The following is a 72,089-nucleotide window of genomic DNA, read 5'->3' as shown; positions in this document are numbered from 1 at the left end:
TAACAACTATGACAAAGGGACCACCATGGAGTCGTTCTTTACGTTCTAAATATGAAAAGACCACCGATTTGTCTAGTCTGGATTCATTAAATTACACAGACAAGATATAAAGTCGCTCTTTTTACGATGCTTTTCAGACTCTCAAAACATGAAAAGGTCGACGAGTTTGCCTGTCTGGACTCATTAAACTAATCAAATAGGGCATAGAGTCACTCTTTTCGTAATCCTTTTCAGACTCTTAATATATGAAAATATCGACGAGTTTACCCATCTGGACTCATTAAACTAATCAGACGGGGAAAGTACACAATACAACTGCATTCAATATTAGAAAGCATGGTTTGGTGGCAGTCGTTCCCTTGAACATGGCACTCCCTCAGATAAACCTTCCTTGTGACGGCCTCTCAATATGAATCCTACCATCCTATGAGTTTATCCTAAATACCCCGATGTTCTTGCATCTCTGTATCCTAACACTCTTTGGTCTTCATGAGTCTAGTGTTGCATGGTTAAAACCGTTGTCGTGCCTTCTATTGTTCAAGGGTTAACCTTTTGTTTCCTCCATCAACCCATCAAGCATATCCTTTCATCATGCCTTCTATTTTTTAGACTCAATGCTCAAATATTCCTGAAAAAACAAATCATTCTTGTCTCGTTTCGTGTTGATTGATGTAGGACACATTATTTCCTACCTTTCGACAGGTATCTTCCTATTGACTTCAACACTCTATCTAGGAAGACAACCCAGAAACACATTCAGTGCCTTTGTACTTGCAGACATTAGTGGCAGGTCGCCTTGTGTTTGATCAGGGGTTCTCATTATTGGCTCCTGGTTAAGTGATTCTACGGGTGTTCGACAACAAAAACATCTTTCACACTCGTTAGATTGTATTGTGCATCTTGGAGACCATCACCATTATTGGTGGCCTTCCTCGCATCTATTAACGGTCTCCATTATTGACTTGTAATCAGATGATTTCATGCATGTTTTACATCAACGCATATATTCACATTTATCGATCTATGATATTCGGTGAAGCGGAAATTAAGACCTTGGGTAGAGGCTTGCATCAATCAGCCTTGCTTCCTCTCCCAAGTTGCATATATTTTTTTTTTGGAGACAGCTCATCAAAATGATCCTATTATGACACTGGATCCGCATTGTGCTTATCGGCGGCCAACATCATCATATCTCTTTTATGAGAAAATCACTCTGACATGGCTACTAAGCATGGGAATTCCCGACTCAGGACATGATTTTAGTATTTTTAAATATATGTGTTGTATCAGGTTTCCCGTACCACCCCAAGCTCCGATCCTCTCTCTCTTTTTGTCGAAGAAGGAAAATTACAGTTAAGTATTTTATCCATCGTCACAGCCTCTGATATGACACTTTAGGGGGCATTTGTTATACAGCAAAATGACCCCTCATCAGCTCAGAGGGGAAAGACATGATAGCTAAAGCAAAGACCAAGATCACATGCCTTGTTTCCACACTAACGCTGGCTATACACTGAAAACCTGCTTTATAAATCTTCTTTGTAAGCCTAAGGGTGCGTTAGTGACCCTACTAACTCTAGTTGTTAGTTCAAGAATAGCGTTAGTGGATCCTAATGAAGTTCTAAAGGTCAAAGGAGTGAATTGACTCATAAATATCTAGATATTTGCTTCTAAATCTACTCAAGAAAAGAAAGGAAACATCTCAAGTTCGACCTATTTGGGGGATTTCTAATCCTAATGAAGGAGGCAAATGGGAAAGAGCTTAAAAGCATGGCAACTTCATTACTTTTACCCTAAGGAACTCATGGAGGAACTTGGCAACCCTAACTCAATTGCTACATAAGAAAAGCTAGGGCTATGGTGATGGAGGTAAGATCATTTAAAAGGATAGCTTACCTGATTGTTGAGCATAGTCTCAAATCTAAGCATAAGAAGTTGGTAAGAAGGGAGAGAGAGAGAGAAGCTAGAGGGTTAAGGGAAGGCTGATGCAATAGATGGTTGTAATCACTCTTCCGACATTAATATAGAACTACAGTTGTACTGTCTACTCCGTGGTGTTGGTACTATCATTCATTTATTTGTTTGTCCAATACTTTTTAGCATGAGTAGCTTAGTTATGTGTAACTAGATTTATTTTATGCATTCATGTATTAGTTATCAATGTTGTATGCTATGATTATGCTTGTCTCTTCTATGTGTAGGACTTGATCTGGAGCCGGCTCAGGGGACTTCCACCTAGCTGCATTGTGCTCTCCTGCAAATCTACACGAAGGCTTGAGGTAATCCATCTGTTTTGCTTTTATAGTTAGTTAGTGTTTATGGACATGCATGTAACTTCGTGATGGCTGTAGATAATCTTAAAGTCTTCCAAGGGTCTCGGGAAGACCCTTGAGGGTATCTCCATTCTCCATACACCGTGCATTTTATCCTATAGCAACTATGATTAGACCTTTGCTCATGTTGCAAGGTACTCATCAATCAGATCTATATTGGCAATATCAGCACAAATGGGTTGGAAGATACATCAAATGGATGTAAAGATAGTCTTCCTTAATGGCATGATTGAGGAAGAGGTGTATATAGAGTAGCTTGAAGGTTTTAAGACCTTCGACCATGAGTCGCATGTGTGTCGGCTCAAGAGAGTGTTGTATGGGCTGAAGCATGCACCTCATGCTTGGTACACCAAGATAGATATCTACTTCACTGATTTGGGCTTCACAAAGAGTGAAGCGGATGCAAACACGTACCACATAGTGGTGGAAGGTAAATTTTTGATCATTGTACTTTCTGATGATCTCATACTAACAGGTGATGATCAGCTAATCAATTCATGCAAGGAGGACCTTGCAAGAGAGTTTGAGATGAAGGAAATGGGGCTCATGCATCAGTTTCTTGGCATGTAGGTATGGCAGGGTGATGGGAGTTGTTTATGTCTCATGACAAGTATGCCAACGAGATACTCAAGAGATTTCGCATGGAGAGCAGCAAAACCATGGAGACTCCTCTAGCAAGTAACTGGAGGAAGGAGGAAGCTATTTTCAAGGAAGTAGTGGAAGCTACTGTTTACAGTAAACTTGTGGGTTCACTCATGTACTTGGTGAACACACGACCGAATATGTGCTATGCAGTTAACCAACTTAGTCAAGCGATGGTTAGGCCTACCAAGCTATATTGGAAGGTAGTAAATCATGTGTTGAGATACCTCAGGGACACTTCTCAGTATGGATTATGGTACAGACGGATAGAGGGAATGAAGCTTCAAGGCTTCACCGATGAAAATTGGGCAAGGAGTCCATCTGACAGGAAGAGCACATCAGGAGGGATCTTCAGTATTGGGTCAGCAACAGTTTCTTATTATAGCGGGAAACAAAGATTGGTTGCACTCAGTTCGACATAGGTAGAGTACATTGCTGCGAGTCAGGTAGCATATGAGGTCATCTAGATGAGGAAGATCCTGGTTGGTTTGTTTGGTCAACAGATGGATCCAACTGTGATTTACTGCAATAACCAGAGTTGTATCAAACTCTCCAAAAATTCCGTTTTTCATGATCAGTCCAAGCATATTGATATCTGATATCATCATCTTAGAGATTGTGCATTGAGGCTGATTATGGTATTAGAGTACATTCCCACGAAGGAGAAAGATGTTGACATTTTGATAAAGGCATATTCAAGATGTAAATTTGAGTTTCACAAAGACAGGATCGAGGTAGCTGATAATCCCTTTCTTATTGAGAGGGAGTATTGAGAAATGGCAACAAGAAATTCCAGTTTAATTTGTCATTAAACTGAGAATTAAAATTGAATTCTATTCTTATAGCAACTTGTAAATAGTTAATTAAGTTTAATTAGCTTAATTAACTTAGGAATTTCGAGTTGGAAGTCCTTTTGTAGTCATGTATATGTTCTCCCTAAGTACTAGGGGTCCAGTATGAGTTTAAATTGAGTTGGAAATTAGATCACTCAGTTTACTAAGTTAAGTTTAGTTAAATTAGTTCCAAACTATTTGAGGAACTACTAGAGAGTTAACATTCATTTAGTGCACTCGTGCATCCACATGTGTCACTCTATTTAATTAAATATTCCCTCATCAAAAAGTCATGCATGTCGATTCAAAGAAAGACCCAATTGACACTAGAGTGCATGGACAGTCTACTATCAGTTGTACTATTTACTGAAGTGTAAATATCATGCATGCATCAGAGATTGATCCTATGTTTGGATTACATAGTTTTGGAAGCATGAATTCCATTTAAATATGGGTTATTCATCCTAGGAATTACGCAAGCAATTAGGTGTTTGTAGAGCTGCAGAATTGGCTAAATGTTGGCCAAGAGCTAGCTTGTGAGCTGAGAGAGTTGAGCATACTTGTGCAGAATTGTTCTAGTGAGAACAAGCTTTGTATCTTCACTCATATCTGATATATGCAATACAGATAGCAGGGTTTTGAATAGTGGATTTCCCCAAATACATCTTGTGTTATGTGCCATTGATTTATCTTCTTCTTGTTCATATTGTTTTCATCAATCTATTGGCTTCTGCTGGTTGAAAGTAGAAGTAGATTCTTTTCCTGTGCTTTAGTACATTGCATGAGATTATGAATCTACAGTAATTTCTACACATTATTTAATGTTTGGCAAGAATTGGATAAATCATAAATGTATCGATTTCAAAGAAATATAATCAAATATCAGTTAACAAATCCCATCCCATGTACTATAGCTTTTACCAACCTTGTTTTCAGTGGAATTATTTTTTGTGTCTAAAGTATTCATTTTCATATCCTCTTCCACCCACTGTGTTCTTCGTGATTTAACATTTTTAGGTCCACACCCACGTACATATGTTTTTTTCCTTTGCTAGTTGAACGCTAAGGTTGTGCCCTTGTTCCAATATCGATCTGAAATATCAACAACATGCATTAATTTATTTCAAGGTTGGATAATACAATATAAATTCTAATAATACTATGTAAAATGATGGGTGTATCACAAAATGCTTTGTAAGTTAAGTCAAAAATTGGTAATTACCTGATAACCTACGACATTTGTTATGTCCTTATTTAATATGACACGATCTATTGCCATGGCCTTGTCTTGACCTTATAATACATAACATAGTCAATGATGTTTAGTACACCAATTATATCATTTCAACCAATATTCTATCCAACACAAAACCTCACTTTACTCATATATTTGACATATCGATATCATGTTTTGGATTTGAACAAAACAAAAACATACTTTATATAACTTTATCTCGTTTATGTTGTAGCATTTGTGAATTCATAAACACCATCCTCCTTTGGTTGAGGTTGCTTTTTCTTCTTACCTTTATTGTATATGCATATTATGTATCTAATTCTATGGCCAACCACTTTCCTCTTTATGATTTAGTAGGTCTACATCATCCACGTCCTTTGTCCATGGCCTCCTTTAGATCCTAGATATAATACACAACAATGACATTAGTCACATAACATGTATGCACTTTGTTGTTGCTCCATCCAATTTTCTAAATGCACAATCGATTTAAGCTCAGTTGGTTTTCACTACACCTTTCTAACTAAAATTCCCCTATTTTCAATATATACCCTTTTTGTTAATTTATATTCCCAATATGGTGACATGACACAACTCTTATAAATCTTAGATGAGGATTATGAAAACTAATGGACTACCTTTTCTTTTTTTCATATTTTCATTTAAGTTAATTCAAACCCTTCATCCATAAATTTAAACCATTAAATATTTGGATTTTTGTATATTTAAATTTAAAAAATCCTTTGATCATGTATGTTAGAGAATACACTATTTTCATATTTTGATTTTTAATTCTTCTAAACGAACTCAAAATATAATATAATAATTTGTATAAGTTAACTTGTGGATGAGATATATTTTCAATGCCACCATCCACCCTATAAAGCAGTAAAGAGTGAGTGGCGGGATCAAAAATGTTTGTGTTGCATGTATACATAATCACTAAGCAACACAACCTTTAAAGTTGAAAGTGTGTCTATGTGACTACAACTAGTGGATTATTACATGAGTCATTGGCTATTAAAATAAAATTAGAAAGTTTGAAATCACACCAAATTCATTTGTGGGCTAGGAAAATATGGCATAAAGCACCCCTCATTGCAAGGTCAAAACACCATTTATAGGGCTTTACATCAACCAACATTTCATCTTATCGCATGTGCTTATGCACATTGCACATCCAATAGGTATTCAACTAGCACAACCACATTAAACATTGTGGTTGATAAACGTTGATAGGCATATATTAAGCACACTTATTAGTATTTATATTAATAACATTTATTAATATTTATAATAATAATAATTATTATTATTATTATTATTATCATCCCATGTGCCTATGCACATTGCGCATCCAATATTGGTATTCAATTAAACCTCATAAAAAATGAAAATAACATGGAAGCCTCCCACATCGACATTGCAAAGTGAAAATATGACAATGAATATAAATTAGACCAAATCGAAAAATAAAAATAAAAAATCTCGCCAATCTATAATTGGTGCACACAATGGATACACATATTGTGTATCCTGACTATTCAACCAAAACAATGTAGTACATTCACCATATTTCCATTCAATATGCACCAATTGCAAATTGAGGAAGCTTTGAAGTTCTATGTGGAGTTGGAGCAAGCCACGGTTGGAGCAATATGTTGAGGTTATGAAAGAAAATAACTAATCGATTGGATCTTTGTTGATGGTGGGCATATATATTAACAAACCTCTCCTCCCCTGTTGTGGATTTCAATAATAATAATAAATGATTTATGGGTGTGATTCAGCCTCTAGCAGTCACGAAATCAATTTGTGCATCTCATTCACCCCTTTCCAGAGACAAAAATCAAACCCGTGTCCTTCCATTTTGCACTAATGCTATTAAAAATAGTTAGAGGGAAGGGAGTGAAATGTAAGGAGCAAAGAGAATGGATTTTCCACAACGTGGAGGAAAACAAATCGCCCTAGGATGCTAAAAAATGCCAAGCATTAATAGAGGGAAATGAGCAAAGGGATCTGATTCTTACGAGAATGAGGTATTTCATACTCAATTAATAGATTTTCACATGTTTCCATTGTTGGTTTGAATTGTATTTTTTAGTCTTTAGTTTCTAAATTATAAAACAAGAAATTAGGGTTTATTTTTTTATTTCTAATTTTAAAATAAAATAAAAAAAATATTGTACATATAGGGACATGACAATGAGAGGCTGAAAGAGACAATGGATTTTATATTTGGAGTAGAATCAGTGAGTAAACTAGAAGGTATGGGCGTGTCCATGCTTAACAAATACGTGGAAGAACATACTAAAGGAACTTAAATAGACCAATCAAAGCAACCCTATCAAAGGGAATCGATTGATTCCCCATCAACTCTTGGATCGAGCAAAATATCTAGGAAAAATTCAATCACAATAACCTCTAATTATGTGGAACAAGGAATAGAGACATCCAATTCCCCACCTACTCCTGGGACACATATTTCTTCCACTACTAGTACAGGTATTTATGCATCTTGCTTTAGTAAATACGGAACTGAGGTAGAATATGATGTTGTCTCTAGGGAAATCAAAATGACATATGCAGGGAAAGTGTTCAATATAGGTTGAAGGAACCATGCCTTCAATGCTTCAAATAGCATCTACATCTTCCATTACGAAATATACCCATGTAAATTCAAAAGGAATTCATCCATGACATGCAGACTTAATTTGGGACAGGTCGGTCAGTAAAGCAAGTGAAGAAACTAATGACTCAAAACTGCAAGAGATTACATTGCAACCAAATGGGAAATATAAAACAAATTCCTCCTGAGCTAAGGGCCAAAAGAAGGCCAATTGATGTAATCGTGAAAGTATGGAAAGAGCTCGTGAAATCATATGATAAAGCGTATGCATGGAGGAAGTGCGGCAAGGAGAGCATACAGGTATTTAAATATGGTCATAAGATTATTTCAAATTCATTAAATGATTTTTTTATTTTACTGGTGCATAATTAAATTGAATTAGTGTATGTTCCAGCGCAAGGCCTTAAAATTCAGGCTTGCCAAATATTGTGCCACACATCACAGTGGCCAAATAGGTTTAGAAGCCTTAGTATGCAAATTTGTAAGTATATTTAATATATGAAATTATATTTTTTTTTATTTTGTACAAAAAAATAAATGATTGGATATTAATTACTTTAACTTGTCCATCTGCCATGTTTTGACAAGAGCAACAATATGGCCATTATTCATCACAATTGGAATTTGATATGATATAAGACAAAAAGTGGTCTGATTTTGTTATCTGGATGGAGAATAAGTTATCATTAGTTGAATTTAAATAACTTACTTGGATATTGTTATGTTAATATTTCAAACTGCATTTCTTGTGTTGAGTTGTTTATTTATGTGTAGCTTGAGTTCTTTTGTACTCCCATCAGTCAGAGCACCCTTATAAATAACCAACCTTTCACTATGATCAAGTCCTTCTAAATCAATATCCAATCATGGCTTTATCAAGTACTTTGACAAAAACCGTAGGCCAAAGGAGGGATGTAAGGCCATGTAATACATAACCCATAGACAAAAAATTATATTACATGTGATTGATTATAGATGCTTGGCATGAGAGCACGTTACATGGGATTGATTATGGACCCAAGATACATGTGTTGAGGAGCATGGGCTGATTGTCTTGGAAAAAAAGTAACCTTGTGATGAAGAGCACTTGACACTTGCAACCCATGCTTAGAGAGTGCACCACCTAAAATTGGTCTCTTGATGTGTATACCTTGGAGAGAGAGCACTTCAATTGGAGACATTATCTTGTGCATTAAATTAAATTTCTTGTGTAATTAATCCACTTTACCAATGTTGGCCTCCCTCACCTACTCTGTATAGAGGGCAGAGAATGTATTTCTCTACACTATACTCATTATTCCATATATAATTGTCATGGAGAGTGCTTAGTTCTTGTGTTATGCAATAGAGGAAGACCTAGAGTTTGTGACATAAACCCTAGAGAAGAAATGAAGATGAATGCTAGCACTAGGGATGATCTTGAGTATTAGCACTTATATTAAAAATTATTTTCCATATGGTAGGATGAAGGGTGTATTGAGGTCTAAAACATTTGTTTTGTAGTGATATATAAATAGAATGAATTAAGAAGATATGTAGGGACATGCCTATTAGAATAGGAACATTTACAAGGTAGGCCTATGTTAGAGCCTGTTTGAACTTTGAAAGCCTAGTTTGAAATAAAGGACCTAAAACTCTATAAGACACTTCATTTTCTAGTCCTATATGGTTAGCACACAACTTGGTGAACTTTCAAAACAAAATGCTTCCTACATTCTAGACTACAGCACAAGTCTGCTCATTTCCAGCTCTATCAGACCTTATTAATCCTAAAACAATCAAACAACTGGGGCAGGTGAAAATAGACCTATAGATGCAATGTTAACTAGTTTTTGGAGAAATTAATGAATAGATTCAACTAGCCTATTTATCTGTGATTGCAACTTTTAAATTGGCGTTATAGTATGGAGAGAAGAAAATACAGAAATTTTAGGTTTAAAGCATAGGGCTAAACAAAATATTATGCATTAGATCTACAACAGAGAGCATGAAATGAAAGAAAATAAGATGCATAGAATGTGGAGTGATTCATTAATTTTTCTTAAATAAAAGTCACAGGTATCTCAACTATTCACACAACATTGATAAATATGTTAATGAAAGAAACTCGCAGCATTATTACACAAGTCCTAGAAGAAGAATAACACAAATGCAAAGTTACTAAGAAACACCTCTTTTGATGCCCACTTTCAAGCTTAAAAAACCAAGATGAAATGGATTGGTGTTACAACATCCATTGTTACAACATCTGTTATGGAATTTTTTGTTACAACATTTGCTTATCAATCTGTTGTTACCTATGTTTGTGCTTCTCAAATTTTTTTCTTGATCCCCCAAGTGTTGGTGTAGTGTTGGGTGGAAGAAACACCTCTTTGGCTACCCATTTTCAAGCTTTGACAATCAAGGTGAAATGGATTTATACCCCCTCAATTGTTACAACATCCACTGTAATGGTCACTGTTTCAGTAGTTTCAATAGTATAAGTTGTTATAGCATCAACTTTTACAGCATTTTCAACAATAATGAGTGTTACAACATTAGTTGTTACAACATTTTTAGCAGATTTAACATTGAAATGTTGTTATGGCATCTATTGTTACAACATTTTTAACAGATTTAACATTGACATGTTGTTATGGAATCTGTTGTTACAACATCCACTGTTACAACATCTGTTGTTATAACATCTACTTCTCAATATGTTGTTACCTGTAGAAATTCTCACTATAGATTAACCTAATTATGGAATATAACTAAAGAAAAATACTTAATCTACTTCTACAATCAAACTTGCGGAAGCTTAATTGATTTGAGCAATATCAAGTAGAACACATATAACGGAGAAGAAGAATCAATACACATGAAACACAGAAGAATACACTAGGGAAAGCCTCAGCTAAAAACCCCGCTATCTATATTATCATACAAGGTGGAAATACATCAATATTACACAAAGCATTAGCTCCCATGGCTAACCAACTCTCAGTACAATCCTCCTGGATGCTCACAGGCAAACAAGGCTTCTCACAAACCTTCTCCTCTGCCCTCCAAGCCTCCTATTTCCCTGCGTTGTTTCTCCTGGGTGATCCTACTATTACCAAGTGTAACACTGATCACTCACACTAATCTCACACCTTGTAAAACTGCACAATCCTCAAGGAACCTTATTCCTTCTGCATGGATGAGTTTCCTTTATAGGAAAATTCCTCCAACTGATAGTACAATGTCCCTGTCTCTAATCTCAACTGGGTCTTTCTCCGAATAGACATGCATGAGTTATTTATGAGAGAATATTCAGTTATCTAGAGTACACTAATTTCATGCATGCATGCATTAACTGACTGAACTCATAATTAGTTCCTCAAATTGATTGGAACTAATTTAACTAGACTTAACTCAGTTAACTGAGCTAACTAATTACAACTCAAATACAAATCATCCTTATCTCCTTAATTAAGGGATAATCTCCTTCATTTAAGGGATAACTATTGCATGACTTCACAAAGACTTCTAGCTTGAATTTTTCCTACTAATTAACTCAAGATGAATTAATTAATTATTTTTCAAGCAGCTGGTGAGACTAAATTCGAATTTTAATTCAAGGACAAATTAGAATTGGAATATTCTGAATTCTATTTTTATCATTTCTTATTGCTATTTTCAACACTCCCTCTCAACAAGAAAGGAATTCAACTTCATCCCGATCCTGAACCTTTGGAATGTTATGCATGCAACACTTCTCCCTAGTGTTGTTGCTCCAACAACTCCAGAAACAAAAAAAACATCCAACCTGAATCAAAATGATGCCTCTGTCATCAAAGTCTCTGACTGTTATTGCCTCTGTCTACTGAAAACTTTGGGCTTCCATTGACTCAGCCTGTCTGCACTGTTGTCAATTCTTCTCTGCGCTCTTTAGTATCTGATTGCTCTAGCCTCTATCACTTTGATCTCTAACTGCATCAATCCCACTGATTCCTCCCGCTACTATGTACTTTGGGCTCCCGTAGCAAGATACAATCCATGAGATAAAACCTCTCAATGAACCCTACCCAATTTCAGCCTTCTTGGGACTATCACTTCACATCGCCCCCCCTCACACCTGGAGGTATGGCTGCATGTGATCCCTCTGCTGACTTGGCTCGAAATTTCCCCCTACTAGAGGTCTCTACATGAGTGGATGCCTCCACTCGGTCTCCTCTCAACATCTCCAATTGTGGCTCCTCTACAATTGTCTAAGACTTATTCTAGGGCTACATGTTGAGAGGTAACATACTCTCCCTCTCAACGACCAAGTCTCTAAAATTTTCCTTACCCCTCAAGGCTTTGCATGCATCTTGAACCTCAAGAGAATACAGGTTTTGTACATGTGAACCAATCTGTTTCACCTATCCCATGGTGATGTGTCTAAGGGAAACCTTTCCCTTACTGAAGACAACATTGTAGCCTTTATCCTCCAACATTGCGATTGATACCAAGTTCTTCTTCAGTCCAAGCACATATTTCACATCTGTCAAGGTGATAGAAGCTCCATGCTCCCTCTAAAAGCAACCGTGCCCACTCCTGAAACATTATACCTTTCATTGTCACCCATCTCTATGAGTATCTTGAGGTCTTTCTCCTCCAAGGTATTGAATAAACTTTTATCGCCAGTCATGTGGAATGAGGCTCCACTTTCAAGAAACCAACCACAACCCATCATCGATGACACCATGCATGTGATGAGAGTAAAGTCCATGTCGAACTAAGAGGCTAATGTGTCACCTTCTGATCCTTCCGAGGATCCCTTCTTGGACTTCTTCGATGGGCAATTAGTCACATAATGACCCATCTCATGATAATTAAAGCATCTCACTTTAGATTTTTCACCCTTCTTCCCTCCATGAGAAGAATTCGATTTGGGATGAGAATCCTTCTCCTTCCCTTTCCTTGCCTTACTCGATAAGGCCAGATTTTCTTCATCCTCCTTGAATGAAGAACCATATCGTGTGCTCCTCCTGATCTCCTCCTGCATGAGATCTGACCATAGTCATTCCCAATCCAGTAGTTTCTCCCTTCCATTCATAGAGTCCTGGTAGCTATGTTTTGGAAGACCGAGGAGAGCAAGGCTCACGATATCATCATCGGCAGTAGTTATTCCCACACTTCCAAGCTCATCTCTATAGGTGGTGAGCTTGTTCATATATATGGAAATAGTATCACCGTTCTCAATCTTGATTCTTCAAAGCTTATCCTTGAGCGCCAGTTTCCTCTGGTCGCTATTGTTCTGATATAGGTCCTTCAATGTCTTCCACATTGAAAATGGAGTCTCCTTCCCATGGATACTCGAGACAATATGGTCTCGAACTCCCTCAAGGATGATCTGTCTCGCCCTCGCCACACACTTCTTCCATTCAACCAATTCTTATGCATTAGCTGAAGCTGGATTGGGGATTTCTTAATCAATGAAATCCTTCAAACCATTGTCTTCTAATACCGCTTCCATGCGATCCTTCCATGCTATGTAATTCGAGTTGCCATCCAAGACATACTCAAGTCTCAAGCCATAGAACGCCATTGACCAACCTGAAGTATGAGATGAATTCGATTTGTACCTGCAATCCTGAACTTCAAACTTCGAATTTCCCTTCTCAGTGTACTTTTTCACAGCTTTGATCACCTTTTCTTTGATACCATGTAGAAATTCTCACTGTAGATTAACCTGATTATGCAATATAACTAAAGAAAAATACTTAATCTACTTCTACAATCAAACTTGCGGAAGCTTAATCGATTTGAGAAGGATCAAGCATAACACATATAACAGAGAAGAAGAATCAATACACATGAAACACAGAAGAATACTCTGGGGAAAGCCTCAGCTAAAAACCCTGCTATCTGTATTATCATACAAGGTGGAAACACATCAATATTACACAAAGAATTAGCTCCCACAGCTAACCAGCGCTCAGTACAATCCTCCTGGATGCTCACAAGAAAACAAGGCTTCTCACAAACCTTCTCCTCTGCCCTCCAAGCCTCCTATTTCCTTGCGTTTTTTCTCATGGGTGATCCTACTGTTACCAAGTGTAACACTAATCACTCACACTGATCTCACACCTTGTAAAACTGTGCAATCCTCAAGGAACCTTGTTCCTTCTACATGGATGAGTTTCCTTTATAGGAAAATTCCTCCAATTGATAGTGCAATGTCCCTGTCTTTAATCTCAACTGGGTATTTCTCTGAATAGACATGCATGAGTTATTTATGAGAGAATATTCAGTTATCTAGAGTACACTAGTTTCATGCATGCATGCATTAACTGACTGAACTCACAATTAGTTCCTCAAACTGATTGGAACTAATTTAACTAGACTTAACTCAGTTAACTGAGCTAACTAATTACAACTCAAATACAACTCATCCTTATCTCCTTAATTAAGGGATAATCTCCTTAATTTAAGGGATAATTGTTGCATGGCTTCACAAAGAATGCTAGCTTGAATTTCTCCAACTAATTAACTCAAGATTAATTAATTAATTATTTTTCAAGCAGCTGGTGAGACTAAATTCGAATTTTAATTCTAAATTTTAATTCAAGGACAAATTAAAATTGGAATATTATGAATTCTATTTTTATCATTTCTTGTTTCTATTTTCAACATTACCTATGTTTGTGCTTCTCAGTTTGTTTTCTTGATCCCCCATGTTGTATCTTTGTAGACAGTCCTCGGCTAAGGAATCGAGCCAAAGCATTAATGTGAGGAATTGAGAGGAGTTGAAAGAGGAATTGCGGGGAATTTAGAAGGTTAGACATCTATAGTCAACACAATATATCCAAGTACAACATCGAAGCAACAATCTAAAGAATTTTGGGCAGTAAATTATACAGATTGTTCAATTTCTAACTCAGTTGTGAACATAACTTTGCAGAGGGACGTCAAGGAGATTGATACTCAATCTAGAACTTTCAAATGTCCTATAATATTCTCAAATATATGGAGAAACGCACTATGAAATTACAAGAAAAAATGACAAGTACACAATTGTTGTCATGAATGAAAACTGAAAGCCTTTGATTATATCCAAGTTGAAAGTATTACAACAATATTTCAAAAACTTGCTCCAAGTATCAACCCTTTCTTATTAAAAAATAAGGTGCATAAGGTGCATATTTGGAACATCGACATCGGGTATTGGCAAAATCAAGACACCATCAAAATATCAATAAAAATTGGCAAAAATTGGCTAGGCCTAAAAATCGTGATTTCAAGATAAATTCGTGATTTCGAGATGTTTGCAACATTGCTTTTAACTAAAAATATAAAACTCCTCCAAAAATATCTGCAACTGCACTTAATTTATGCATTCATGTTCAATGTATTTGAAACTACTTTGTTCTTGTTTCTTAAAATGCTTGATAGTTGTGATATGTTGCTAATACGCTGCATTAATAAGATGAATTTATTAAAAAAAATCATTCTTCATCTACTGGGTAACTGATATCCATCGTTTATCTGTACGATTCATCTACAACAGTATATTTCTCATAAGAAGTTTTACTATGAGCAATTGTTTGACTTCGTAGTAGATGAAAAGGTCATCAACTAACATTTGAAGTAGATTCTGACTGTTAATCTCTCCCTTGGTTCCAGTGAACTTTCTCCTATCCCTTGGCTCTCTCTTCAACAATATTTCATACTAGTCTTTTGTTACCATCTGGCCATATGAATCTTAAATGATGGAAGACCCCTCTCTTACAGAATAGAAAATTTTTGGTTGAATTTTTTGATTTGCACTAGAATATTTTCACACTTTTCCTATGTATTCAACATCAAAGTTTTCTTCGTGAAAACTTTTCTAGTCTAAATAATTGATTTTGTTTTGTCTTCAATTCCTAGTTCTTAAATTTCTTCTTTGGACCTTGTCTTTAGAGATTTTATTATCTGACTTGCTTGTCTGGGTTTATTTCCTAATTGTATTTTGATTTCATTAATAGCTTCTTTGGCTCTTTCAATCAAATCCTATTGTTCTACAATAATCTCCCTAGACTACCAAATATTAGACACAGATGACATAATTTTTATCCAAATTTGTTTTTTGGCCTGTGATAAGCATTGAACACTGTTAGAATTGCTCAAATATTGTTCTAATTGCTTTTGCAAATTTGCATTTTTCTTTATTTCCTCGACTAAGGCATTGTCTGATTCATTTTTGTACATCTGAGCTCCATCCAATTTTTATTTAAATATGTCAAAACTAACAACCTTTTGTTTAAGAGAAGATAATCCCTGTAATAGAATTTTTGTGGAACCTATTTTTATTGTTGGAATTACTACACTGTCAGTTTGGGCCTTCTCCTTTAACTACTCTTCCATCCTTTCTTGCATTTTCTAAATCGGTAGGTTTGTTTCAATTAGATAGGATAATATAATTTCCTTCTACTTCTCTAATTCCCCAAATTCTTGTGTTTGGGGATGCTCTATTGTGGGTAGCTTCAATTGTCTTCTAAGTTCTTGAATATTTTCATTTTTCTTAATCTCTTGAGCTGCATCCACATTTTTGGGATCCAAACCTAATTTAATTAAAATATGTTCCAGTGATTTGATCCTAACATCATTCACCAGATAATAATTATTCTCCATTTTAAGTTATGCAATAGTATTATTCAAAGAATTCTACAATTTTGATACATTTGAAGTAGAACTAGTGAGAGAGGAATATATCATCTCACCAGTTTGTCTATGTAGATCAATTTGATCTATAGGATGGATATATTTAGTATTGAAAGATAAAACAGAAGTCTTATAATCTCCAACAACTCTAGGAGCAGAAACTTTAGGTTCAAGAAATGCTAACTTAAATTCACCTTTTTCAGTATCAAGAGCTGAAAGCAACCTATTTTTACTGGAAGAAGTTTGCTTCCAAAACTCGGTATAAGTTACTGCCTTCAAAGCCTCATTCTTTTTCTTCATTTCCAAAAAATCAAAAAAGATGTTTTGGTTAGAAGAAGAATAAAGAGAAGATTGTTCTATCCCTATATCCAATTCATGCATTCTGAAAACAGGCTCACTAAAACAATAGTAGTTGGTGAGGAAATGTCGGATGAGACAATTTTTGATACCACTTCCTCCATATTGTTTACCTTCTTTTTCTTGTATACCTTGAACTATTCCATTTCTGACTTTGATAAGCTTTGATTTGTCCTCTTAAGTTCTTTTTATTTCACTGGAGGTCTAACCAAAATTTGTTGTCCTATTGACTACTCTACAATTTGTTCTTATGTCACTTCCTACAAAGTGTTTTCCTCCTAAATGTCCTTATGAGCAAACTTCTCTATCTTACGCTTGGACACATGAAAATAAGGTGGGGATTTTTGTTGAACTCTGAAGGCTTAAATTCTCCCAATAGGGTCATATGGCCAAGAAACCCCCAATTTAAACTTCATTTGTGCCAATAATTGTTCCACCTCTTTCTCTGTTGACCTCTGATTCACTATAAATGGACCTACCTATGCCTTCAGTTTAAACAAGGTATGTTTCCTTCTAGGTAAAAAATGTGTTTCATCTACATTGAGCCTTTGTTTGATGAATTCAAGTGCAAAAACACGCATAGGTAAAAAACTTGGCAACTGATAGGGTGGAAGTTCACACCCATACAATCTAATTTCTATAAAATGTTGGTACAAATACCAATCACCAAGCCTTGTTTGTTCACTAAGATGCATAATCCTTTTGATTTCAGGTGAAATTCTGGGAGTTCTATCACTAATAAATAGATTATAGCATATGTGAAGAAATTTGTTCACAAAACCAGTGAAGGAAAATTCCTCATAATTCCTTCTAACCAAGGACGGCCAATGAATAACAGACCATTGATTCCCTTGAAGATCCTTCTTTTGCAATTGCATTGGGAAACTGTTTGACTAATAATACAAAAACATATACATTAGGACTAATTGATATTTAAAATATCTCTCAACTCCAAATTTAAGAAACTGGTCATGAATGGCCTTAGATAAAAACTGGTTGAAATTGAATAAGATTTGTGGTTTCTTATCTAGACAAAAAGTTGACAAAAAAGCTAGAACTACTTCATCCACTTTCTCATCACTCTGATACCATAAAATACAAAATAAAATGGATATGATTTTTCTTGGAAATATATATAAACATTGATGAAGGGTAAGGAAGACTGTGAATGGGAATACTAGTCCCTTCATGCAGGAATAATTCAAAAATAGTCGATCTTTTTTCAAAATTTAACTTTTGATATATTTCCAAGAGAATTTCACTAGAGAATGGGTGCAACAAGCTAGGCAAAGATATGTGCAGGGCTTTTAAAATGGACTTATAAGTTACAGAAAACAGGGTTTCATTGTTTTGACTAATGATGGTTTTCTCACTGGGTAAGTAGCTGTCCGCACACCATATTACAAATTCCAGAAAAGGATGATTTTGAGGAAATATAAACTGGGATAAACAAGACTCCCACAAAGAAGGCAAACAATATTGTGCTTCTCAATCTATTGTTACCTATTTTTGTGCTTCTCAATTTTCTTTTCTTGATCCCCCAAGTGGTGGTGTAGTGTTGGGTGGTAAAAACACCTCTTTGGCTTCCCACTTTCAAGCTTTGACAAGCAAGTTGAAATGGATTTCTACCCCCTAAATTTTCTCCTCAAGGTGCTACATCTCCTTCAAGGATACAAATTCAGTTGCTTTGATAACATGTGATCCATAAATAGTAGGCCTATGGCCTGTTTATCTCATCAAAATGGATCATTGTGAAAATAAATATAAAAGAAAATAATGATGTCTCTAAAACTCAAAGATTGTTTCCAATGCAATCCATTAGTCATTTGTCAATGCAATTCATTTACAAAACCATAACTTTGTCAATTCGAGTTCATGGATCCTTTTTTAGTCCAAGTGAGTTAAAGGATCTTACCCATGATGTATTGTTGTAATTCACGTAACCAGTGCTCAAAATTCAACTTGTATACAATTGACCAAAAGAAAATTTTGTTGGGATCAATTTTCTTGATCAACAAAGGGCATAATCGACTATGTTCGCACTAGGTTTCAATCCTAATTCCAAATGGATTCCACCATTATAGTTCATCAATAAGAGGTTATTTCGTAAGGAAGTTCGATTTATTTAGTTGAAAATTGTTGCAAAATCTAAAATCCATAGGTTCACCAGTGAATAGAGGTTGATCATGCCCAATCTGTGAAGTGACTGATACCAATTCACAAATTCCATGGATTATCTTGATTTTGATTTTGACCCCTAATTACTATCCCTCGAAAACTCTACCTTGAATATGTTCTCAAACTGTTAGGCAAGCACAAATAATTTGCAACAATCATCTATATGGAAAGTGTATACCATGTAGAAGTCGCAATCAACAATCTGCATACAATTTTAGTGCAGGCATGTAACAACCCTTTAGGACATCCCTAGGTCACCTCTAAGTCACCCTCCTTGCCTTATTCTTAGACTAAATTAAAGTTCTTTCATCGTCCCACAAATTGTTGGCTTGTTTTGACCTCTAAGCTTAAGCCTAGGGTGGAACGATCCCTCTATCTCCTAACTATTCTAAATGTGAGCTTCAAACACAACCATTTCTCTAGGAAACGACATAGACAAAGCGAAGCTCCCTTTCACCAATTCTTGCAACTAGAGAATCAACGCTACTAGTTGCAATTGCACTTGTGCCATTCTTGTTGATCCCTCTACTCCACCTAGAGTTGATTCTAGTTTCATTCCCCATAACCATTTCATATTCAACACCTTTACTACATCTAGCTACTCAACCTTGAAAGGAAACATTGACCATCCCTTCACTTGAGTGTGGAAATGTAGTGTATATATAGCACAAAATTTTACAAAAGCTTGGCTCAAAGGGTCCCTATATCTCCCTTTTCTTTTATATATATATGTATCTATATATAGATATATATATATATATATATATATATATTATATTATATATATATATATATATATATATATATATATATATATATATATATATATATATATATATATATATATATATATATATATATATATATATATATATATATATATATATATATATATATATATATATATATATATATATATATATATATATATATATATATATATATATATATATATATATATCTATATATATGTATGTATATATATAAGAGAAAATATATATATTTTTTATTTTTTATTTTTTTGAAAGATAATGATAAAATAGCTACAACACTATATTTTAATAAATACTTTTTCAAATTGTTGAAAAGTGGTGATACTACCAAGTTGAAGGGATTTAAATGGGTGTTATAGCATCATTTGTTACAACATTTTCAGCAAATTTAACATTGACAGATGTTATGAAATCTATTGTTACAACATCTATTGTTACAACATCTATCATTACATCATCTGCTATAATGGTCGTTGTTTTAGTAGTTTTAATAGTAGCAGTTGTTACAGCATCAACTTTTATAACAGTTTCATCATTTTCAACAATAATGGGTGTTATTAAATTAGTTGTTACAACATTTTCAGCAGATTTAACATTGACAAATATTATGGCAGTTGTTGTTACAACATCCTGTGATAGCCCTACCCATGGTTCTATCATAAAAATGCAATGTAAATAGTTTTTACAAATATATGAATGTTGGCTACATGGGGCCTGACCCAGGTTCAGCAATGAGTTTCAGCCAATCAAATCCCAGTACCACTGGCCCTTTCGGCAATAGTCCGCCGAGCGTGAACTGAGGTCTCACCCGAAGTAGTATGGGAGGGTGCTGGAACTAGGTTTCCACACCCTAGGGATGTCTTGATGAGGGTTCTGGAGGTTCGCGATCCTAATCTATGCGTTGCGCTGCTCCGCACAGCTTTCTATTCTTCACAACCCGTGCGCACATTCGTATTATTCCGATTTGATCCTTACTATGCTATTATATTAGTGCTTAACTTAGTTTGTGCGGGCCCAATATTCTTATTACTTATTCAACTTCCAGATTAGCGCGAGTACTCGAAACCAATATAAATGCATAAAGATAACCATAACATAGAAATATAGATCTACAACAGACGCACAATATTCTGAATCAATCTTATCTTTATTAATACTCGAGTTCGGTTACAGACCCGACTCCGCCCTGCGCACTCAACTGCAGGGGTCCACGCACTCAACTACGGACTCTACTGGGCCTTTGCACACTCAGCTGCAGAGCCTCTATCTACCACTACGACCCAATACCTTCATATCCACTTCTATCTTCTAACCATGCCTTCGCATCTATCTGTTACTTGTCAAAACTAAGACTTACTTTACACTTAGAGCCTCACTCTATTTATACAATCCCATGGTCCGCGGACCATGGGTAGGCTGACACACTTTACATTAAATTACATTATCTTAGGGCAGAAAACCCTAGACTCTTGCACTCTGCGCCCGCATTTCGCGGGGTCTTTACATTACACTTGACCAAAATTCGGGCTTCAAGCCCCAAAAACATGCTATGGGGGGATCCACTGCCTAACAGGCCCCCAACACAATCATCGTGACTCATCCCGAGTCACTCTGCTGGTGCAGCGATCTTTGCACGAGGTTCTTCCAACTGTGTTTGTGTTGCGCAAAGGCCCACAGTGCACTGCTCTGTCATCCGCTGGATCTGCTCCATTTCTACTTCTGAATCATCTGCGTCTGACTTGATTCTCTACTTTGATGTCGGCTTCTAGTACCTGTGTTTATAGTCCCGCACCTTTGTCCAGCTTCTCAGGTCGCAAAGACTATGCTTTGGTCGATTAGTCAGACAGTCGGCCCACCCATGTAGGGCTTCAGGCGACTGTCATTTACTCTTCCTGGGAAGGGTTCTCCATTAAGTTTGACTAGCTGGATAGCGCTTCCGTCTATGACCTCTTTTACCACATACGGTCCCAACCAATGCATTCTAAATTTTCCAGGAAATTTTTTGAACTTGTTGTCATAAAGAAACACTAAATCGTTTACCTTGAATGTGCGCAACTTGATATGGCGATCATGCCATGCTTTCTTACGTTGTTTCTGTACCTCCTGATGGAATCCCGCCAGAAACCGTTCTTCCTCGATTTCTTCAAGTTGCACAAGCCTCTTCTCTAAGGCTTCGCAGTCTGACATGCCTGTAAGTGCTGCTATCTGGAAACTGGGTACGATGTGTTCCATTGGCATGACTGCTTCCATGCCATAGACTAACCTGAAAGGTGTCTGACTCGTCAATTTTTTGCACATGGTTCTGTATGCCCATAATATGGCAGGTATGCCCAGGTCCCAGTCATTTCGCTGCCCATTGCATACTTTGGTCAGTGCGGTTTCCAGAATTTTGTTGAATGCTTCTACTGTCCCATTAGCTTGCAGATGGTACGATGTACTTTGCTAATGATACACCTGGAACTCCTCGGTGAATGCGTTGATGGTTTCATTCAGGAAGTGCATTCCAAGATCATTCATTAAAATTTTTGGGCAACCAAACCATGTCAACACGTTGTCAAACAAAAATTCCGCAGTTGTAGTGACCGTGCAGTCCTTAACCAGTTGTGCTTCCACCCATCGAGTCAGGTACTCTGTCATGATGATGATGTAGCGTGCACCCATCTTTCCATGAGGTTTGATTGGTCCCACAAAGTCAATTGCCCATTTTTCGAATGGCTGCAGTGTCATCTGTGGATTGAGTGGCATCTCATCTCTTCGTGAAGCTTTCCCAATCCTTTGACATATGTAATAGGCCCAACAGTATGCTTTTGAATCTTGATGTAGGGTTGGCCACCATAGCCCGGCGCGAAGAATCTTTTGTGTCATCGCGCATCCTGCATAGTGTCCTACTGCAGCCCCCCCATGCGCTTCCACAAGAATTTGTCCTCGTTCAAATTCAAGTACATATCTTTGCAATATCTCATCATCCCCCATCTTGTAGAGGTGCCCCGCAATGCCAGAAAATTCCGCCGCACGCACCACCAATTCCTTCTTCTGCTGGACTGAATATTCCTTCGGCACAGTCCCTGTGGTTAAAAAATGGATTATATCTTTGAAGTGGCCATTCGCAACACGCACTACAAAGAGTTGTACATCAGGTAGTCCTTCTTCCAAATTTGTTGGCTCCTCGCCTATATCAATTCGTGATAAGTGATTTGGTCTTGCATTTAGGTGTCCTGGCTTTACGATGACCTCAAAGTCGTATTCCTGAAATAGTAACATCCATCTGCATATGTGCCCCCCCAACACAGGCTTGTTCACCAGATATTTCAATGTGGAATGATTGGTATACATCTTGAAGTGCCCGCCAAGTAAATAGTGTTGATATTTCTGGAGCGCGTATATCATTGCCAACCCTTCACGCTCAGTAGTAGAGTAGTTCTTTTCAGCTTGGGAAGCCGCCGACTCGCGAATGGGATTGAGTGATCCACGCCTTTCGTGCCTTCCTGCGTAAGTACAACTCCTAGCGCAATAGACGATGCATCAACATGTACATGAAATTCTACGTCCCATTTTGGAAAGACCAAGATGGGAGCAGATGCCATTTTCTCCTTGAGAACATCCAAACTTTTCCTACAATTATCATTCCAACAATATGTAGCGTCCTTTTTCAATAGTTTCTCCATTGGCACTGTTATTTGTGCATAACTCTTGATAAAATTTCTATAGTAACCAGTGTGCCCCAAAGTAGTGCGTAGTTGTTTGACACTTTGCGGTGCTTCCAAATTGAGAATAACAACAATATTTTCAAGGTCCACCATCAGGCCTTGTTTGCAAACCACATGGTCGAGCAGGTTTCCAAAAGGAACGAGGAAGGTTCACTTGTTAAGATTCAGTGCAATCTGGTGTCGTCGGCAAGTATCCAGCATCAAACATAAGCTCTCTATATGGTGTTTAACTAACCCAAATACAGTCCAATCGTCCAAATAGACCTTCAAGAACTTGTGGATGTATTCCTTGAACGCGGCCACCACTACGTGCAAAAATATTGCTGGTGCATTCTTTAGTCCAAAGGGCATAACGGTGTATTGAAAATAGCCCCATTAGGTTGCGCAGGTTGTCTTGCTCCTATCTTCCAGCGCAATCTTGATCTAATGGTACCATGAGAAGCCATCCGTGAATGAGTAAGCTTCTCCAGTACTTCACCTATAAACGGTGTCAGGAATGGATCGTGAACACAGGCGTCATTAAGCTTCCTGAGGTCCACACATATTCTAATTTCGCCCTTTTGTTTTTTCTCCTGTACTACCATAAGACTCACCCAGTCAGATTCTTCCACTTGTTGAATAATTCCGGCTGCAAGCATTTTGTCTAATTCGTCACAGACCTTTTCTTTATACTTTGGATTCAAACAGTAAGGTCGCTACTTAACTGGCTTCACATCCGGTTTCAGAGTGATCTTCATCATCCCTAAGTCACCAATGATCCCCTTTAAGTCCGTGATTTTGGTCAGTAAAAAATATTGATATTCGTGGATTAACTTGGCAACCTTATCTACCATAGCATCATCCCAGTAGTCCCCAAGTATCGCGTACTTCGGCTCCACGTCTGTGTCAATGTTTACCTGCTTTGTTTTTAGCAACATAGTGATGTCGGGATCCTCAATTGATGGTCCTCGAACTTTGCGACAACCTTCAGTTTCTAGAATATTAATATTTCGAGGGTCGTCATCATCCTCCTCTACTTGCACATTATAACATTCTAGGGAACTGCTTAACTGGTTTGCCCATGCTGGTTGAACTACTTGTCATGGTTCCTATGGTATTTTGAAGATGGCAGATTTGACGGCTTGCAGCACATCGTCAACAGTATCCGACCATTGGTCTTCAAATGTGAATGTTAACAAAAATCCCTTGCGTAAGACATCCCATTCGCCCATACCATGTCGGAGTTCGATCTCAGTATACCAATTCATGGGTATGAAATCCAGGGTATGGTAGAATAAGTGTACCCATTCAGGCTAAGGTTCTTCCCCATAGGCCTTGGTCCATTTCACAAGGTGTGTGCGTGGGTCATCTCGTCCATGGTATTTATCTTCTATCTGTAGTTGTGGTTTCCCAAATTGTAGGTGCATCATCCTTCCACATCCGCGCCAGTTCTTAAAATTTCCTTGATGTGTTCCCCACCAGTGTGCAGGCGTTGCGCACAGCACCCACTTCAACGCTTCGAACCGTTGTTGTTCCGTTAATGCACTTTCAAACTTGCTCAAGAATTCATCCACCATTGTCAATCCATCATATGTTGGTAGATATCGGGCCTGGGTTGTTATGCAACGCAGTGATCTAATCATCATGTTGCAATTCAACATTGTCACATCGTTTAATCGATTGTGCCAGTGTTCGTCTTCTTCATCTGAATTTGAGGTGCAGGAACTTTTGCATTCCCACAAGATCCTTCCATCTGCAGCCGGATTCACCCAATCCTAATCTCATGCAGTTATCTTGTAGATACGATCCAGCTCATCGTCTCTTCCATCATCGCCAACAGGTTCGGTGTAGCGCGCTCCTTCGGCTGTATCTAGCGGAACTACTATGCGTAGGGACTTTTTCTCGAATATCATCTTCCACTTCTTCAGGTTAATGACTCCATTCATATTAGCGGCCTAGTCTATTCCTAGCAATGCAAGATAAAGATTGTTTTCATTGACAATCTCTATTAATTCGAAGTCTGTCTGTGTGCCCGCACCTTCGATATCAACTGTTACCCCTTGCAACCTCCCCATGGGAAAAATCTTGTGTTGGTTCGCCATTCATAATTGAATAGGGGACCACTGTAACACGGGCCTACCCATACGTTCCCATGTTTTCTTTGGTAACACATTCACGTCCGATCTTAGATCTAGGATGACCTGATCCATTTCATACTTGCCAATTTGCGTCGTCAATCTCATTTCCCTCCTGGTGCACAATGCATGCTTTCCCAGTTTCTGGACTACGCGCGGTTCCCCTGACCCTGCGCACCTAGTGATCAACTCTTATAGTCCCTTAACTGCCTTATTGTTGCGCAGTAGTTTCATGCATGTCTCCAAAAAGGTAGTAATCACAGAGGGATCCATCCCTGGCTCTGGTTGGTCCTTACTACCTGAAGTGGAGGCCTCTGCGAAGCTCTTCTTAGCTTCCATGAATGTCTCCTTTGCGCATTCTAAGTCAAACGCAAGTTCCTTTGTAGGAGCCTTGCGAACCCATGTATCTTCCTTTGGCTGCTTCCCCTTATCCTCCCCTGTGGTTGTACCGCTTCTGAGCATCATGTTCACATTTGGGTCTTCTTTGCATGGTTCAGACCTCATCATTTGGATATTCTAAGTCGGAGGAGGCTGGAGTACCCCTTTCTCATGCATCTATGCGATCAACATAGGACAATCTACTGCTTCATGATCAAACTAAGTAGAGTATGAACAGGATATTCTCGTTTGGTTGGTACAATCATGGGCGTAGTGCCCTGGTCCTCCAAAATTGTAACAAATTAAATGTCTGCGGCCCCTTCCTGGTCCCATTCCTCCTCATCCTCGACCTTGCCCCTGAAATCCCACGCGTGCCATCCCCACCACTGGGTCGAGGGCTCGCATTTCTGTCTGCATCCGATAGGCTAGGGTCCAATCCATCATTAACTCGTAGCTGCAACAAGTACACTCGTCATGGCCTATTGACCTGCAGAAATTACAAAACAGCTATTGGGGAGTCTACGTATACTTATGCAACAAATGACAATTATCCATTGTGTGTTTTCCTCCTATCTGACAGATCACACACCATAACGTGTGTGTCGCACTTGGCCCTGCTTGTGCCTCCAGTCTCAATGGCATTGGTCCCCCTCCTGCCAAGCAGTTCGTGAATACTGGACAGTGGTCCTTGTCATGGCCCTGGCCTTTGCATTTGATGCACCACACTTCCTTGCGTGCCTCTAGCCGCAGTTCCCTATCCTGCTTCAAGCTCTGCATTTCCAGGCAGAGATTCTGTAGTTTTGCGTGGATTTGTTGAACTCCCAGCCCCAGATCCTGTATCAGTGTCTCATGCAACCTCATGGCCATTTCCAATGCTTCGACCTAGGTAGAAAGTTTCTTTTGCGACAGAGCGGTCCTCAGGTGTGGTGTTAGAGATGCCACAAACCATGTGCAATGTTGTGCATCCGTGAGCGTCATATTAGCCTCATAGATCGTACTCTTTAGTCGTTGATCTAGATCCCAGGGGGTCTCACCTAGAAGCATCGCGATCTCTTTAAACTCGATGATTGAATGTGTCTCTGATTTCGACCGGCTAAATTCTCTGTTCAGCGCATTCTGGATCTCTGCTATTCCTGCATTTGGGTGATCATTAGAGTGCTTGATATACCATGTCAACGTGCAATCCTGCAATTCACTCACCAATGTAGCCTTCTTAATTCTGTCATCCATGACCCCTTGCACTTCCCACACTGCTCTTACCACAAACCAGAACTGGTTCGGATCCTCATTCCCTACTCCTCTAAATATGGGTAGCTTGATCGCGCTTGCCATGCCAAACTGCGAGGTTGGTGGAGGTGGAGTGGGTGGAGATGGAGGTGAGGGAGGTGAGGCGGGTGGTGGCATGGGTGGGGGTGGTAACTGCGGAATGTGCTGCCTTATCAAACTGGTCGCACTTCTCGGAGAGACCTGAGTGAGCTCTTCCTCGCTCTCTCACGAAGGTGAAATTTAGGGATTGTTTCTTAATCCCCCGCTACCTTTGTAGATTTTTCCGCTCCGCATCATTCCAAACATTAATGTAGTCGCATAACCCGACTTTCACATAAAAGCATCTTAATCCAGGTATTCAAATAGTTAATGTACTTACCTCGCAGTCCTTTGAGAAAATGTCGTTCTGCTTTGTTGTAGCTCACGATCGTGTCTATAGCAAACTCAGTGATAAATCCCCCTATTATTTGGTCGAGCCAATGGTCCACAGCTCGTGCTATCTTATCTTCTAATGCCTCTAATCTGTGCACTAATTCTATAGTCCACACTATCGGTTGGTCGAGCTTACACCTTCCCTAGTTGTCGACAAACCTCGCGATCCACTAATACAGTTCAGAAGGAAAGGATGTGAATAAGATCTCATGGATTTCTGTATACACATAGCGATCCAGCCACCTTTTCTCAGATACCTGCGGAGTTTTGTTTTCCTGTGTCACGAACTCATGAATCTTCTTGTCCAACCACTCTTCTTTTCCTTCTTTGTTGGGTTCTAGTGGCACGACATCAGACATCCCTTAGGTAGATCCCGATCCCAGCAATGAAACCATTTTTTGGCTATGTGGGGCCTGACCCAGGTTCAGTAGTGAGCTTTAGCTAAGCAAATCCTGGTACTACTGGCCCTTTCAGCAATAGTTCGCGGAGCGCGGACTGAGGTCTCACCCGAAGCAGTATGGGGGGGTGCTGGAACTAGGTTTCCGCACCCTAGGGATGTCTTAATGAGGGTTCTAGAGGTTCGCGATCCTAATCTGCGCGTTGTGCTACTCCGCGTAGCTTTCTATTCTTCACAACCCATGTGCACCTTCGTATTATTCTGATCCGATCCTTACTGTGCTATTATATTAGTGCTTAACTTAGTTTGTGTGGGTCCAATACTCTTATTACTTATTCAACTTCTAGATTAATTGTGAGTACTTGAAACCAATATAAATGCATAAAGATAACCAGAACATTGAAAGATATATCTACAACAGACACACAATATTCTGAGTCAATCTTATCTTTATTAATACTCAAGTTCAATTATAAACTCAACTCTGCCCTGCGCACTCAGCTGTAGGGATCCGCGCACTCAGCTATGGACTCTACTAAGCCTCTACTCACTCAGCTGCAAAGCCTCTATCTACCACTATGACCCAATACCTTCAGATCCACTTCTATCTTCTAACCATGCCTTCACATCTATATGTTACTTGTCAAAACTAAGACTTAATTTACACTTAGAGCCTCGCTCTATTTATACAATCCCATGGTCCACGGACCATGGGTAGGCCGACACACTTTACATTAAATTACATTATATTAGGGCAGAAAACCCTAGACTCTTGCACTTCGCGCCCGCATTTCGCGAGGCCTTTACATTGCACTTGACCAAAATTCGGGCTTCAAGCCCCAAAAACATGCTATGGGGGGATCCGCTGCCCAACAATGAAATTAAGAAAAATGGAATAATTCAAAGGGACACGGATTCCAAAATTGGCGAGGGAGATTGCTTGCTTGGGAGGTTGAGGATTTCTTATGGAGAAAAAATGAAATGTTTGGGACAATCATTTAAATCCGGTTAGTGCATGGATTAATGAATTGGTTCTTAAAATTGAATGAACTGCAAGGAAGGTACGCAGGTCCATGCACTTGGGAACCTTCATAAGGAAAAGGGAAAATAAACAAAGAGGGGAACTACGTAGTCTAAGAAATCAAGGATGAATTAGTAAATGTGAGGCAGGAAAAGAAGGCAAGGCATGGTATTCGAATTCATGTTGAAGGAGAGAGGGGACACAATTTGAGCAACAAAAAAATAGAGAAATATGGTTTGATCAGTAGGGGATTGACTCCCAGTTTCCCTGGAGATTGTGGGTTGATATGCTAGTATTTGGAGCCCTATAACAGTTTTGGGTTCCCTGGAGGTTGTGGGCTGAGATAGGATTCCTAGAGCCTTGTAACAGTTTGGGGTTCCCTGGAGGCGGTGGGTTGAGATAGGATTCCTGGAGCCCTATAATAGCTTAGGTCCCTAGGGGATGTGGTTTGATATAGTCTCTGGAGCCCTTTAATAGCATGGGTCCCTGGAGACTGTGTGTTGGGATATAGTTTATGGAGCCTTGTAACATCTTGGGTCCCCTGGAGGCTGTGGGTTGAGATAGCAGGCTCTAGAGCCCTGGACAACATGGGAAGATGTAAATCCTACAGCAACACCAAAAAAATACTTGCTTAAAGACCTTGGTTACTGCATTGTTATTACAATGGATGTTAGACTCCCTGGAAGGGAGTAAATCACTGTGTATGCACTTGGGGTGAGGCAAGAACCTTTGGACTCCCTATGATGAGAATATGGAAGCATCAATGAGTGTGATTGAGGAAGAGGCCCTCTGGATTCCCTGTTTCCATTGGAAACTAAATTTCTAATCCCTTAAGCAAGTACCCACCTCAGAATCTAGAATCTGACTCAGGGGTGACAATTGCAAGTGTGGTTGCAGTGGTCTATGGTTGGGTGGAGAGTCCTTGTCCCAGACTCAGTTTCCATGCAACTTTAAAGATACGTATTTTTGTGTTGTTGCTTAAATATTAATGGACTTATAATGAGTTTCTGGTTGAAATGGTTTGGATTCTTTTTGGACTCTAATAGTCTCATTAATTTGATGAGAATGTGGATGCCTCACTATGCATAGATAACTTTATAGTTATGAGCATGTAGAGTAACAACTCTAGTTTTGAGGCCCTTATGACGAGTTGGGAAGTCAAGTAGAGTTTAGAGGAAAAATATATATATCTTTTACCCCGTTCCTCTAATAGTATGAGGAGTTGGGTGATGTTACACATCTGTTGTTACAACATCTACTTCTCAATCTGTTTTTACCTACATTTGTGCTTCTCAATTTGTTTTCTTGATCCCCCAAGTGTTAGTGTATTGTTGGGTGGTAGAAACACCTCTTTGGCTACCCACTTTCAAGCTTTGACAAGAAAAATGAAATGGCTTTCTACCCCCTCAATTGTTACATCTTTTGTTGTTACAACATCCATTATTACAGCATCCACTATAATGGTCATTGTTTCAATAGTTTCAATAGTAGTAGTTGTTATAGCATCACCTTTTACAATAGTTTCAGCATTTTCAATAGTAATGGGTGTTACAGTATTAGTTGTTACAACATTTTCATCATATTTAACGTTGACTTGTTATTATGGCATTTGTTATTACAACATTTATTGTTAAAACATCCATTGTTAAAACATCTGCTTCTCAATCCATTGTTACCTATGTTTGTGCTTCTCAATTTGTTTTCTTGATCCCCCAAGTGTCGGTGTAGTGTTGGGTGGAAGAAACACCTCTTTGGCTACCCACTTTCAAGTTTTGACAAGCAAGATGAAATGGCTTGTTGTTACAACATTCCTTTTTACAACATATGTTATGGCATATGTTGTTATAACATTTTTTGTTACAACATCCTCTGTTACAACATCTACTTCTCAATCTGTTGTTACCTATGTTTGTGCTTCTCAATTTTTTTTCTTGATCCGCCAAGTGCTAGTTTAGTGTTGGGTGGTAAAAAAAACCTCTTTGGCTACCCACTTTCAAGCTTTGACAAGCAAGATGAAATGGATTTCTACCCCCTCAATTGTTAAAACATTTGTTGTTACATCCGTTGTTGCAACATTGTTGTTACAACATCCACTCTAATGGTCATTATTTCATTAGTTTCAATAGTAGCAGTTGTTATAGAATCATATTTTATAGCAGTTTCAACATTTTTACATCATTTACAACATATTTAACATTGACATGTTGTTATTGCATCTGTTGTTACAACATCTGCTTCTCAATCCATTTTTACCTATATTTGTGCTTCTCAATTTTTTTTCTTGATCCCACAAGTGCTAGTGTTGGGTCCCTATAATACTAGTGATTACCCCATTACTATTGTAGTTATACCCCTTATTAATATTTTTGTGCCCCTATTTCCCCCATATTTTTATTACTGTGCCCCATAGAATCCCTCTATTGTTATTTTTGTGGCTTTATATTATTATTGTTAGGTCGGCTGGATTATATTGTGACTCCTTAGACTCCTATATATAGAAAGGAGGTTTTGTCATTTGTATCATCCAAGAATTGTTCATTTATGTAATGTAAAGGAGGTTGCCCCCTCGAAGAGGCTGAATTCTAAGGCGTTGATCTATCTTTTCTATCTTTTCTTGAGCTGGTTTCATAACATTTGGTATCAGAGCTTTGGATTCTAGGGTTTCGCTGCTCCAAACAGGTCATCGTGTAATTTTCGCTATAACTTTTTTTCTGCAACGTTTTAGAAGTTGCAAAAAAAATCCATTTGAGAATAAATCAAGTTGAACCTCGGGTTCGAATTCAGATATTTTCACGCTATATTTGCAGAGATATGATTTGAGCAAGTTGGTCTTTTTGTAGACTCCTGAATTACATTCCAAACAGGTGAGCTGGGGAAAATCGTCATAAATTTCTTTCTGAGCATCGGATTGAAATTTCATAAGAAGGTACAGAAAGAGGACGGAATTTATTTTTCTTCTATATATTTTTCAGAGTCAAAGGTTGAAACAATGACACGTGGCACTTCATACAAGTTCTCTCTACTGAACTAGTCTATAATCAGGTCACTGCAGGAGATTGTGCATAACTCTTTCTTGGAGAATCCAATTTGGATCAGACTAGTGGCATTAGAAAGAGGACACAGAAGGCTACTACAGGTCACAATTTCAGAACTGGATGATTCGAAATTACAGAGATACATCAGATTCAATATCAAGCTTCTACAAAGTGAAAAAAGGTGTGTAGTTTTTTTTTTAAATTTTTGCGTAAGCCTGGTTTGAAGGAATTCAAAGGGCATAGTAAAGCATTATTATCAGTAATTCATGCCCTGAGGAAATAAAATTCAAACACCTAGTAAGCAACCTGAAAGCTCTAGCGTGACTTATGAAGAAGAGGAAGAAATGCAACATGATATAGCAAAATTACGAGACCAAGTGCAACAAGTGTCACTTGCACAAAAAGGAACAAAATCTAAGATGGATGGTTTAAAGAAAGGTGTAGAAGCTAAGATGGATGGTTTAAAGAAAGGCGTAGAAGCTAAGATGGATTGTTTAAAGAAAGGCGTAGAAGCTAAGATGGACGATTTGAAGATAGATTTGAAGAAAGACATGGAAGAATTGGAGAAGTTGCTACAAGAAATGGTCACTAATGGTGAAAGGGTAGTAAAGGAAACTCATGATGAGAACAAAAGAAATGTTAATCATGATTCCATAGACTCTAATGTTGGATCGAAGACCCACCATATTCCAAAAATTGATATGAGGAAGTTTGATGGCAAGGATCCCGCAACATGGATATTACAGATAGAGCAATTCTTCGATCTCAATAATGTGCAAAACACACAAAAGGTACGTATGGCAACTTTATATTTGGAACCAAATCAGTTTGTATGGTATCAATGGCTTTGCTCTCGTAAACAATTTATCACTTGGGCAATTTTTACGGAAGAATTGATAGCACATTATGAGGATACAAAAAGCAACACTTTTTTTAGCCAATTGATAAGTCTCAAACAAAAGGGTTCAATAATGGAGCACATTGAGGAGTTTCAAAAATTGAACATAAGGGTAAAAGATATTCCAGAGGAGCATAGGATTGATGTGTTCATAGGGTCTTTAAAGGATAATATCCAACATGACGTTCCACTTTGGGAACCTGATTCATTAGAGAAGGCATTCAGGTTAGCAAGAAAAATGGAAAGCAAAATTATGGCAACCAAGAAGCATACCACTCACAACTATAAAGACGGAAGTGTTGTTGCCCCTAGTCTTCCACAACCTATAAGGTTGACACCACAAAAATTGGAAGAAAAAATAGCAAAAGGGCTTTGTTACAGTTGTGATAGCAAATACACTAAAGGTCATAAGTGTACTGAGAAGAAATTATTCTACATAGATTGTGAAGAGGAAGAAGAAAAGGAGCAAGAAAGGTCAAAAGAAGAGGATATACTCCAGGAACAAAGCCTAGATGAAGAAAAAATAAATCTGACCATATCTTGTAATGCATTGGCGGGAATTACCACTCCTCAAACCATCAAGATAGAAGGGCAAATCAAGAAGAAAAAGGTAATAGTGTTGATTGATTCAGGAAGCACCCACAATTTTATTCATTGTAAGGTAGCAAAATAATTGAATTGCTTCCTATATCCAGCACCAGAGTGTCAAGTGATGATTGCAAATGGGGAACAATAAATTGCTCTAGAAAGTGCCATAATATCAAGCTATCCATGGGAGAATATGTATTTACTAGCCCAATGCTTTCCATTCCAATGGGAGGTGCTGATGTTGTACTAGGAGTCCAATGGCTACAATCCTTGGGTACAGTAGCTTTTAATTTTCAAGAATTTTTCATCAAATTTTCTACGGAAGGAAAGGAAGTTGAATTAAGGGGTATTGCAGGGAAACCATGAAAGATAATCAGCTCTAATGGTATGACAAAGCTTCTAAAAAAGGAGCAAAGAGGTGTAATTGCACAATTATGTTCACTAGATGTTTCCACATCGGAATCATCTATTTCTCCAGATCTCCAAAAAGTCCTGGACAATAATTCCAAGGTATTTGAGACTCCCAAAGGTCTCCCACCTATGCGTGATCATGATCATTTTATTCATCTGATTCCAGGAAGTGTTCCTCCAAACATCAGGCCGTACAGATATCCCTATGTCCAAAAGAGTGAAATTGAACGTATGGTTGCAGAAATGCTAGAGGCTAGTATAATTCAACCGAGTCAAAGTTCTTTCTCTGCTCCAGTAGTATTGGTGCACAAGAAGGATGGATCATGGCACATGTGTCCGAATTATAGGGAGCTCAACAAGCTCACTATTAAAGATAAGTTCCCCATTCCTGTCATTGATGAATTATTGGATGAATTGCATGGATCAATTTACTTCACCTAGTTGGATCTTTGTTCAAGATATCATCAAATCAGAATGAAGATTGAAGACATTCTGAAAATAGCATTTAGAACTCATGAGGGTCATTATGAATTTTTGGTCATGCCTTTTGGCCTTACCAATGCACCTTCAAAATTTCAAGGTTTGATGAATTCAATTTTCAACCATTCCTTAGAAAATTTGTATTAGTATTTTTTGATGATATACTAATCTACATCAAGTCTTGGAAGGATCATGTTGAACATGTTGACAGGGTGCTACAACTATTAGAGGAGAAACAATTATATGCAAAAAGATCCAAATGTTTCTTTGGAGTCCAGGAGGTGGAATATCTGGGTCATATTGTATCTCATGAAGGAGTTAAGGTAGACCCTAGCAAAATTAAAGCCATTAAGGAATGGAAAATCCCCACATCCATAAAGCATCTGCGAGGATTTCTCGTGTTGACAGGGTATTATCACAAGTTTGTTAAGAATTATGGGAGAATAGTAGCACCTCTAACAACATTATTGAAGAAAGATGCATTTTCATGGACTCCGGAAGCAATAAAGGCCTTTGAACATCTTAAAGAGGCAATGTGCCAAGCACCGGTCTTAGCTACACCGGACTTCACAAAAACCTTTATTGTGGAATTTGATGCTTCAGGAAATGGAATTGGTGTTGTTCTAATGCAAGATGAAAGACCCATTGCTTTTGAAAGTCGTCCAATCAAGGGAAAGTTTTTAAGAAAAGCTATTTATGAGAAGGAAATGTTGGCAATACTCCATGCACTTAAGAAATGGCGACCCTACCTAATGGGAAGACACTTTAAGGTAAAAACGGATCATGATAGCCTTAAATACTTTTTAGAACAAAGATTATCCTCTGAAGAGCAACAAAAGTGGGTCACAAAGATGTCGGGTTATCACTTTGAAATCATCTACAAAAAAAGGGAAGCAAAATGTGATGGCAGATGCACTCTCAAGAAAGGATGAGGATGTGGAAGCATTGTTGTGCGCCATTTCTATTATCCAACCAGATTGGATAAATGAAGCAAGGGAGGAAAGGAAGAATGACGAAGAAGTGTGGGCACTTATTCGAAAGTTACAACAAGATTCCAGTACGTCTGATACATTTAGCTGGCAAAATGATTCATTATGGTACAAAGATCACTTATACCTTTGTAAGAATTCCCAGCTAAAACAAAAGATTCTTATGGAATTGCACACTTCTCCCTTAGGAGGGCACTCAGGATTTCTAAAAACTTACCACAGGGTTAAGAAGGAATTTTTTTGGGATGGCCTTAAATCAGATATTCAAAATTTTGTGGCGGAATGTTTGGTTTGCCAACAAAATAAAGTTGAAACAATTAAGACACCGGGTCTATTACAACCTTTATCCATTCCAAGCCAACATTGGGAGGAGGTTTCAATGGATTTTATCACAGGTTTACCCAAGTCTGAGGGAAAGAGTGTCATCATGGTGGTAGTTGACAGACTTACCAAGTATGCACACTTTTATGCATTATCACATCCATTTAAATCCAGTACAGTTTCTATTGCATTTATGGAAACAATTCAAAAGCTACATGGAAACCCAAAGATTATTGTAAGTGACAGAGATCCCATTTTCACTGGAAATTTTTGGACAGAATTATTTTCTTGTCTTGGTACTCAGTTAGCTCATAACTCATCTTATCATCCTCAATCTGATGGGAAAACTGAGATAGTAAACAAATGTTTGGAAGGATATCTTCATTGCTTTGTATCTGATAAACAGACACAATGGGTCAAATGGTTGCCTCTGGCTGAATGGTGGTATAACACTTCCTTCCATACAGCAACAAAAATGACCCCATTTATGGCACTTTATGGGTATCAACCACCATCCATCACATCATATTTAAGAGAAAATTCTAAGGTTCAGGCAATGGAACATCACATTGAACATCAACAACAAGTCCTCCAACTCTTAAAGGATAACCTCGTGTTGGCACAGAATAGAATGAAACAACAGGCAGATCAACATCGCAGTGAAAGAAGTTTTGATGTAGGTGAGTGGGTATTCCTACGGCTACAAACATATAAGCAAATGTCCCTCAAGCAACCTAAGAAGGATAATAAATTATCACCAAAGTATTATGGTCCGTACAAGGTGTTGCAAAAGATTGATACTATGGCATACAAATTGGAGCTTCCTACAGCTTCTCGATTGCACCCAGTTTTCCATGTTTCATGTTTAAAGAAGGTTATAGGCAACAAGCTCCCAGTTCAAACAACATTGCCAGAACTTGACGAGGAAGGAAAAATTATATTAGAACCGGAAGCAATCACAGAAACAAGAACTCAACAGCTACGAAATCGATCAATTTCAGAGTATCTTATCAAGTGGAAGAACTTATCCGCTGAAGATTCCACATGGGAGGATGAAAATTTTATGCAGAAGTATCCATAACTACTCAAGCTTTGAGGACAACACTTTTTTGAAGGAGAGGGGCATGTTGGGTCCCTATAATACTAGTGATTACCCCATTACTATTGTAGTTATACCCCTTATTAATATTGTTGTGCCCCTATTGCCCCCATATTGTTATTACTGTGCCCCATAGAATCCCTCTATTGTTATTTTTGTGGCTTTATATTATTATTGTTAGGTCGTCTAGATTATATTGTGACTCCTTAGACTCCTATATATAGAAAGGAGGTTTTGTCATTTGTATCATTCAAGAATTGTTCATTTATGTAATGTAAAGGAGGTTGTCCCCTCGAAGAGGCTGAATTCTAAGGCGTTGATCTATCTTTTCTATCTTTTCTTGAGCTGGTTTCATAATAGCTAGTGTAGTGTTTGGTGGAAGAAACACCTCTTTGGCTACCCACTTTCAAGCTCTGAGAAGCAAGATGAAATGGCTTGATGTTACAACATCTATTGTTACAACATCTTAGTTGTAACTTATTTGAAATTTTATCATCGTATATGCACTTTGATATGATGTAATATGATTATTGTTTAATTTCATATATTGTAATATTTGATATATAATAGAGAAATTAATTATTGCATGAAATAAATAATTTTCATTGTAATATTTTTTATTCGCAGAACAAGGATCTTCCAAAAGATATGAATGATCTTCATCACATAGATCCAGATCATGTTGGATCCGATGCTAAGATGGAAGATGATGCTCATGATGACACAGATATTGATGACAACGAGACCAATGTCGATACAAAAGATGATGAAGATGAAGAAGATGATGATGATGATGATGATCACAATGGTGATGATGATGATGATGATCACAATGGTGATGATGATCATGAGGCAGTTGTTTGTAGCAGCTAGTGACATTCATAATCATATAAATTGCATCATGGATCATTTTTTCTATATTGTTATGATGTTGATTTTCATGGTTACTATCATATGTATCATTTTCACAGCATACTGTACCATATTATTGAGTTATATCTTTTTGACATGTATCATTTCGACTTATATCATTTGGACATGAAGTATCATATTGAGTTGTAGCATTTTGTCTTACATAATTCATCATTTTTATTTATATCATTTGTACATGAGATATCATTTTCATTTATGTCTACTATTGGACATGCATCGTTTTCACTTGTTATTTTTTTTTAAGGAACAGGTATGTTTCTATTAATCAAATTGGAATCTGGTCAGTGCCATTACATTCAAAAGCATCAAAATTTATAGTCCTCCAAAATTGCTCTAACTAGTATCTTTGGGTATGCAGTAATGTTTTTTCCAGATTTACTACAACATTCTTATTGTAATTTCTCCAAAATGCCCCATTAATACTTACATACCTACATAACATAATCTACCTAGATATTATTATGAAATAAACTACCCGGTTCCCTCCACATTGCTTTGGTTGAGTTCCTCCATAGTGGCCTTCTTTGCTTCCTCCTGCTGGAACGATTCTGTTGCTCCTTACTAGCCCTGATCTTGCTCTAAATCCTATTGATCGAGAAACACCAGAGGGAGAGCCCCTCCTTTACTAATCACCATATCATGTTCATTGTTGACATCGAAGTCAAATATTGTGTTTAACAATTAAACAATTGCATTCTCGCCATTGACCTCAAATTTATCCACCTTGTAATCAAGATTTTCTATCTTGGATATAATTATCTCCACTGCCACTTTCACAATTTAAACATCTTTTTTCAAACCTTCCAAATGACCTAATACTAAGGTGAAATGAGAGTGAGCCTCAAAAATTATTTTCCCACCTGTCCTAAAGATATCTCTTTGATTTCCTGCTTGAATGCCTGATCAATCTCATATGGGGAGCCACCAATGTCATTGCCTGATGAGGAGGCCATGATCTCTTCGGCTCAGAAATAATGTATGGAGACCCACTGTGTGTGAATTCTGCACAACCATCCTCTTATATGCAGACTTGAACTCCCAAATGATGGTGGGGGGAGTCCCTTCGAGTTTAATTTTGTTCACATTAACAATTGTGAATTCATTGCTTCTTGGCCTGGACCATAAACACAGATGGTCGAACTGAGATGTTTTTCCTGGGCCACAAAAATATCTAATCCTTTGCTAAAAACATCCCACCTAACCACATGCTTAGCATTAATCCTTATGTTTAACCATCTATTAGATGAATGTCCCGTCATTCTGTTGGAGCAATCATTAATGAGCTAGAGCGATCACCAATGAGATTTTGTATCATGAAATGAATATCAAATTTACGCAACCTCAGTCAGTCAGATTATCCTCCTTAATTACCCATAATCATCTTGAGGTCCTCGAGTTATGAGAAATCCTGGTATATGACATAAATTTGTTATGATTCCTTCCTCCATCAACTCGCCTTGAACCAAATTGATGCCTTTGTTGTCTTGATCATCTGCCAAAGTGTTATTCTCTCTCTTGATATGATAGAACTCCAAAATTTCAAATTTATCCATGATCAATTGGATTCTTTGTAGAGTTGGTCTTGTATTTGGGTCCTTTCATTGATTCAATTCGATACATTTTTGAATTGTATTGGGACAGTCTCCAAAGACATTTATGATGATGATCTTGCCAGTATTGATTCATCAACTTTTATATGTTGAAAATGGTTGATGATTTGGATGCATATTTATTACGTATAATGGTTTTGATTTACTGCTCATGATGGATGTTGTCAAATTCACTTAAATTATAGATATTTGATTCACTTGTTTTAATTATAGATGATGATCATGTTACAATAATTATATTGTTATTTTATATATATTGGATGTTGTAGATTCTATTTTGATGGAGATTTAATAAGTATAATGTTGTTGTTAATTTGTATGGATGTTTATTTCCCTAAAAATTCCTTATAAATGTTCTATAATAAAATATTTCAAATGCATTCATATGATGTTAATCATATAACTTATTTAAGATACATGATATATTTGACTAATTAAATTGAAATAAAACATATTAATTTAACTGTATGCATAACAATAATCGTTTTTTGGAAGCAAACAAAGAAGTAACAATGGAAGCCAAATTGGAAGCCACACTAGAAGAAAAACGGGAAGCAAAACTCGGAGCCAAATCAGAAACCAAGTTGGACACATATCCTAGTGTTACACTTGTTGATAAACCTGGTGCTCATTCTGGCGCTAAACTTGGTGCTATTTCCTATGAATTGAAGCAAAAAAATAAGCAACAATAGAAGCAAAATTAGAAGACATAGTAGAAGAAAAACTTGATGCAACATTGGAAGCCGCATTAGAAGAAAAATTGGAAGCAAAATTGGATACCACACTAGAAGCAAAATTGGAGGCCACACTAGAAGAAAAATTGGAAGCCATAATGGAAGAAAAAATGGAAGCCAAACTAGAAGAAAACCCATAAGCAAAATTTGAAGCCACACTAGAAGCAAAATGGGATGCAAAATTTGAAGCCACACTAGAAGTAAACCTGGAAGCAAAACGCGAAGAAAAATTGGACATTAAATTGGAAACAAAACTAGAAGACAAATTGGAAGCAAGTCCTAGTGCTATTTCTGGCACTAAAATGGTGTTATTGCAGGTGTTATTTATGGTGTTATTCCTAGTACTAATTACGACATTATTTCTGGTGCAACTTCCGGCAAATTGTAGGTCATTATTTCAAGCACTATTTTAGACATTATTTATGGCACTATTTTTTCGGTGTTATTTCCAACATTATTTCTGATGTTGTTTCTAAAGAAATTTATGCCTGCAAAATCTAACGCTAATACAAACATACCTGGTCATGCCCATTTTTGTGCCGAGAAAGGTTTCCAGTTCATGAACTGAAAACACTAAATTTCGACACAATTTTAGGTCTTATTTCCATGTTCTGTTGTAGTGAACATAGATCTAAAACTAGTAAAGTCGGATATTAAAACAACACTATATATAAAAACAATATTAGGTATAAAATCAACATTATATATTATATAAAATCTCTAAGTATATCCTTGAAAACTTATGCAAAAACATTATCTCATAATTCTACACAAAACTAGTAAACAAACTCGAAATTAGAATAGATTAATCATTCTTTGTTGGCATTATGATACAGGTGTTGTCCTTGATGGCAACTCACTCACAGGTCAGTTCAGATTTGATAAAGGGAAACTCACATTGTAACAGGTAAATTCAGAGGTAATAAGGCAATGGTACAGAAGATCAGGAAGTTGGAACAAAGGACTATAGATCAGAATCAAGAGGTTGAAGAAAAAGGATGTTTTAAGTCAGTTTAAGTTGTATATGTAGGTTCACCTTGTCAAAGTAGTGTATATAAGTGGGTTCACTGTACAAAAGGAGCGTATAGGTATGCACGCACTTTCACAAGAGGAAAAGTGTGTATGGGTTGGAAAATCAAGGAAATTTAAGAGTAAAGAATACCAAGGGTCTATACCATGGTATTAGCCAACAATATTGAGTAGAGTAATGATTATTTGATCCTGTCCAAGAATACCGCAGGTTCTAAGTGTTGTTTTGGTCCGAGGTATTGAGAAAGGCCAAAAGCTATATAAGGAGGAGAAGATCAAAGGGCCAAGTGTGCAAGTGAAAGGGTTTTTTATGAATACTTTTATCTAAAGTATATCTTATGTTGTAAGTGCTATGGTTATGATATGATCTAAAATATATTGTGCACCTTTTGATACAATGTTGGATCAGGATCATGAGACCTGAAATGACTTATGATTGTATGATCTAATAATTGTTGGGATATATCTGAATACTGATGCATGTTTTATCCTATAAATGTTATGATCTAGCTATAACTGAAGTTTGGAATAGCTGTGAAGTTTTAAGTTAGTATTTGTAGATCTATACATTGGTTCACCATGGTGAAGGTGTGTATACATGCCAGTTCGACTCTTTTAAGTAGTGTATGAAAAAGAAAAGCTTGTTATTCAGAAATGACTGATCTATGTGATCAGTGTTGTTGTTTTACTATTGTCTGTCAATGGTGTCTTCTTAAACCTGAAAGTAGAACTAAATGCATAAGGAGGTTGAGTCTAATTGATTGATTAAGTGAGAAGGGTGATCTTTGTTTTTGTCTGTTTAGATCTCTGTAATTTGACAGTAGATCTTCAAATTGTTACTGGTTGATACAGTTTTGATTTAGAGTTTTTTATGATTCAGTAAATTTGGAGGTATACGCAGGTTTGGTTAAAGGAAGTAGCGTATACACGCAGGTTGGCTTCATTAAAGTAGCGTATACATTCTGACATATGATTTTTGAGGTTGCAGTTGGTTATGGATGATAATGCAGGTTTTTGGGTTCATCACAGTGTTTTGGTGACAGTGATCTGACTGTTCAGATTGACTGATTGTTGGTTGATGCAGTTATTGTTGCGTTCGAGCTTCATTATTACTTATGGGTCTAGTGTGAAAATTTGATGAAACGTGGCCTTCATATTGTGTTGTGGTGTACCAGGAGTATCCAGTCTGAAAATTTATGAAATGTGGTCCCTGGAGGAAGAGAGAAGATCATAGCCTTTTGTAGGTTTGTACCTACGTACTGGTAAACATATTAGCTAGTACAAGAGCTAAGGGGTTGTAGCTCCCTTCCAGTGGAAGTTGGAAAATGATAGAAGGTTGTAGCCTTCTGCAGGTGGGTGCCTACGTACTGGTATGAGTCTCCACTAGTACAAGATTGTAAACATATTTTCTTTATATTAAAAAGAAGACAAAGACGACAACAACAGGTGGTTTTTACTCTGCATTAGGTTTCCACCTTAAATCTTGGTATTTATGTGTGTTTCTTATGGGTGATGGTTTATTTTGTTATTACTGCACATAGCATTGTTTAATAAAGTAATGATGCATTGATTAAAGATCAACACATGATGAATTAACTAAATCATAAGTTCACTGGATATACGTTGGTTTCCTTAATAACAGTTTTGTGCACACGCGAGTTCACTTCACTGAAGTAGCGTATATAAATCTGATTATGAAATGAAAAATTATTGAATTGTAAATATTGATTCACCCCCCACCCCCCTCAATATTATTTCCAACAATTGGTATCAGAGCAGGTCCTTTAGAAGAAGCTTGATTTCTTGAAGGGAGATATCTCAAGATGAACAATCACGAAGGCATGGGATTTATCAGACCACCAATCTTCAACAGAAACAACTTAGTATATTGGAAGATATGAACCAGAGCCTATCTTCAGTTGCTTGGAGCTGATGTTTGGGAAATTGTGGAAGGAGGATATCAATTTCCAGTAGCAATACCCACAAATACAGTAGGAAAGAAGTTATACAAAACCAATGCCAAAGTCGTCAATACTTTATTGGGAAGTCTGTTGGAATTATAATTTGTCAAAGTCATGTAGCTCAAGATAGCCAAAGAAATATGGGACAAAATAATTCAGAGCTATGAAGGAGACTCCCAGGTAAAACGTGTTAAGCTCCAAACTCTCAGAATTCAGTATGAAACTCTCAAGATGCATAGTGATGAAAGTATTGCTAGTTATTTTTTATGAGTAGATGAGATTGTAAATTGTATGAAGAATCTGGGTGAAGAAATAAAGGAGGCTACTTTAGTAGAGAAAATTTTGAGATCTTTGTCTTCTAAATTTGAGTCAAAAGTATATGCCATAGAAGAAAAGAAATACCTTCAATCCATTACTGTTTTTCAACTTCATGGAAATTTAATTGCCTTTGAAATGAGGAAAGGGGGTCCATCAGATATTAGAGAAGTCGCTTTCAAAGCTTCAGCAAAGGGAAAAGAAAAGGAAGATCTCAATGAATCGGGATATATTTCAAAAGAAGATGAGGTAAAATTTGTAAAGAAGCTTCAACATGGTTCCGGAAGATTCAGAGGCGAGCTTCCGTTCAAATGTTTTGCTTGTGGTAGAGTTAGCCATTATGTTGCTAAATGTCTTCATAAAGATAATCATGAAAAAGGAAAGCAGTCTGCAGAAGATAATAGAAAATAGTTTGTTAATAGAAGAAGTTATTATACTCATGAAGATAGTGATGGATTGTCTTATAGTGATGAAGATGAATCTGAACAATATTTTAAACTACTCATGGCTTATGACAATGATGATTTTATGGATGCCTTAGAAGAGGAAGATTTTCTTGAAGAAATCACTAAACTAAAAATCTGTTTGGAAGAAAAGAATATGGTCATAGACACTTTGACACATCAACTCACTGAAAGAGAAAAGCACAATGAAAAATTAGAATGTGAAGTAGTGGGTCTAAGAAAAGAACTTGAGAAGACAAAATCTCTTAATCTTAGATTTGCTAAAGTATCAGAAACTTTAGATGAAATCATCAAGGTTCAGTGTTCTCCTCTTATAAAGATCGGTCTTGGATATACTGAAGAAACATCCCAATCACAAAATTCATCAGCCATCACCAGAAGCTATCTTGATGCAGCAAAGACCAGTGAACAGTGTGTCAATCTTCAGCAAAAGCCTAAAAGTACTCCTCAGGTAAATCATGCTCATTTTACTCCAAGGGTGAACATCAATAGAAGCATCAACCAAAAGGTAAACAATACCAAAATATTTTATGATCACAAAAACTTCTTTAATGGACAATGTTTTTCATGCCATAACTTTGGGCATAAGGCTACTCAATGTGTTTCTTACAAAACTATCATGACTAGAGAAGCACGAAAACAAAGGAGCATTATAGGAATCAAGAAAAGTTCTTATAATAACTTTTCTCCTCTTGAAGATGAAATTGAATGTTCATTTTTCAATAACTTTGGTCATGAAGAATCTAAATGTAGGAGTAAATTTCAGCCAACAATTCAAAAGGAGCAAACATCATCAAATTCCAAGGTATGGAGAAAGAAGGAAATTCAATCATAAAGATGTGGCATAGCTCTGTTTGCAGAAGGACAAGAAACTAAGGGGTACATTGATAGCGGATGCCCTAAACACATGACATATGATAAAGATAAACTCATTTCATACAATGCTTTAGAAAAGGAAAAGAATGTCTCTTTTGGAAATGACACACTAGTTGTCATTAAGCGTAAAGGTTTTGTTTATTTGAAAGAAAAGGTTAAATATGGAAATGATATGTATGTTGATGGTTTAAAGTGTAACTTGTTGAGTGTGAGTCAAATGTGTGATCAAGGAAATGAATTTGTGTTTCGATCAAACGGATGTGTGAATCGTGAGCTTGATACAGGAAAAAACCATAATCAAAGGTACAAGAACTCTAAGCAATCTATATATACTAAAAGGAGGTCAAAAACAATGTTATCTAAGAAAAACAGAAGAGAAATGGATATGGCATAGAAGATTGGGGCATCTAAGCTTTTCTCAAATAAGAAAAGCATGCAAGCTCAAGGCGGTTCATGATCTTCCAGATATCAGCATCCCAGAAAATACCATCTGCAAACCATGTCAAGTCAGTAAGCAAACCAGAGTTCATTTCAATAACAAAGAAGGATCAGCAAGTAAGCCTCTTAAACTCATGCATACTAATTTTTGTGGGCCAACAATGAAAAATTCACCTCGTGGAGAATAATACTTCATTTTATTCATTGATGATTTTTCTAGAATGTACTAGATAGGTTTACTAAAGCATAAAGATGAAGCATTTGAAAAGTTTAAAGCCTTCAAAGCTTTAGTTAAAAATGAATCAGATCTAAAAGTCAAATGTTTAGATCTGATCAAGGAGGGGAATTTATATCAGATGAATTTTTTTTATTTTTGTGAACAACATGGAATAAAAAGATAGTTCTATGTTGCCAGAACTACTAAACAAAATTGAGTGGTGAAAAGAATCAAAAGAACAGTTCAACAAATGGATCGAGCTATGATTGATGAATCTGGAACTCCTGCCACCTTTTGGGGTGAAGCTGCATATCCTATCGTAAATATTCTCAACAAATCTAATGTTTGAGTAAATAGTGATAAGCTCCATATGAACTTTGGTATGGTAAGCCTCCTACTGTAAAATACTTCATAGTTTTTGGAAGCAAATGTTTCATCAAAAAGACTGATGAAAAACATGGTAAGTTTGAACCCAAAGCAGACAAAGGAATTCTTCTTGGTTATTCATCTAGAAGTAAAGGATACAAATGTTATAATAAGAGACTTCGAAAAAATTTGAATGCATTGATGTAGTGATTGATGAAGCATGCAGAAATCTAGAACAGATGAAATCAACAAAGGAAGATGACAATGAGGAAGACGGTGAATGCTTTCCCATATCAAATCAAAATGATATAGAGGAAGAAACCAATGAAGCATTAGAAGAAGATACAACTGACAGAGAAAAGACTCCATCCAGGTATGTTCAAAAGAATCATCGAGAATCTCAAATTCTAGGAGAAAAAGGGTATGGAGTACAGACAAGAAGAACTCTTGTAGGAACTTCCAGTTATATAGCATTACTATCCTCCATAGAACCGTAGAATGTTAATGAAGCTAGAAAAGATGAATGTTGGGTTAAGGCCATGGATGAAGAACTTAACCAAATTGAAAAGAATGATACTTGGTAATTAGTTCCTAGACCACATGATAAAAATGTTATAGGAACAAAATGGATATTCAAGAATAAGTTGAATGAAAATGGAGAGGTTATTTTTTTTTCTAAGTAAGAGTAATCTATTAAAAGAAAATAAAAAGGTATTTACAAAGGTGTTCTGGCCGTGAAGGAACACAACCTATCTCAGCTTGCTGCCATGTAACTAGATCTGAGACTGCCCCAACAGAGGGGAAACCAGTCTAAAAGAGAAGGAGATGCAAAAAAGAAGACAACGCTGGAAATTAACCACGGATTTTCTGAAGAGAGCCAGTAAACCCGCATTGTAACCCCAGCTAATCTACCCAAGAACAGCCAACCACCCATAAACCCAGCAATACATCTTCATTGAGTCGCCTACGTGGACAAAAAGAGGAAGAAAAACCAGGAGTTAAATGAAGTGCCACCTGGCATTCGTAATGTGATTAATGAATTCCTCCGTGGCAGGTTCCTCCACTATCGAGAAACCCCAATCATCTGGGTTGTCTGGCTTAGTTTGGTCCACGGCCTGCTGCTCGCCTTCTTTGTTGCTTGCGTCCAGTTGTGGGTTCGACACGTTCAGTTGCGGGTTCGACATGTCCATCCTGCTCCCTTCCATAACTTGCGTGTCATTCTGTGGTTCCAATTCCTCATGCAGGCTACCAACGAAGGCCTTCCCTTTCCGCTTGGTCTGACCACCATGCCCTCCGTGCGCTTCTTCCTTGTCTCTGTTTCGACTCGGTCTAGCCCTGTGCATCTCGTCCATGGAGAAGGTCATCGGAATACTTTGCTTAGCTTCCTCAAAAAAAGAGATGGAAAGAGTGGCGATGATGATCGGTTTATTGAGGGAGCTTCTGGACTAGAATTGCGTGGTATGGGGAGTGGGATGCGAGGGCAGAGGGAAGGGAGCAGAGCGAAGGCCTGCACGACCACGGCCACTTCTTGTGTTAGGATAGTGGGGGATTTCTGCTAAAGAAGACAGAGAGTCTGAGGTACTATGCCGCCTGGCCTGAGGCCGAGAGCTACTCCCCCGAGAGCCACCCCGTCTGTTGAGCATTCGTTGGCGTACCATGGTGGAATGAAGAGCAGGGAGAGTGCAAGGGTAAGAAAAGGGGGAATTGATAGGGAAATTGGGAGAAGACAGAGGCAGCGTCGCAGAGTTGGCCAAGCATAGACAAATAGCATACCAAAATGCAACTTTAACAGACCAGCAGAGGACCAGAGGCTTCCAAACGATGGCAGAGTTGAGTCTGTATTTAGCCTCATCCTTCCTTCCTCGGATTGCACCCGCCATTACTCCAACATTGAAGAGAGCGAAGGTCCAGCTCAGGTCAGAGCATGCGGAAGCGATGGAGAAATCAGTGTATAGGCTATGCATATCAGAGCCACATGACGTGAGACCAAATAAAATCCAATGCCTATGTTTAAACTTCGTCTGGCGATGAACCAAGTAGTACAGGGCCTGAAGGTGTCGTCCAACCTCGCCGCACCCCTATCCCATCGCATTAACCAGCGGTGTAAGCACCCGCATTCGGGGGAGATGCATCCTTTTGGACCAGAATGTTGCATTCCTGTTCTTATTCATGATTCTGAATTATGTCTAGAGCTCCAGTGAGAAGAGAATGCCTATTTTCCACTCCCAGGTTAGCCAATAGATCCACGACCTTGTTGCTTTCCCATTTAACATGGTTGAATATGATTGCTCTATTGGTGTTGAGTGTTTTTTCTATGGTGCCCAGTCGAGCTTCAAGTCTCCAGCTACTAGAGATTTTATTCGCATGAGCTCCATTAAGCAGTTGTTTGGCCAGATTAATGAGGATGGGGGAGTCTCCTTCAATCTCGAGAGGCTGCAAACCACGGTGTTGGGATAGGAGTATTCCTTGCCAGAGCCCCTCCAGCTCAGTTGAGTTGTTCGTGTCCCATCCAATGTTGCCAAGGTAGATCAGGAGAGGGGCACCCTTATGATCTCTGAAAATGCCACCAAATCTTGCTTTGCCAGGGTTACCCTTAGAAGCTCCATCAAAGTTGAGTTTGAATCTATGCCTTGGAGGGGGGAGCCAGGAGTGCTTACTGATGTTCAAGCCTTCTGAAGATTTGCAAGCAGGAATTCCTTGAGGGAGTTGAATGTTCCAATTTTTCCATATGGCTATCTCATTTTCCTGCATGGGAAAGTCATCCGGGAGCCAAGATTTGAGTGCCAATGTCTCTTTCAGGTTATGACAGAAGTTGCCCAGATGATTTCTAAAGGAGTGCTTTGGTCTTTGAAAATACGCTTGTTCCTTTCTTTCCATATAGTCCAGAGGAGGAGGCCAGGAATGATTCTCCATAGATGGTTGAGAAGTGCACTTTTATAAGGGCTTTGGTGCCAGAGGCGTATGGAGTTGATGATGTCCTCGGACTCTCGGCATTTTCTTTGGCAGCGAAAACTGGTCTTCTCCCACAGAAGGTTGGCCAGAGAGCAGGAGTCCAGGAGATGTTGTAACGTTTCCTCTTGACACTAACAATTGGGGCAAATGGAGGGCCCATGAATATTCCTCTTCCTTAAATTGTCCCAAGTTAGGATTTTGCGATGCCTTGTGAGCCACAGAAATAAGGAAACTTTGGGCCAAATGCCTAGAGTCAAAATTCTTCCCCAGATAGGATCCTCAGGCGTAGAATCTTGGCATTTGATTTTTTAGGCCTCTTTTGTGGTACACGTTCCTCTTGGGGTGTATCCCCATCTCAAGATGTCTTTGCCTTCGAAGTATCTGATTCAGCGTTTTTGGAGCTCTCTTTCCAAGATTTCTTTAGTCTGGTTGTCAACATTTTTGATGAGCCTGTCAGATTGCTTCCATTGTCTGTATACTTGTTCTGTCTCCTGAGTCCATTGTTGCTTGACCGTTTCCTTTTGTTTCTCCTCCCAATCTTGGCTGGGTTGTAGGTTAAGAAGGCGATCAAGCCTTGGAAGCTGATTCCATGCGTCCGTCCATAATCGAGCTGTGCTGCCGCTTCTAATCTCCCAAAAGCTGTGTTGTTGGATCGGCAAGAAATGTTGATTGACCGCATTCCAAATTAGTGAGCCTTTCTCAGAAGGAGTGAATCTGATAAGCTCCTTCGCTGGTCTGTGGTTGGCGTATTTGGCTGTCCAGATGGCAGTCCAAGGCTTATTGGGCTTAGAAAGCCATTGCCACCATATTCTTGCACCCATGATTTCATTACTGTGATTAGGATATCACAGACCGATGCCTCCTTTTTCCTTTGGCTTGCAAGTTGTAGTCCATTTGAGGAGGGCCCATTTGCGATTTGTTCCATGTGCCCCCCACAGGAAGTTTCGTTGAATATTTCTGATTTTTTAAGAACCCATTTAGGTGCTGCCAGGATTGAGAAGAGATAGAGGGGCATTGCCTGAAGCACAGCTTTGATAAGTAATAATCTACTAGCTGTGTTCAGAGTTCTATGTGTCCATAAAGAGAGTCGAGATTCAAGCTTCTCTAGGAGCCACACTTCCTCTTTTATAAGTTCCCAGAAAGAGTGGAAGAAAGTTGTGGAAAAATTCATCTGATCCTAGAGCTTTTCCCTCCTTAAGCTGCTTCATGGCCAAATCCACCTCCTCGGGCGCTACAGGTCGTAGAAGGAGTTGGTTGTGTTCTTCTATGATAACTTTTGGCACATTTTGAGTTATCTTTTCCATAGCATGTCATCTATAAATCTGGGGTTCTTGTAGGACCTCCTGGAAGTGATTGATGAATTCCTGTTCAATCTCTACATGGTTTTCCACTCTTTCCCCACCTTGCTTTTGTATATAAGAGATAGTGTTGTGCATTCTTCTTTGAATAGTAGTTCTGTGGAAGAATTTAGTGTTTCTTTCACCTTCTTTCAGCCATCTAATCCTGGATTTTTGTTTCCAGAGAATTTCTTCCTACTTTCTTCTCTCCTCCAATTGATTGTGTATGTGCCTTTCCCGTTCCAGAGTCCCGTCCTTGTATCCCTCTGTGATTATCTGTTGCTGGAGATCTTTCATTTCCTTGTTGAGGTCTTGTTGGGCCTGAAAGATGTTGCCAAAAGTCTCTTTGTTCCAGCTTTTGATTTGGGCTTTTAGGAATTTGAGCTTCTGTTGAAACTGGAACATTTTTTATCCCTCTGGCACAGAGAAGTTGTTCCAGGTGAATTTGATGAAGTCGTTGAAAGCGGGATGGGATAACCAAAATGCTTCAAATCTAAATGGACGTCTGGTTGAGTCACCTGGTCGTTGCCATTGGAGAGAGATAGGCCAGTGGTCGGATCCAGAGTATGGAAGGATGGATGTTGTTAGGTCACCTCCGAGATGCACTGCATTATCCGAGATGAGGAATCTATCAAGTTTTGAAGCAATTTGATGCTGCCTAGCCCTGCGATTGCTCCAGGTGTGCATTCCATTGGAGGTTTGCATGTCTATTAGCAGATTGTTGTGGATAAAATATTTGAAGTGGCATGTTTCCTGTTCCAGCCTGGCCCGACCCCCCATCTTTTCCTCTAGCTTGGTGATCATATTGAAGTCTCCTCCAATGATCCAAAGAGGATGGTCTCTATTGTGGTTGAGAGCTTCTATGGTATCTAAAAGAGCAATTTTGTTGGCTGCTTCCTGCGAAAAGTAGACATTGGTAAGATGACCATGAGTGTTAGCGCCAATAATGTGAAACGTAGCTTGAATAATGTTATGGGGTGCATGGAAATTTGAAAGTGTTATTGCTTTTTACGTATTCCAGGCAATTTCCAAACCTCCAGAGGCACGCATCCACAACAACCCAGTGACAGCTTGGCCAAGCTTTTGAAAGGATGATTCCTAGGGTGTTACTGTTGCATTTTGTTTCCTGTAGAAAGAATATTTGTGGTTGTTCCTTCTTTATCATAATTTTAATCATTCTGAGTTTCCCAGGGCTGTTGAGCCCTCTTAGATTCCATGGAGTGAGCTTCACGATTCACTATTAGTAGTGGGCTTGTAGTACTTTTTCAATTTAGCATATCTGCCTGAGTCCACCAGGATTTTCCCTATGGCTATAGTTCACTGGAGGTCTGTCTTTCTTCCACGTTTTTTGGAGTCTTTTGGAAGGAGGTAGTCGTCCCATTGACTTCCCGGTTGTATTCCCAGCTGCTGTTGCTGATATGCTCTGGATATGATGACTTCCAGAGTGCTCAGCTGATGCTCTTGGATTTTGTCATACTCCTTCTTTTTGCAAGCTTGTTCCAGTTCAAAAATGTCTAGACTGCTCAGATCTATGCTTTCTGGTTCTTCATCCATGTGTTGCGCTTGACTGCTTTCCTCTGAAATGAGCGCTAAGTGCAAGGATTGGTTTTGGGGATCGTCCATATCCATCTCCTTGGATTTCCCTTCACGGTTTTTTGGGCCAAATGTGAGAGTCCCACTTAATATATTTGGAGGCAGGGGTTTGGGAGAGGAAGCCAAAGGGGAGATCAGGGGAGATGAGATAATCGACTGAGGGATTGACACAGAGATCTGGGTTCGGTCTTGCAGAGTTTTTGCCAGAACCTCGAAGCTATTTCTCGTGGAGGGGATGGAAGCAACATCCTGATGGGGTTTTTTCCCAAAAGAGGGTTTTTTGTGCGATCTCTTGCGACTTGCAACTTTGGTGAAACCCTCATGGTCCGCCTTGCCTGAGAGTTCAGAGGCTTGTGGATGAGCATTTAGAGGGCAGTCCCTGAACAAATGTCCGATGGCATGGCATTTACGGCAGCGAAAGGGAACATGTTCAAAATCTAAGGGTTGAATCCATTCATAGTCATCGTGGAAGAGGCTTACCGATTCCAGAAGGGCTTTGTCCAAGCGCATGAAGACACAGATGCAGGCGTATGAGGTATATCTACACAGCTTCATTTCTTCAGCAATTTTGACAAACTCTCCCAACCCCTTTCCTATCTCTCTGAGTGATTCTTCATCCCAATATTCCACGGGAAGCGAGTATAGCCTAATCCATACTGGCGCCCAGCTGAGATCCTCCTTGTCAGGGTTGAATCTCTCTCTCCAAGCTCTTAAATACAGGCCAGCCGAGTTGAAGAAATAAGGACCTTCATCCATAACCCTATTTCGGTCTTCAATGCAGAAGAAAATCACCGTGAAAAACCCTTTCGGTCATAGCTGCAAGGTGACTTGTCCCTTGGGTTTCCATTTGGCTACGATCCATCCATGCAAGGCTTTTTCCTTCGGCCAGAATCCAATAAATTTTCCAATGAGCGCATGGTCCTTCATGTATTGGATCTGACCATTGATTCGGTGGCTGGGAAGTTCTATTTTGGGTCTTTCAGTAGCTATAGGTCTACATGTCGATGAGGTACACTTTGGCATTTCCTGTTGCTTTGACTTTCCTTCTTGTTCTTCATTGTTTCTGTCAGGCTGCACAGTGAAGTCTTTTATTTTTTCCTGCATCGGAGGGTACCGTTTTTCTATGTCTTGCTGAGCAGTGCCCAGAGGTTCAGTCGTATTCATTGCTTGAGGACCATTATCAGAAGTGGGGGGGGCATTGGAACCCCCCCGGGGGAATTCCATTGTAGCTTCGCGAGTAACAACAGGTTGTAGTCACGGTATGGAGTGTGTAACAGAGAGAGGAGCCAGGAAAAGGATAACAAGATGCATCGTTGCAGAGGCGCTTCAGAACCCTAGGTTGCAGAGCAGTTCCTTTCTTCAAGTTCGGGAAGGAAAACTGTGTGAAGCATCAAAACGGAGAGGTTATTAGAAACAAAGCAAGACTTGTTTGTAAAGGGTATGCTCAACAAGAAGGTATAGACTTTGAAGAAACTTTTGCACCTGTTGTCAGATTTGAAGCCATAAGAATGTTTCTTGCTTTTTCAAGTTTTCGAAAATTCAAAGTGTATCAAATGGATGTAAAATTTGCATTTCTTAATGGAGATTTAGAAGAAGAAGTTTATATTGAACAACCAAAAGGATTCATTCTAGGAAATGATGCAAAACTTGTATGCAAGCTCAAAAAGGCTCTATATGGATAGAAACAAGCTCCAACGACTTGGTATTATCATCTTGACAAATATCTACAGCAACAAGGTTTCACAAAAGGATCTGCAGACAACAACTTATACACAAAGATTGAGAATGATAAACTGCTAATTATTGTTGTTTATGTTGATGATATCATCTTTGGTAGCAATGAAGAATCTATGAGTCAGAACTTTGCTTCTGTTATGCAGAAAGAATTTGAAATGTCCTTACTTGGTGAACTAACTTATTTTATTGATCTACAAGTACAGCAAACAAAAGATGGTATTTTTCTTTCACAAACTAAATATCTCAAGCAGATTCTAAAGAAGTATGGAATGGAAGATTCTAAACTAGTATGTACTCCAATGGTAAGAGGATGTAGTCTCAGTTCTAACGATGAATCACCTACAGTAAATAAACCAGTATACAAATCTATGATTGGAAGTCTACTTTATCTAACAGGTACCAGCCTTGATATCTTGCATGCAGTAGGAATTATTGGAAGGTTCCAAGCAAATCCAAAGGAATCACATCTTCAGCCTGTAAAAATAATATTCAAATATCTCCAAGGAACTCAAGACTTTGGTCTATGGTATCCTAAATATACAAATCTCACTCCTCATGCATATACAGATTCGGATTGGGCAGGAAATGTTGATGATCGAAAAAGCACTAGTGGAGGAGCATTCTATATTGGATCACGGTTAGTGTCTTGGTTCAACAAGAACAAAGTTCGATTTCCTTATCTACAGTTGAAGCAGAATATGTGGTTGTTGCATCTTGCTACACACAACTAATTTGGATGATGCAAACATTGCAATATATTCAAATCACATGTTCTCCACCAATCTCCATTCTATGTGATAATACAAGTGCCATTAGTATTTCGAAAAATCTAGCCATGCACTCCAAGACCAATCACATACCCATTAAGTATCATTTTCTATGAGAACAAGTGCTTGAACAAAAAGTTAAATTGGAGTATGTTCCCTCCAAAGAATAGGTTGTTGATATATTTACCAAACTGCTTCCCAGGGAAACATTTGAATATCTTAGACAAAAGCTGGGAGTAGTTTCTAGATCATCCTATTGTTAAATCCAGTTTTCAGAGGAATAGTTCCTATACGTGGGTTTCATGAAGAAGAATCGTGTATATATGCGAGTTTCTGTCGCTACAGGAGTGTATATGCTTTTCTGATAGAAAAACAGTGGGTTGGACTCAAAATTAGTTTCTAACATGGATGTTCAGTCTAATATTGATGGTTATAGTCTGCTGATATACCTTGTTCATTTTTTTTATTTGACTGACGAAGATGCCTTGATGAATAATTTGTTGACAATGCATAGGTAGCATAGGTTCAGGGGGAGCATTAGCCTTCAAAAACATTATACATTGTTGGTGTTATCACTCAGATTTTCCTTAGAAGTTATTTAAAAGTAGGAAAGGATCCAAGGTAACTACAAACTAACTTTTAGACTCAGGTGCTAGCCCACCTAAATCCAAAGAGGGCTCTCTCTTTATGATTTAGCTATGTTCGAAAATATTTTAGGCTAGTATTAATGTTCAGTAAGGTTGTTTTGTTTGACAGTGGTGGAGTTCTAAAACAAATGGGAAAACTATGCTTTTAGGCCATTGGGCTATGGAGTCACTCAGGGATAATTCACTGGATTAAGTCAAATTGCGGAGGTATGAGTTCAACAGGCAGGATAGCAGAGTAAAAACAAAATTTGGGGCTTGAATGGATGATAGTTCTGCTCAAAACTAGAGGGCAATCAAGAATCCTCGAGTTAGAATTAGAAAGAGGAAAGGAAGATAGGTCAACTAGCAAAGGGAAATTAAGAATCCTATACTAGGGACTTATTAGAGAAAAACTATAGGGATAGAGGAGCAGTTAAGAATTCCTTTATCGAGATAGTTTAGAAAAAAACATAGAAATGGTAGATTGTTGATAGCAGAGAGCAATAAAGCTAATTATGATATAATTTTACTATTTTACCATTTAGATTTAAGATGCATGAAACATTGAAACATATAGAAATCACATAAAATCACAAGGATATAATACTTATTTGTAATTATACTGCACGGGAATCTGATGAAATGTCCTCAACTTTCATTCCTTTTCTAGCAAAAATCCAAATTTGAGTACAAAAGCTTTCTCAGCTTGATAGCATAGATTTACAGAGATGTTATAGAATCCACCCACAATACTTCGAATGGAGAAGTATTTATACAAAAATTACATCAAAAATATCTCATAACCACATGAGATTTATTATAGGGAATACAAAATATCTTTTACAAAAAGATAGAGACAGATGGAAAATTGATTGCTGCTATCCCTTTATTTGTGAATGAGCTGGAGGTTGAAACTCGGATTTTTCCTCTTTCTGTTGCTTTAGTAATTGTGTGTTGGATCTTTGCTTACTTTTCCCTACTAATACTCTTTACCTGTTCCTGATACTCTTTACCTATTTACCAGACTTTACCTCAGTAAATATTTTCTATTTACCTTAGAGTTACCATAGTAAATTATAGGATATCAGTCATATTGGTCCACCATTCTTCATTTGGTATCTTCATCCTGATCATTGCCTGTATATTTCGTCAGCTTCAGTGTACTTAGCAAAATTGGGTTGGATGGTAAACAGGTGTTTCACTTCATGCTCAATATAGAAAAGATTTTCCAAACCATCATACATCTCTTTTCCTATAGGTAGTGCTTTCACTGTGGAAGAGCTGGCTTGATTTCTGGCTTGTTTATGTAGTTTCTCAATGTTAAGTCCTTCTCTAATGTCTTGATTCTTTCAATCATCCTTCTATTGTTTCTCTCTTCTTCAGTGTAATTAATCTGTGATAGCTCATAATTGTTTTCCAAGCTGGTAACCATTTCTTTTAGTTTCTTTATTTCAGTTGCTTGGATTTTCATTTCCTCCATGGACTTTATTAAGTCCTCTGTTTGCCTTGTTGAAGTTATTGTCGCTTCTGATGTACTTGTTGTTGTTGTTACTAGCAGAGATGTTGTTAGGAGAATGTTGGGTGCCAAATATGTTGCAATAGTAGATGGCACTGCTGTAGAAATTATGGGTATTACAGTCTGAGGAACGGTGGTCGGCTCGCCCTGTTTGGACTGCAAAGCTTTTTCTAGTTCTTGCTCTATTTCTTTCAACTGTTCATTCAACTTAAGGACCAAGTCCATAAGTTCTTCCTCATTTTGTTTCTCAATTACTTCTGCAGTTTGTGGATGTAGAAGGGGAGGGAGTTTGAGTTGTTTCCTGAGTGCAACAATGTCATCATTCTTTTTCTTTATCAATCTTTCAGCTGCTTTAACATCTTTGGGATCATGTCCCAACTCAATCACCAGGTCTTCTAATGATTTTATCCTGGTGTCCTTAGCCTAAGAAGAGGCTTTTTCCAATTGTAACTGTGTTGTAGTATTACTCAGAGAATTCTGCAACTGATGTGCAGTGATGGCTTTACTGGTCAATGTGGAATAGACCATCTCACCCGTTTGCTTATGGAGCTCAATCTAATCAATTGGGTGGATGTCTCTGGCAAGAACTTCAAAATTTGTTTTTAAATAATCAGCCATGGACTTTGGTTGTTGTATTGTTGGCTTCAAAAAGCTCATCTGCATCTTTCCCTCTTTGATGTCAAAGGCTGACATCAACCTTGTCTGATTTGTAGGAGCCATTTTCAGATATTGGGCATAGGTTTGAGCTTTGAGCTTCTCATTCCTAGCTTTAATCTCTTTGTACTTTTCTTTGAAATCCTGGCTCTACTCTAAAGCTATCCTTAGTGATGACACTTCTACACTTTGTTGCCTACTTAGTGCCTGTGTTTGGGAGGTAGATGGTGTCTCCCTCGCTAGTGTTGTCTGCACTGTGTCACTTCTTGTCTCTTCATATTCCTGCTCGAACATAGGATTCAATCTCTGCCTCTTTACATATACCTAGTCCAATGGCACTGTAGAGGGGCTAACCTCATTCCAACTTCTTTTTCGAATTCTCTCCTCGTTAAGAGGGGTCTGCAATACTGGAGGGTTTCCCATGTTTGTATCAGTCTAGGTCAACTCCTCAGAAATACTCTGTGACCCTAAATCTTTTCCCTGTCCTGAAGTCTCTGGTTGTCCTGATGTTTGTGCACTATGCTTTTGTGTTGGTCTCTGTGAAGATTCTTCAGGTGCCTGGTTATGGTTGATTGAAGGGACAAATGGTTGTGATGAATGCTTTGTTGGGTGCACACAGTAGTTTGCAGTGCCGTTGGAGTTCAGCGACTGATGGTGGTTGGCGGTTGGGAGTAAGTTGTTGGTCTGGACGTACTCTGTGTGTGCATGGAAGGTGGAAGTTTCTTTTCTTGGTCAAAAGGGAAAACAATGAATATTTTTGTTTTTATGCACAAAGTCAATGACTTTTGGCGGCTGAATGGGAAAACGACAATTGGCGTCAACTAACCGATGGGACACTTTGTCGTTTACTGGAGGCGATAAGCGGGATCTATCGCACCGCTTTTGGGAGGTTGGTGGTTTTGGCAGAGGGTCGCGTGATGCCACAAATTGGATGACACATAGCATCAGCAAAAAGTCAAAACAGCTTGCATCGGATGGTTAACTTGACCAAAAGGCCTGCGCGATATGAGCGAGAATCATTGGATGAGGGAAGGTAGATCGTGCAGTAGTTGGCAGCAGTAAGTGTTAGGGAGTTAATGGAGGGGGGCCAATGGCATAATCAACATAATTAAAATGACTTTAATTATATCAGGGATGATATGATTGGACAAATAACGGATTAATAACTTTAATGATATCAGGGGCGATTGTACTGGCGGAGAGGCTATTAATTAATCCAAGTGATTAATTAATCCCTTTTTAACACGTCGGGGGTTTTGGGTCTTAATTAATCGCGGTTCGATTAATTAATCCAACTTAATTAACTTTATTATGGTTTATTTTCCAAACCATCGGGACGGGATATTTATTTATTTTGAGATTTTTATTAATAATACGGGAAAGGTTAATTTGTTTTGGGAGTTAAATAAATAATAAGAATTAAAAGTTAATATGACCATGGGAAAAGAAAATGCGCTAAGTAAATGTTTCCGAAAATGCATTCATCATCCAACATTATGACTTAGGCTAAAATGTGTTTGGGGAGGGGTTTATAAACAACCATTTATTTTTCCTAAGTAAAAGAGTGATTTTACCTTGGGAAAAGGATTTGAAGGGAATGAATGAATTATGGAGGGGGTGAATTTCAACGAAGGGACTTTAGCACTTAGGCCTTACAAGTTATTGGGTCGAGGGTTCAGTCCCTCTAAAAGTTAGAGAAATTCTCTAAGCCCCTTTAACTTTCAGGTTGTTGGTGCCTTTAGTACATATGGGAAATTAGTAAAATTTAGGGGAAAAATGAGTGAGTAGGTTAATTAGTTTGACTTTTTCTATGATGTAAATGTCTTCATTGTCATCCATATCTTTAAGTGCTTTTGATGATGAAAGTATATGACTTGATATCTGGATAATCATTCATCATACATAATTCGGCAACCATTCATCTACTTACCCTAACTACTTATCCTACCATTTTTTCTTCTTTTATTAGGGTGCACTTAAACTGGCAAACCCTTATCAAAACCTTTTCTTTTCTTTTACAATGGTATTCTAACTAAGTCTAACCTTATTACATCCAAGGGCTCAGATTAAACTGTTGAGCATCTTTTATTCACTCTACCTATCTACTTATCTGCCAAGATTAAACAGCTTGGTTAGATTTTATTCTCTATCTATAACATGGAAATTTAAAACATGAAATAGCCAAGTTTACACTGTTTGACTACTCATGGATTGTGGCATAAATTACAAGCTGCACACAATCTTTTATTCTGCATCAAAGTAAATATGAGTGGCAATTTTTGACTTGCACACTTTCATGGTCTTTTATTTTATTGGGGTTCATCTTTTATTTTTTTTCTGACCTTTTCATTCTTTTTGTCATTTTATTCTTTTTCTAGGACATACCCTCTTTACATTTTTTAATTTTTGATTTTGAATATGGAAAAAATTTGCAACAAGCAAAGGTATGTACATATTTCAGAGCTAAACCAAGCCAATCATGATATATGACACCTATTGGTATAGGAACATAACAGTGTCTCCACTTGGGGATGGCTTTTCCTGGTGGAAAGTCAAGAATTGTAGATCAATGGCCTTTGAAAGACTTTGATTGTGCTCTGCAAATCTCCTTTTTCCTACTGCTTTATTTGTATTTATAATAGTAATACTTCTAAAGCTTAGGGCCTTCTCTTCGGGCTTCAACTTCAAAACTTTTACCATCCAATCAACACTAAACTGTAAAAGGATATAATATATACAGTTTAAAAACCTGGTAAGATTAGAAACTAGGATCAATGTAGTGCTTTAACTGATTGGTCCTCCTTCGATCTCTGCACCATCCAATTCTTTAAGAAAATATGAATTATTTCCTCTGAAGGCATATATTATGTATGGACCTTTCCACAGGAAGTCAAACTTCCCATGTTTCCCTTTGTCCTCTCTTCTTGAATCCCACTTTAACACTTTGTCTCCTAGATAGAAGTCTTCTGCTTTGGTCCTTTTGTCAAAAAATTTCTTAAGTTTTTCTTGCAGTACTTGGGCTCTATTGTATACTTCCTCCCTGGTTTGCTGTAAATGGATAGTCTGGTTGATTCTCCTCTATATATCATTTGGTTCCACTTGGGCTTCTTGAAGTAATTTCATGACTGGAACTCCTAAAGATGAGGGGAAAACTGCCTCCATTCCATATACTAGCCCATAGGGACTGGTTCCAATGTATTTCTTAGTTGTAAGCCTATCTTCCCACAAAGCATTGGTTAATTTCTTATTCCAAGTTTTCTTATTGTCTTCCAATAGTTTTTTGATAATATTCATTAGACTTGTATTGGAGGATTCTACAAGTCCATTCCCTTGAGGATAGTAAGCTATGGAATGACCAAGTGTTATATGATACTTGTGACAGAAATCAATCATTTTCTTTGACTTGAAGGCTGCAGCATTATCTGTGATGATTTTGTTAGGACAACCAAACCTAGACAGAATATTAGCCTCTAGAAAACCTATTATTACAGTATCAGTGGCCTGTCTAGAGGGAATAGCTTCTATCCATTTGGTAAAGTAATCAGTTGTAGTGAGTATCCATTTATGCTGAGCAGAAGAGGGTGGATGGATTTCTCCAATGAAGTCAAGACCCCATTGTTGAAAAGGTTTTTCTGTGGAAATAGGTTTCAAAGGAAAGGGTAAAAGTTTTCTTTTGCCTTCGAAGATCTGGCATTTATGGCAGGAAGTTACAAATTTTTTAACATCTGCAAACAAGGTTGACCAGTAAAATCCAGCTCTTAGAATTTTTTCAGCAGTTGACTTCCAGTAGAGATGTCCACCACAATCCCCTGCATGAAATTCTTGGAGTACTTTGTCAGATTCTTCTTTTAATAAACAGTTCAACAAAATACCTTCATGATTTTTCCAAAACAAAGTATTATCCATAATGCAAAATTTTGAAGCTTTCATTTTCAAAAACCTACTCTTAGTTCTGGATAACCCTGGAGGAGCCTGCAGGTTTTGTAGAACATATATAATATCAGCATACCAGGGGGAATCTAGAAAGGGTTGGCTGATCTGTGGAGTCACCATCTCCTGTTCGTTATCCAGTTCTGCAATAAGATTTATGTCTAGGGCTTGGCAATTTGTTTCTGCCATAAGTTTGGCCAACCCCTGACCTTTAATTAACTTGGTAGGTTTTATCTCTATATCATATTCTAAAATAGTAGCTATCCATTTTCCCCTCTTGCCATCAACTCCATCCTGTGTCAGGATGTCTTTGACTACAGCATTGGGAACATAAGCTATTACATGAGAATACAAAATATACACTCTGAAATCCTTAATAGCTTTTACCAAAGCAAAAGCTTGTTTCTCCATTATTTTATACTTTAATGAGGCATCTCTAAGAGCTTTACTAAAAAAGGCTATTGGTTTTTCACATCCTTGATCATCCTTTTGTAGTAAGACTGCAGCTATGGTGTGTTCTGATGCAAAGGAAAAGATAATGAAGTCTCTGTCAAATTTTGGGCTTGTAAGGACTGGTGTTTGAGTTAAGGCTAATTTTATTTCTTCGAATGATTTTTTAGCCTCTACTGTCCACTTAATAGCCGAATCTTTTTTCAACATATTATTCAATAATCTAACTAGTTCCACTAGATTAGAGATGAATCTTCTTAAAAAATTTATTTTTCCCAAAATTCCTGAAGTTATTTAATGTTTCTTGGGTGAGGTATCTGCAATATAGCTTCAATCCTGGTTGGTTCAATCTGGGTTCCATCTTTAGAGATAATGTGGCCTAACAGTTTTCCTTCTTCCAACCCAAATAAAGATTTCTTTGGGTTCAGAGAGATGCCATATTTTCTGCATTTAAGAAAAACTTGCCTAAGATGATCCAGGTGTTGTTGATCTAACTTAGAAAAAATTGTTATATCATCAAGGTATATAACCAAGAAATCATGGATTTCCTTTGCAAAGGCAATATCCATTGCCCTTTGAAAGGTGGCCCCTGCATTTTTCAATCCAAAAGGCATTTTAACATACATGAAGGTGCCCCATGGGGTTGTGAATGCGATTTTTGTTTGGTCATCAGGATGGACTAAAATTTGGTTATAACCCGAGAATCCATATAAAAGTGAAATCCTTGTGGAACCTACTACCCTTTACAGTATGTGATCCATTTTAGGTAAGGGATAGTTGTCTTTGAGTGAGACTTTGTTCAAGTTTCTAAGGTCAACACACAATCTGATTTCTCCTGTTTTCTTTCTTGTAGGGACAAGATTAGATACCCAATCTGAAAACCTAATGGGGGCAATGATTCCTGCTTCATACATTCGTTTGATCTCTTTTTCAATGGAAGGTAATAAAACAGGATTAATTCTTCTTAGCTTTTGCCTAAAAGGTTTATGATCTTCTTTCAAAGGGATAGTGTGTTGTATAATACTGGTATCATAGGATTTTAAGTCTTCGTAACTCCAAGCAAAAACATCCTGGAATTCTTTCATTAGCTCAATATATTTCAGCTTTTCCTCAGGGGCTAATAATTTAGACATTTTTATCAGCATTGGAATCTCTTGAGTTCATATGTTGCATTCTTCAATGTTTGCTTTCAAGGGCTCCATCTTAAGCTTTTTAGGAATATCATTGGAGTCAAATAAGTCCTTCAAAGGAGTTAATCCCTTGGGTAATTGGTTATCTTTGAGATTTATGACTTCAGTTTCATCATCAATTATTTCATCAATATCCATTTGCTTTAAGTCCTGAATATCTATTTTTATGAATTTAGTAGGGTGAAGCATGTTTATTGAGTTTTCTTCCAATTTTTTAATGTCTAACTCATTAGAATGATCGAAATCTGAAACTATGTCTACATCTATATTAATGCTAGCAAATTCTTCATCTAATGTCAGAAAGTGATTAATCTGCTTATCATTTTCAAAAACTTGCCAGTTCTTAAGATTATTAGGTATAGTTGGCATGTGCCTAACCTCATCAGTATACTGGTGATTGGGCTAAAAAGGCAATTTGTAGGTGCTGGCAAACATAGCCAGACTATGAGCTTGCATGTTATGTTTTCTAGGAATGGTTGCAAGCTTGGTTTCTAAAAAAGTGTTAAGGATTTCTACAACTGTACCTCTGTAAAGTCCTAATCTAGGGTCTCTGGTTATGTAAACTCCATTAATCTATTTAACTATTAGTTCAAAATCTCCCATGATTGATACCCTTATAGCTCCTAATCCTTTGACTAGCTTGAGGCCTAGCAGGAGTGCTTCATATTCTGCCATATTGTTTGTGCATTTGAAATTTAACCTATAGGAATGACCTTCTGCATGATCATTTTCTAAGTTATATATCCATACCCCTACCCCTGCACCTAGTTTGTTTACTAAACCATCAAACTCTAAATGCCATAAAATTTCATGTTCATAGTTTTCATCCGGGGTAGTGGAATCTTTTTTAGCTAAGGCATCTAGATTTTCTTTTCCATCTGATATCTCTTGAATTTGGAAAACTGACTTCTCTTTTACAATTTATTTTGGTTTTGTTGCTATACCATTTGGAATATCTTCTGGATTAGTTTCTGCATTATAGAGAATAAAGGAATCCATATCAGAATGCACTGAGTAAATGGGAAAGTTTTGAGGCTTCTCCTGACTACTCACTACATATTTCATTAAAGTTTCTCTATATAGCTTCTTTGGTTGTCCAAAAATAGATATGGTGGCGTATGACATGTCTAATTGTAGAGACCCCTGAAGTTTGGCACCCCAGGATCTGGACAACAGCATGCCATACTTGGGTGGAATGTCAGCTACCACTATGTCCTTGAGTATAGTTTTGAAACACATAAATCCTTTATAAGCCCTAAACACCTCACTTGACTGGAATCAAAGGAAAATAAATCCCTATAGGGTCTAGTGATGTCTAAGTTAAGTTTCTCCATAACAGATTTGGGCATGAGATTGTGCGAAGCACCAGAGTCGAACATGGCATTATGCAAAATTTTGTCATGGATATTGAGACTAACATAGAAGGGTGGTATCCCTCCTTCCATTGGTTTCCCATTTACTTCAGGGCCAAAAATCAACTCGGGCTGGTCATCAAAGAGATTTACAGAATCTTCATTTTCAATGACATTTAATGATTTGTTTATCTGAGACCTGTAAGCATCATGTTTTACCAGTTCTATCAAAGGAACTGAAATTTTAAGCTTGGCCACCTCTGCTCCAAGATTAAAGGGCAGGATTACTTTGTCTGTTTGAACTTTTGGATTTCTGGCAGTAGTGTTTTCTATGTTTTCTTCTCTTTCAGGATTTGGGACATCCTTTGCTGATTTTTCTAACCCGATCTTTGGAGACTCTTCCACTGTTTCCTTGGAGGGAAGTGAAGTGGAAGGTTGTTCATTGTTGGGCTGATTATCAGACACATCTTCTATGGTGGGGCTGGAGGGATTTTGATTTGTTTTAGAAAGGATCTGAAGTGTTTTTGTCACTGGAACTGTTTTACCCTTTTTAGTTTGATTAGGACTTGTTTTCTGGTTTGGTTCCAGGGCATCGGTACTTTTTCTGCTTCTTAAATTATACTGCTTATGTACCTCAAAAATAGCAGAGTCATATCCCTGTCTGAAATCAAATGACTCTCCTATTTGGGTTTGGAATTGTTGCAGCACATGGGACTCTTGGTCGTCCTGAGTTAGGAAGACATCTTCCTCATCATCTAGACCCATTAAATTTATCTGAGTGTCTTGTTCAGGGTCTTTTGAGTGGGAGGCCTCTGCATAATTTTCTTGGAAAGGTGGTCTGATGTTCTGGTCAGGAATATTCTTTCCAGCATTTTGGTTCTGATTTTTTCTAAAGTTAGGATTTCTCCCTGAATTAGCATGTTGGCCATCCCAAGGAGATTTCCTTTCGATGGTTTCAACTCTATCAACCAATCTATCCATTCCTTTAACTATAGCATCCATCTTTTGTTCAAAGGGTGTATTCTCTTCTTTTGCAGGTATTCTTCTCTCGTTCCTAGCTTTGGATCTTTTATAAAGTAGGCTAGCCTCAACACTTACTGCTACGCTCTGCATTTCTTCCAGAGTGGGGGGGTTCCTTTCTCTTAACTAAAAAGCCATATCTGAATCAAATCCATCAGGAAATTTGATCAAGGCTAAACCGGGTGGGGGTCTAAGTTCGAGTGGAATGGCACTATAACACTATTGAACCTAGTGCAATAGTCCTGAACGGTTTCATGAGGTCCCCTTTTAAGGTTCTCATATTGAGATAAAATCTGCAGGGGGTCCTTCCTTTTCTCCCACCTATTCAAGAATTGTTGGTAGAGAACTCTTAAGCTCTCTATACTTTGGGGGGTTAAAGATCTAAACCAAGTTTTAACTTCCCCAGTTAGAGTCTGAACAAAAATTCTCATTTGAATGTCAACTGTGTCAATTTCATATATCTCAAAATAGTCGGTCATTTTCTTAGTGTGCTGTTGAGCTGTGTAGGTTCCAGTGCCATCAAAAGTAGTAATTTTACTCTGATAGTCCTGAGGCATGGCACCTAGGGGAGAAAAAATCACAAGGGGAGCATATCTATTGGCCATGATTCTAGGTTGGGTAGTAGTATGAATGGGAGTTGGAGTAATAGGAGGTGTTTGGGTTGTGGAAGAAGAACTAGAGGTAGTGGTGGGATGTTGGGTGATGATTGGCTGGGGAGGAAGTGAAGGGATGAAGGGAGGAGTGGAATGGATTTCAGAAGAGTGAGGGAATAATGATGAACTAGCAAAAAGAGAAGTAGTTTCAGAAAGTTTAGGTGTTCTATTGGTGGTAAGAGATGACTGAGTGGAATTCTACAGATATCGATCAATTGACAAATTGGCTCGTTGGGTTTCAAGTTCTCTGAGGAATTCTGGATCTTGGAATAGGTCCAATAATTCACTGTTAGATGTGGTTCTAAACAGAGAGAGTTCAAAATGTTCATCAAAAGGAAGATCTTCTAGGAAAAGCCACTCAACAGGACATGAATGTGATCTGAACAAAGGTCTGGGACTCAATGAACTTTCTTGTCTTCTAATGATTCTCGGAATCAAGTTGGGATTTTCAAACACAGGGGGAGGATTTGGGTCAAGGTTAGCCCTGGTGTAATGAGTTCTTCCTGAAGCCAGATTTCAAGCTTTTCAATGCTATTCTTTTATGGATTTTTCAAAATAACTTCTAATAATCCTTTAAGATGCTTTAAATTAAGCTTTTTAGGTTTCTCAAAGGTTTGTTTCAACTAAGGATTAGTTCTTCCCTAGTATGGTCGCCACTATGTTATCACTCAGATTTTCCTTAGAAGTTATTTAAAAGAAGGAAAGGATCCAAGGTAACTACAAACAAACTTTTAGACTCAGGTGCTAGCCCACCTAAGTCCAGAGAGAGCTCTCTCTTTATGATTTAGCTATGTTCGAAAAGATTTTAGGCTAGTATTAATGTTCAGTGGGGTTGTTTTATTTGAGAGTGGAAAAGTTCTGAAACAAATGGGAAAACTAGGCTTTTAAGCCATTGGGCTATGGAGTCACTCAGGGATAATTCACTGGATTAAGTCAAATTGCTGAGGTATGAGTTCAACAGGCAGGATAGCACTGTAAAAACAAACTTTGGGGCTTGAATGGATGATAGTTCTGCTCAAAACTATAGGACAATCAAGAATCCTCGAGTTAGGATTAGAAAGAGGAAAGGAAGATAGGTCAAATAGCAGAGGGCAATTAAGAATCCTATACCAGGAACTTATTAGAGAAAAACTATAGGGATAGAGGAGCAGTTAAGAATTCCTTTATCGAGATAGTTTAGAAGAAAACATAGAAATGGTAGACTGTTGATAGCAAAGAGCAATAAAGCTAATTCTGATATACTTTGACTATTTTACCATTTAGATTTAAGATGCATGAAACATTGAAACATATATAAAGCACATAAAATCACAAGGATAGAATACTTATTTGTAATTATACTGCACGGGAATCTGATGAAATGTCCTCAACTTTCATTCCTTTTCTAGCAAAAATCCAAATTTGAGTACAAAAGCTTTCTCAGCTTGATAGCATAGATTTACAGAGATGTTATAGAATCCACCCACAATACTTCGAATGGAGAAGTATTTATACAAAAATTACATCAAAAATATCTCATAACCACATGAGATTTATTATAGGGAATACAAAATATCTTTTACAAAAAGATAGAGATAGATGGAAAACTGATTGTTGTTGTCCCTTTATTTGTGAATGAGCTGGAGGTTGAAACTCGGATTTGCCTCTTGTTGTTGCTTTAGTAATTGTGTGTTGGATCTTTGCTTACTTTTCCCTACTGATACTCTTTACCTGTTCCTGATACTCTTTACCTGTTTACCAGACTTTACCTCAGTAAATATTTTCTGTTTACCTCATAGTTACCATAGTAGATTATAGGATATCGGTCACATTGGTCCACCATTCTTCATTTGGTATATTCATCCTAATAAATTTCCTGTATATTTCATCAGCTTCAGTGTACTTAGCAAAATTGGGTTGGACAGTAAACAGGTGTTTCACTTCATGCTCAATATAGAAAAGATTTTCTAAACCATCACACAATACTTTTCCTGTAGGTAGTGCTTTCACTGTGGAAGAGCTGGCTTGATTTCTGGCTTGTTTGTGCAGTTTCTCAATGTTAAGTCCTTCTGTCTTGATTCTTTCAGTCATCCTTCTGTTTTTTCTCTCTTCTTCAGTGTAATTAATCTGTGATAGCTCATAATTGTTTTCCAATCTGGTAACCATTTCTTTTAGTTTCTTTATTTCAGTTGCTTGGATTTTCATTTCCTCCATAGACTCTATTAAGTCCTATGTTTGCTTTGTTGAAGTTACTGTTGCTTCTGATGTACTTGTTGTTGTTGTTACTGGAAGAGTTGTTGCTAGGGGAATGTTGGGTGCCAAAGATGTTGCAATAGTACATGGCATTGTTATAGAAATTATGGGTATTATAATCTGAGGAACGGTGGTCGGCTCACCCTATTTGGACTGCAAAGCTTTTTCTAGTTCTTGCTCTGTTTCTTTCAATTGTTCATTCAACTTAAGGACCAAGTCCATAAGTTCTTCCTAGTTTTGTTTCTCAATTACTTCTGCAATTTTTGGATGTAGAAGGGGAGGGAGTTTGAGCTGTTTCCTGAGTGCAGCAATGTCATCATTTTTTTTCTTTATCAATCTTTCATCTGCTTTAACATCTTTGGGCTCATGTCCCAACTCAATCACCGGGTCTTCTAATGATTTTATCCTGGTGCCCATAGCCTGAGAAGAGGCTTTTTCCAACTGTAACTATGTTGTAGTATTACTCAGGGAATTCTGCAACTGATGTGCAGTGATGGATTTACTGGTCAATGTGGAATAGACCATCTCACCCGTTTGCATATGGATCTCAATCTGATCAATTGGGTGGATGTCTCTAGCAAGAACTTCAAAATTTGTTTTTAAATAATCAGCCATGGACTTTGGTTGTTGCACTATTGGCTTCAAAAAGCTCATCTACATCTTTCCCTCTTTGATTTCAAAAGTTGACATCAACCTTGTCTGATTTGTAGGAGCCATTTTCAAATATTGGGCATAGGTTTGAGCTTTGAGCTTCTCATTCCTAGCTTTAATCTCTTTGTACTTTTCTTTTAAAACCTGGCTCTACTCTGAAGCTGTCCTTAGTGATGACACTTCTACACTTTGTTGCCTGCTTAGTGCCTGTGTTTGGGAGGTAGATGATGTCTCCCTCGCTAGTGTTTTCTGCACTGTGTCACTTCTTGTCTCTTCATATTCCTGCTTGGATAGAGGATTCAATCTCTACCTCTTTACGTATACCTGGTCCAATGGCACTGTAGAGGGGCTAGCCTCATTCCGACTTCTTTTTTGAATTCGCTCCTCATTAAGAGGGGTCTGCAATATTGGAGGGTTTCCCATGTTTGTAATAGTCTGGGTCAACTCCTCAGAAATACTCTGTGACCCTGAATCTTTTCCATGTCCTAAAGTCTCTGGTTGTCCTGATGTTTGTGCACTATGCTCCTGTATTGGTCTCTGTCAAGATTCTTCAGGCACCCCGTTATGGTTGACTGAAGGGACAAATGGCTATGGTGAATGCTTTGTTGGGTGCGCACAGTAGTCTGCAGTGGCCTGGAGTTTAGCGACTGATGGTGGTTGGCGGTTGGGAGTAAGTTGTTGGTTTGGACGTACTCTGTGCGTGCATGGAAAGCAAAAGTTTCTTTTCTCGGTAAAAAGGGAAAACAATGAATATTTTTGTTTTTATGCACAAAGTCAATGACTTTTGGCAGGTGAATGGGAAAATGACAGTTGGCGTCAACTAACCAATGGGACACTTTTTCGTTTAGTGGAGGCGGTAAGCGGGATCTATCGCACCGCTTTTGGGAGGTTGGTGGTTTTGGCAGAGGGTCGTGTGATGCCACAAATTGGATGACACGTAGCATCGGCGAAAAGTCAAAACAGCTTGCATCGGATGGTTAACACTCGACCAAAAGGCCTGCGTGATATGAGCAAGAATCTTTGGATGAGGGAAGGCAGATCGTGTAGTAGTCGACAACGGCAAGTGTTAGGGAGTTAATGGAGGGGGCCCGATGGCATAATCAACATAATTAAAATGACTTTAATTATATCGGGGATGATATGATTGGACGAATAAAGGATTAATAACTTTAATGATATCAGGGGTGATTGTATTGGCGGAGAGGCTATTAATTAATCCAGGTGACTAATTAATCCATTTTTAACATGTCAGGGGTTTTGGCTCTTAATTAATCGTGGTTCGATTAATTAATCCAACTTAATTAACTTTATTATGGTTTATTTTCCAAACCATCGGGATGGGATATTTATTTATTTTGGGATTTTTATTAATAATACAGGAAAGGGTAATTTGTTTCAGGAGTTAAATAAATAATAAGAATTAAAAGTTAATATGACCATGGGAAAAGAAAATGCGCTAAGTAAATGTTTCCGAAAATGCATTCATCATCCAACATTATGACTTAGGCTAAAATGTGTTTGGGGGGGTTTTTATAAAGAACCATTTATTTTTCCTAAGTAAAAGAGTGATTTTACCTTGGGAAAAGGATTTGAAGGGAATGAATGAATTATGGAGGGGGTGAATTTTGATGAAGGGGCTTTAGCACTTAGGCCTTACAAGTTATTGGGCCGAGGGTCCGGTCCCTCCAAAAGTCAGAGAAATGCTCTGAGCCCCTTTAACTTTCAGGTTGTTGGTGCCTTTAGTACTTATGGGAAATTAGTAAAATTTAGGGAAAAAATGAGTGAGGAGGTTAATTAGTTTGACTTTTGTCTATGATGTAAATGTCTTCATTGTCATCCATATCTTTAAGTGCTTTTGATGATGAAAGTATATGACTTGATATCTGGATAATCATTCATCATACATAATTCTACAACCATTCATCTACTTACCCTACCTACTTATCCTACCATTTTTTCTTCTTTTATTAGGGTGCACTTAAACTGGAAAACCCTTATCAAAACCTTTTATTTTCTTTTACAATGGGATTCTAACTAATTCTAACCTTATTACATCCAAGGGCTCAGATTAAACTGTTGAGCATCTTTTATTCACTCTACCTATCTATTTATCTGCTAAGATTAAACAGTTTGGTTAGATTTTATTCTCTATGTATAACATGGAAATTTAAAACATGAAATAGCAAGTTTACACTGTTTGACTACTCATGGATTGTGGCATAAATTACAAGTTGCACACAATCTTCTATTCTACATCAAAGTAAATAAGAGTGGCAATTTTTGACTTGCACACTTTCATGGTCTTTTCTTTTATTGGGGTTCATCTTTTATTTTTTTCTGACCTTTTCATTCTTTTTTTCCTTTTATTCTTTTTCTAGGACATACCCTCTTTACATTTTTTAATTTTTGATTTTGAATATGGAAAAAATTTGGAACAAGCAAAGGTATGTACATATTTCATAGCTAAACCAAGCCAATCATGATATATGACACCTATTGGTATAGGAACATAACAGTTGGCATCATGGTTGCTAAATTCAGCTATGGTTTCAGATATTCATATCAGATATTCATAGGTCATGTAAAGGCCTACGATGTAATAATATGTATCTTTCTGTCATAGTCTATTAATGAGTCATTTTGGCTATATGATTTAATTTGTACTCCCACTATGCATGGGAAAGATGATGTAATAATTGCAATTTTTCAATCATGTATGAAGATTTGGTGTATCCCCACTTGGTTGGGTGATTGATGTATGTATAAGTAATTGGTGATAGGAAGGTCATACTCACATAGTTGATTTATAGAGTCATGTTATTCTTTTGAAAAATATCTTTGGAGACTCTGCATGTATTTAGGGATATCATGGACAGTATAGTGTATCTCAAAGGGGGAGAATATCTTGGTTTTCCCTTTGCCCTTGATGTCAAAGGGGGAGAGTATCTTGGTGTTGTTTGATATATCTAATAGGTTCTACAGCTTGACATAATAAACACCAATATGGTTGCCATCAAGTCCAAAGGGGGAGATTGTTGCCATTATGATACAGTTGTTGTCCTTGATGTCAACTCACTCATAGGTCAGTTCATATTTGATAAAGGGAAACTCACATTGTAACAGGTCAATTCAGAGGTAACATGGCAATGGTACAGAAGATCAGGAAGTTGGAACAAAGGACTACAGATCAGAATCAAGAGGTTGAAGAAAAAGGATGTTTTAAGTCAGTTTAAGCTGTATACGCAGGTTCACCTTGTCAAAGTAGCGTATACAAGCGAGTTCACTGTACAAAAGGAGTGTATACGTATGCATGCACTTTCACAAGAGTAAACGCGCGTACGGGTTGGAAAATCAAGGAAATTTAAGATGAAAGAATACCAAGGGTCAATACCATGGTATTAGCCCACAATATTAAGCGGAGTAACGATTATTTGATCCCATCCAAGAATACCACATGTTCTAAGTGTTGTTTTGGTCTGAGGTATTGAGAAAGGCCAAAAACTATACAAGCAGGAGAAGGTCAAAGGGCCAAGTGTGCAAGTGAAAAGGTTTTTTATGAATACTTCTATCTAAAGTATATCTTATGTTGTAAGGGCTATGATTATTATATGATCTGAAATACCTTGTGCACCTTTTGATACAGTTGGATCGGGATCATGAGACCTGAAATGACTTATCATTGTATGATCTAATAATTACTGGGCTAGATCTTAATA

The sequence above is a fragment of the Pinus tabuliformis genome, chromosome X (assembly GCF_031772625.1).
Source record: "Pinus tabuliformis cultivar Carrire ecotype Pingquan chromosome X, CPIR1, whole genome shotgun sequence".
Taxonomy (NCBI): domain Eukaryota; kingdom Viridiplantae; phylum Streptophyta; class Pinopsida; order Pinales; family Pinaceae; genus Pinus; species Pinus tabuliformis.
Note: the sequence above shows the minus strand (reverse complement) of the source record.